Consider the following 69,836-nt stretch of genomic DNA (forward strand, 5'->3'; position numbering starts at 1 on the left):
GGCTCAAGGATGGGGAGATTATGGGCCAAACACATCAGCATGTTTGGTGGTGTCAGTGTGGATACAATGTGTAGGCCTATGACTGCAAGTCCGTGGCCAGCTGTGTGCCTCTTTGCCTGTGCATGAGGGTGTGACACTAGCGTGTGTGTGTGTGTGTGTGTGTGTGTGTGTGTGTGGTTATGAAACCATAGTGTGGTTGGATGTTTGGATGGCTGTGTTTTGACAGTGTTTCGGCTTCTCTGTGAGCCCACACAAATGTGTGTGTGTGTGTGTGTGTCTGGAAAAATAATATACAGTCTGTGTGTCTTTACTTGGCTGAGATTGTGCAACAGTGCTGGCTGTGTCTATGCCTTTGAATGTATTTAAGTGTAGTGTGTGTGTGTGTCGGTGTGTTTCTGTATAGATGTTAGTATTGTCCTCACGAGGGTATGTATCTTTGTGACTCTTTCTAAGAGTGGACAGTTATGTGGCTGTGTCTTTGATCGTGTTTCTGTACAGGCATCCAGCTGAATGAATATGTGAGTGTTGTGTGTGTACACAAATGCGTTTATCCTGGTGTTTTGTGACAGGTATAAGAATTGCTGGTATATGTGTGTCTTTGGATTTCTCTATGGGGGGGTTATTCTGAGTTTGTACGTATGTGCATACATGTATCTGTCATGTTTTGCGCCTGTGTTTCTGGGTCTTTGGGTTTCTGTGTGTGTGTGTGTGTGTGTGTGTGTGTGTGTGGCATACAACTCCGGGGCCTTCACAGTCAGCAGCAGACAACAAATGCCCACACTGAAATGCCCCTCTGAACAGCCTTGTGCTGCTGACAAGGGTCCGCAGAACCCTGGGATCAGGGGTCGGTGGACTCCAAGGCTCTCGGGCTGGGCGACCTTAAGCCCTGGCTGGGCCCGTCTCCAGGGAACAGTGCAGAAAATCATTGACGTGCACCCTCCCTCCCCAGCTCCTAAGCTCTCTGAGGTGTGCTCAGACTGGTGTGAGCGTGTGTGTGAGTGTGTGTGCGAGTGTGTGTGCGTGCGCCTGCAGTCCAGCCCTCCCCGCAGGCACCTCCTTTCCCCAGCTTTGCCCCAAGGCAGGCGGCTGCCGCTCCGTTCCTCCGTTCCTCCGTCTGAGCTGAGAGAGTTAACCTAGCGGGCCAGGGCGGTCTGGGCTGGGGGCCGCCCCCTGGCCCCCCTCCAGCCCGGCTCCAGTTACAGCTGCTGGCTGGGGAGGGGAGGGGTGGGGTGGGGCTGGGAGGGGACACCGCTGAGGGCGGCGCGTCCAGCTCAGGGCCAGGGGGTCCAGCCGGCCGTTTGGGGGCCTTCTTCCAGCAGGGGACAGCCTGACTGGGGTGAGCGTCCCCCCCTCCCCTCCAGGCCTCACCCCTGGCCTGGCCGGGAGCCTATTTTGGGAGCAGAAGTGGCGCCCAGGCAGGCCAGACCCAAGAGGAAGGGTGTGTGTTTGGGTCGTTGGGGCTCCCCCAGGGGTGGGAGTGTGGGTGCAGCTCCTCCTTTCGCCTGTGGCTGCGTGTGCACCCTGGCTGGGTGTGCGGTTTGGACACTCACGTGTGTAGCTCGGGCTGCGTCCTTGTTTGGGGGCCCCGGGAGGCCCAGATGAGGAGTACTGTGTGCCTGTGGCTCCACCCTGAGTCCTGCTCCAACCAGAAGTTTGGGGAGTGGGTGTTGTCTCCACTCCAGCCCCACTGTGCGCGCGTGCATGTATGCGTGAGTGCGCCCCGGCCCCAGGCATCTGCCTTGGGTCTCTCAGCCCTGCTGGCCTGGGCCTCCTGTCACTCGCCTGGTGTTGTCCGCTGTTGAAAGATGTCACCCAGAGACAGGCAAAGGGGATTTTTTTCCCCGTTCTCCTCACTTCCAGGAGAGGAGAAGAGGTGGCCTTTCCCACGGGGGCAGCCTGTGGCGTTGTGGCAGCCAGGCCTCACCCCGGCAATGACCCCCGAGGCAGGAGGGGGGGTAGGAAAGCTGTTGCCATGGTGGCCTGTGCGAGGCAAATTCCTCCAGGGTGAAGTGGGAGATATTTATACCCAGGGTCAGGCAGAGAGTGGGCCAGTGGCCGAGGGCAGGAGAGCTGGGATCTTTCAGACACAGCGAGGCAGTTTTGTGCAAGCAGGTGGGTCCTTGGGTGTGTCCTGGCTGTCTGGGCTCTGGCAGGCTGGCCGTCTCTCTGCCAGGGTGGGGTGAGGCACCTCTACCACCAGAGTAGGTGTGGGGAATCTGGGGCCTGCTGTGGGGGAAGCCCGGGCCTTCGGGAGGTCCCTGTGGATTTTGTGTGTCCCCCCTGCCCGGTCCTTGTCCTTGCTGCCATATGACCCCCCCCATTGGGTGGGATGTTTGGGTGAGACTGTGTCCTGGTGAAGCAGGGGGTGCCTTGTTTCCCAGGGCGACCAAGCTAGATGGATGCTTTTGGAATTAAGTCTCTGGACTGTATCTTAACCCCTTGGGTTCAGGCCCCAGTGGTAGGGGAACAAGGGTACACACTTCCTGACCCTTGGTGCTCCCCAGGACAATGGCATCTCTCAGCCACATCTTGGTTCTCTGGGTCGGGATCCTCACCGTGGTCAACGCAGGTGAGTCTGCGGGAGGCAGCCCACCACTCACCTCAGCCCCAAGGGTGGCAAGCGTAGGGGGAAAGCCTGCGAGAGAACTAAGTTGGAGACTCGGTCTACTCTAAGTCCGTTGAGGAGCCAGGAAATTGGGGGTCTCACATGGGGTCCAGTCACAGGCTGGTGTGTGGGGGAGGGGAGAAGATGCCCCAGGTCAGGCAAAAATGGAGGGTGGGATGGAGGCGGGCTTCCGTGAACGATGGAGTCAGTCGATGGACAACCTGTAATGAGATGGGAGCTGAGGCAGTTACATGGCCCTGCCCTGCCCTGCCCAGGACAGTGCAGAGGGGTGGCTGGGACCCAGAGCCGGGGGTGGGGGTGGGGGTGGGGGGGCGCGGCCTGCTCAGAGTCCAACAGTCCCCAGACTCTCAGCCCAGAAATGCGAACCCCCAAAAGGACCTCGTTACGCCCCTCCCTGTCCAGGATCCCAGGGAGCATCCACCTCTGATGTCTTTCTCTCTTTCCAGAAGCTCCACAGGAACACGACCCATTCACCTATGGTGAGGGAGGGAGGGGCCTCTTTCTTGGGGAGCTGGCTGGTGGGGGTGGGGGGCTGGGCTGAGTTAGCCTGTCCTCTCCTCCCCCATCTCTCTCTGTTTCTGTCTCCACCTGTCTCTAGACTCTCAGTGTTTATCCCTCTGTCATTCTCATTCTCTCTCTTTCTCATGATCTGGCTCTATCTTGATCTCTTTGGCTGTTTCTCTCTGTCTCTCAGTGAGTCCCTGTCTCTCTGTCTCTCTGATTCTCTTTCTCCTTTCCCCTCTCAGTATCCCATGGCCCAGCCTCCACTTCCTCCTGGCTTTCTCCTCTTCCTGCCCCCCTCATCCTTTCCATCACCCTCCCCATCTCCCTTGTTTTCCTCCCTCCTCCTTGCCCTGCCCACCTCCTCTTCTCCTTTTTCTTTACATCCTCTTTTCTTCCCATCTCCTGTCTCTCGTCTCTCCCTCCTCCTCTTATTGATCTCCTTTCTCCTCTTCCCGGATCCTTCCTCCTGGCCCCTTCCTCCCTATTCTGCTCCTCTCCTGGCTTTCCTCCTCCCCTCCCTGCATTCACCGTCCTCCCTGCTGTCCACAGACTACCAATCCCTTCGGATCGGAGGCCTCATCATCGCCGGAATCCTCTTCATCCTGGGCATACTCATCGTCTTGAGTGGGTACCCCCACACTGCCTCCAGCCATGCTTCTGCGCGTGTCTGCTCCAGCCCCGCCCTGTCCCCGCCCCGCCTCCAACCCCGCCTCTATCCCAGCCCTTGGCCCCGCCCTTGTTTCTGCCCTGCACCTGTTCTGCCCTGGGCCCCGTCTCTGTCTCGCCTTCGGACCCGCCCTCGCCCCTTCCTATCCCCGCCCTCGGCCCCGCCCCTGTTCCTGCCCCACCCTTATCCCCGCCCCCCAGCCTCTTCTGCCCTGGCTCGCGCGCGAGCTCTGGCTGGCTGTGCGGCACTGAGCAGAATATCAGCGCGCTCTTCCTCACACCCCACCCACAGGCAGAAGATGCCGGTGCAAGTTCAACCAGCAGCAGAGGTAAGAGGCCTCTGTGGACCCTCACTCCCCTACTCCGGCTCTAAAGGGGAGCTGGGGGTGAGGCCGGAAGTCCACTCAATCCACAGCCAGAGACACCGGCAAATATGTACTAAGCACCTGCTATGTGCCCAGCCCCGAGGTAGCCTGGGACCAAGCCACGAAATAAGTAAACTCCTTGCCTGGCTGAGCTCCCAGCCCAGTGGGGGCGGTGGCAGTGGGTTCCAAGAGACCCACAAATATAAAATCACAAAGCGTGATAAGTGCTGTGAAAGAGCCTCGGCAAAATGAGATCACCTCACTTGGCGGCCCAGTTTAGCTCGGAGTCCTGTTCCTAGCTTTTTGATTAATCCTTAAATAAAAATTTAAAGCCCAGGCAATGTATGAATATCTTCTCCGTATTGATACTTGTAGATGTTATTATAAATAAAGGTAGTATTTATTGGGTGTGTCTCACGTGCAGGATTCATTGTGTTATTCACCCCTCACACCACCTCTATAAGGTGGGCGCTGTAACTAACCTCATTCTACAGATGAGGAAACCAAAGCCCAGGGAGGTGATCACATGCCCCAGATCACTCAGCTAAAAGAGGAGGGTTCTGGGTTTCTAACCTAGGGCTGTCTCCAGGCACCCTGCCTTCAAGTCCTTTTGCTAGTCCCCTTCCAAATTCCAGTTCCTTCCCCAGCACTCGGGGAGGTACTTGCTGTTACTGGCTTGGAGCGCCTGCCTCTTGCCACACACTTAAATGCTTCTGGGTGCACTAGATCTTCTGGCTGCCTCCTGAACCCACTCCTCCCTCATTTCTGGGGCTCAGTACACTGGCCTGTGAAATGGGGCTGCTTTGGGGTTTCCTGGGTGCCACTGCCTCTCTCCTTTTCCATCCCCAATTCCTTCTGCATCTTCTTTCTCAGGACTGGGGAGCCTGATGAAGAGGAGGGAACTTTCCGCAGCTCCATCCGCCGTGAGTTTGGGGGCGACTTCGGGTGTTTCCAAGAACCCCTTCCCTTGTCCTCCCTGGGCGCGTGGAGGGAGGGGCTTGATCTGAAACTCCAGGTCGGGGAGTTGCACTGCCTTGCTCCTACCTTCCAGAGGAGCTGGGGTGCCCCTCCTGACACCCGAACTCTATGTGTTCCCCCTCAGGTCTGTCCACCCGCAGGCGGTAGAAACACCTGGCGCTATGGAACCCAGCCAGGTCCTGCAGCTCTGACCAGGCTTAGGGGAGGGAGCGGGGAGAGGAGGGGGCGAAGGGCTGGGGTAGGGGGCCTGGAGGGCTCTCCGGCCTCTTACCCTTTTCACTCCCACAGGATTCCCCTGGCACCTGACGCCCCCCACCCACCGTCCGCGCGCCCACCACCACCTGGACTGCACTCTCCGCCAGCTCTGCGCCCACAGACTCCTCTCTGCTGCCCAGATTTCCAATAAAACGTGCTTTTCTCTCTTGACAGCGCTCTGTTGCTCTGTCAGTCCCTTCGCGTGGAAAGCCTGGGAGCCCCCTTGGCCCCGGCAGGGGGCGCCCCCACCCTTGGGGAAGGGGCGGGGACGTCGGCAGTGGGCGGGGGCGGGGGCGGGGGTGGCCGGGACGGGGGCGGGCTCTCCGGGCCCCCATTGGCTACGGCCCCCCCCAAGAGCAGGGCTCTTCCCCCCATCTCCCCCCGACACCAGTCTGTCCCGCTTCCAGCTGCTGCAGCCGCACCTTCACCGCCTCGACATCCAGCCACCCCCTGATCCTGACGGGTTCAGCATGGCGACCCCTACCCAGGTCCCCACAAAGGGTGAGCGTCGCCTGGGGAGAGGGAGCAGGGAGGTTCCGAGATCTTAGAGCTTAGGAGAGAGCATCTGGCGGAGATTCCAGTTCTGGAAAGAGAGGGGAGTGGGGAAGGGGGATGTCCGCTCCTCCAGAGGGCGGAGGCCCCTGCAGTGCACCCCTTGGAGCCCCTTTGGGCCTCTTGGACACCCCTCCGGGTGGTGTGGTTCCTGTGCGGGACCCGCAGTTGGAGAGCGGCAGTCTCCGGAGAAAGGATGCGCGGATTGGTAGCTATAGCAACCGGGTTGCTGGTCCAGCATAGCGGTGGTAGTGGACTCGAAGAGATGCGCTTGGAGGGTGGGAGCGGGTGGCTCTGCGGCCACAGAGGTTCTGGCAGATTTCAGAGTCCCTGCGGTGGGTAAGGCGAGGGGGTCCATGTACTTCTTCTTTCTAGAGCCAGCCCCTATGGTGGGTGTTTCCTGAATTCCCTGATAGGCATGTTCCGTGGGAAGGGGAGAGAAAGAGGAAAAGACAGGAGCTGGAGGAAGTGAGAGAGAGAAGGAGAGAGACAAGAGTGTGCGAGAAGGAGACAGAAAGGAATATAGAAAGAGACTGACCGAGAGAGCCTGAAAGAGATAGAGACCGAGAGATGGAAGGAATGAGGCAACTCTGGAGAGGGAGGTATAAAGACACGGAGGGGGAGAGAGAGAGGGAGATGGACCCACAGCGAGAGGGAAACGGGAAAGAGGAGAGACGGCGCAGGGTGGGGCCGCACCACTGCAGTGAGCCCCCTGGGCAGGGATGGGTGGCAGGACCCTCCTTCCCAGCCCACAGCCAGGGCTGTTGTCTGGTCGGGGAGGTGGTGCGCTTGGCTGTACACACCGATGCCCCTTCCTCCCAGCTCCATGCAGCCACACAGAGATTTACATTTCACACCGTTAACCCAGTTAGGCACCCCCTGAAACACTTCCCCCCCAACACACAGGCCCCTTTCTTGAACCTACTTCTGCAGAGGAGCAAGGGGAAAAATGCTTTCATGGTGGGGGGAGAGGTGAGCAGGGGGAAGGATTTTAGCACTGAGAGCCGGGCCAGGGGATAGGTCAACCACGCTGAGGAGCCTCTGGCAGTGAGGGAACCCCAATTCCACTCTAATCTCTCTTTCCCTGCTCCCTTTCCCGGCAGGTGGGGGCTGCTGCACTGAGCCATATCTGCAGAATTTGAAGCAGGGCGGGGGGGGGGGGGGGCGGCTGCAGAGGCCGGAAGCCACCCTAGGGAGAGGGGGCAGGGCTGAGCCAGCAAACCTGGCGGGAGCCCAGGGCTTCTTTTCGCCGAGACGGTGGTTAGCAGGATCGATGGCAGTAGATGGGCAGCGGTGGGAGGACAGATGCCTCAGTCATCCCCCCCTTTTCCCTAGTCACAGCAGGAGAGGGGACATCAGGTCTTGGGAAACCCCAGGGGAGGAAAAGCATGTTGCGTGTTGCAAACCAATTAATGAAATTAACCAATGGGTTGTTAGGGAGAGAGGGGTGGGGAAGAGGGACGACACCCCAGTCCCCCTACTACATGCCCCATTGGAGAGCAGGAGGGTGTCCTGGGGGCAAAGAGAAAGGAGAAGTGGGAGTACAACTAGACTTGGGCCTCTAGAAGAACCCTTGGCTTGGCCAGAAGCCAATTCTGCAGGGGCAACACTAGGAGGTACAAAGGGTCCAGAGAGTATCAAGGAGGGCCCTGGAGTTAGAAACGTAACCCCAAGTCCCATACAGGACCCCACCCAGCCTGGGGTACCCAGACCCATTACCTCTCTTCACCTCTCAAGATGCCCCAGTTGCCATAGTAACCACCTCCTTCCTGATGTCTCCCTGGCAACTGGCCAGGAGTGGTGTACATTCCTTCTCCTGATTCCTGACTCCACCCTTAGCCCAGCCTCGCCCCAGGACCCAGATTGCCAGGGCAGCAGGGAGCAGGAGAGGAACTTCTGCATGGAGCAAGAAATACCCATGGAGAAACAAAAGAGGATTCTGGGGCAGGTGCTCACCCAGTGGGCTTCTTTGCTGGCTTGGGGAGTCTGGAGGTGTGGAAACACAGGAGAGAAATGCAGAATAATCCAACTGTTCCATCTCTGAGGCGGCCTCCCTGCAGCCTAGCAGGGGCTCACATTCATTCCTTCACCCATTCATTTCATTCGTTCTAGAAAACTTCTTCGAAAAACTTTATAAATGCCAGGATTAACAGCAGAGATGAGTCAAATAAATTTGCTCTCCATCTGGTGCAGGAGCTAAGACAGAGCACAGATGACTCCAAAATAATGTTTTCCCATCTTGATGCTCATGAGTGCCACCTTCATGATTTTTCCTTGTCCAAATGTTTCCCACGGTGATATTTATTAAACATTTTTTCCTTCAAAGGATTAACTTTTTAAAAACTTAATTAGCTGTAGGAGTTCTCATTGTGGCTCAGAGGGTTAAGGACCTGACATTGTCTCTGTGAGGATGTGAGTTTGATCCCTGGTCTGGCTCAGTGGGTTAAGGATCTGCTATTGCCGGTAATCTGCAGTGTAGGTCACAGATGCGGCTCAAATCTGGTGTTGCTGTGGCTGTGGCATAGGCCAGAAGCTGCAGCTTCACTTCAACCCATGGCCTGAGAACTTCCATATAGTGCAGGTGCAGCTGTTAAAGCAAAAACATAAACAAAAAAACCCTCCAAACCAAAAAACTTTTAGTTAGCTTTATTTTATATTCTCACCACAAATAGAAAAATCAGCATTTTTTTTTTTTTTGCCTTACATTAAAAGCAAGTATTAAAATGATCTTAAACAAGTGACTTCACTCTTCTGGGACTCAGGGTCCCTCTTTTGTGAAATGGTAATGAAGCTAGTGCCTACATCAGAGAGCTGCTGTGAAGATTAAGTGTTCTAATATCTTTAAAGTGCTTAGGAAAGAGCCTGGAATGGAATCAGTGCTATCAAGTGCTGTGTAGATAAATAAATAGAGGCAAAAACCAAATAATGCCATTAAAATTCTAGTTATGTTGTCTGCTGAAGGCCCTGAGCCCAAGGCCTGTTTTCTCTTGGGAGATTAACAAGGATTGGGAGGTGTGGAGACACATCACCTCCTATTTAAGACTTCCCTTTTGAAGACTGGACAGGAACTGAGAAGGGCAAAATTACCCACTGAGAATACGTGTTATTCAGGGTCCTGCCTGGGTACCACCTGCATTGGTCAGTTTGGGCTAGAATACACCGTGTTAACAAATAGTACCAAAAATCTCAGTGGCTTCTCACAACCAAGGTTGATTTCTCACTTACACTGTGTGTCCACCACAGGTCGACTGGGGATCCCTATTCTCCAAAGAAAACTGGAGCAGCCACAATTTTGAACATTCAAGTCACCTGGCAAAAGGCAAAGGAGAGCTTCTACCTGAGCCCTTGAATGGGACAGACTGGAAGTAGCAATGACACTTCCGCTCATAGTTCATTGGCCAGAATTAGTCATGTGTTCCCCTTCCCAACCTCAGGGTAGCCAACCTTCCTGACCTTCGATCAGGGAAGAACGTTAATGACAGCGTCTGGCTCTCCTGGTTACCTCCCCTCTGCCCTCGTGGTCCATATTTTGCAGAATTGTGCTCTGAACAAGGCAGAGTGTACGGAAAGCTGTCAGAGGAATCGGGGAAGCAACAGAACAAGCTTCTTGAATGGGAAGGATGTTCTGAGCTCTCCTGATGGGGAATATGGTTTAAGACAGGGAAGCAAGAGATGGGAAAAGTAAATCCACAGACACACACACACACACACACACACACACACACTTTATCCACATGTTAGCTGTTATGAAATCAAGCGGAGTCCATGGATGAGTATGTTTCACGTGGTATAGATACATATGCACGCATGGACACACCCACTGGGAAAGTTATTACAAAATCAATTTTGAACCTTTTTTTTTTTTGGCTGCATCTGTGGCATATGGAAATTCCCCAGACCAGAGATTGAATCCGAGCTGTGGCTCAGCTTATGAGACAGCTGCGGCAATGCCCAATCTTTAACCCACTGCTGACGGGCTGGGGATCAAACCCACAGCTCCACAGCAACCCAAGCTGCTGCAATCAGATCCTTAACCCACTGCGCCACAGTGGGAATTCCAATTTGGACTGTTTAAATTGACAATGTTGGAGTTCCCGTTGTGGCTCAGTGAAAACGAATCCGACTAGGAACCATGAGGTTTTGGGTTTGATCCCTGGCCTCACTCAGTGGGTTAAGGATTTGGTGTTGCTGTGAGCTATGGTGTCGTTCGCAGACCCGGCCCGGATTTGATATTGCTGTGGCTGTGGTGTACCCCAGGCAGCTGTAGCTCTGATTAGACCCCTAACCTGGGAACCTCCATATGCCATGGGTGCAGCCCTAAAAAATAAAATAAAATAAATAAATAAATTGGCGATGTCTGAGAAATAAGTGCTACAGGATATAGTATAATACAGTATAATATAATACAAATTATTGCACAGCTCCGCTGTGCTGACTTTGGTGGCAGGAGCAAGTGGATAAGAACAGGCTGCAGTGCCTGTCTCTTGGAGCTCTCAGATGGCTTCGAAGTTTCAGTGAGTGTTCAGGGGAAGGCGATATACTCAGTAGTCCCCCCGTAGCACTGGAGTCTGTTCACTCCCAGCACCATATGCCAGTGGAAGTGTTCATGAGTTTTTCAGGCTATGAGTCCATGCTTGCGTTAGACCTCCTCAGGTGGGTAGGACCAGGACTGCCATGTACGGTTACGTAGGTTAGACACTGTACAAAGGAAGGTTTTTTTTGTTTTGTTTTGCTTTTTTTTTTTTTTTTCTATTTTAGGGGTGTACCCACAGTATATGGAGGTTCCCAGCAGGCTAGGGGTCAAATTGGAGCTGTAGCCACCGGCCTACACCACAGCCATAGCAACGTGGGATCCGAGCCGGGTCTGCGACCTACACCACCGCTCACGGCAATGCCAGATCCTTAACCCACTGATGGAGGCTAGAGGATGAACCCACATCCTCATGGATCCTAATTGGGTTAACCGCTGAGCCACGAAGGGAACTCCAGGGAAGATACTGACCAATTGAGTGAGTCGGGGCTGGAATCCAGCCTCCGTTCCTCCTTGTAAGCTTTGTGTCCTGTCATGAGGCCATGTCATCCAGAACAAGGGGGTCTTGTTCCCTGATTTCTACACAGAAACCACTGGGCCAGTGGCCCCATCAGGATCCTCAAAAATATTAAGATGCACAGTGTTGAAGTTTTTTTCTCTTTTTCTCTGCCTTCTCCCTGCAGTTCCTCAGGAACCTGACCCATTTTACTATGGTGAGTGGCAGACTCTGTGATGAGGGTACCCTGGGGCTGGATGGAGGAGTGGTTGTGAATCCCCAAGGGTCACTGCTGAAGTGGCTTCAGCTGTGGCTACATGCTGCATCCTGGGCTCTAGCCATGTGACCATATGGATATAATTTCCATCAGCCTGGCTCATGGAGGGTTGAATCAGATTTGGGGAGGGAGCACCCTCTGTGGACCCTCTTCAGGCTTCACCAGGAGTCTGCGCTGCTGCAGTGGGGTCATCAGAGAAGCAAAAAACTCTGACAACAGGCTGCCTGGATTTGAATCCTGGCTTATCCACTCACTAGCTGTGTGGCCTTGAGCAAGCAACTTTGCCTCTCTGGCCCTTCTGTAAATAAAGAGTAGTAATAGTTCCCACCCATAAGGATTGTGAGAAAGACTTGCTCAGATGATGCCATTAAATCTTCCCCAGAGCACTGAAGCTTAAAGAAGTTACTCCAGGTCTAGCAGACCTGGCCGAAGTTCCCTCTCTAAACACTGCCTTGCCTTCTCCTTTTGCTCAGTCATATTGTTCCTCCATGTGCCAAGTTCTTTCCTGCCTCAGGGCCTTTGCACTTGCTGTTTCTTCACCAGAAAACTCCTCCTCTAGCTCTCCACACTGCTAGCTAGGGCTCCTTTTTCTTCTTCAGACCTCAGATGAAATAATGACCGTCTACTAGGGGAGGCCCTCCTGACTCCCCTGGAAGAAGAGCCACATCCACATCTAGCCATGGTCATACGACTTCATTTTGGGGTTTTATTTTGTTTATCACAATATGAAAGACAACTCCCTGAGGGCGGAGGCCTGCACTGCTGTAGGCACAGAGTGGGTGCTTTATAAATGAATATTTCAATAAATGTTTACTATGGCATATTAGACAAGAATAATTCTTAAGAAGGAAATTTTTTAAAAAAGAAAGATTAGGAAATGTTAAGGAGAGGATGGGAAATTCTAAATAAGACAGCCAGACTTCCGTAGTGGCTCAGCGGTTAATAAACCAGACTAGCATCCATGAGGACTCGGGTTCGATCCCTGGCCTCGCTCAGTGGGTTAAGGATCCAGTGTTGCCGTGAGCTGTGGTGAGCAGATGCAGCTCAGATCCCCAGTTGCTGTGGCTTTGGTCCAGGGTGGTGGCTACAGCTCGGACTGGACCCCTAGCCTGGGAATATCCACATGCCGCAGGTGCGGCCCTAAAAAGACCAAATAAATAAAGAAAGAAATAGGACAGCCAGAGAAGGCTTAACATTTGAATAAAGCCCAGAAGTTAGTAAAGGGGGGATATGTGGGGGAGGAGCTTTCAGGCAGAAGACCCAGCAAGTGCAAAGGCCCTGAGGTAGGACCTGGAACAGCAGGGTGATCCCTGTGCTTGGAGTAGGGGACTGAGGAGGAGAGCGGAGTGGGATGAGGTCTGAGAAGGGGCAGGGGTCGTCCTGGGCCTCGTGAGCTGTGGGGAGGACTTTGGCTTTTACTTGGAATGCAGTGGAGGTAGGGGGAGGGGAGGGGTACGCGCTGAGTCAGGAGGACGCTGATCGCTGATCGCTGATCGCTGATCGCACTCAGGCATTAGCAGGAGCCCTGGAGTTGGGGGGTTGAACTGGGGATGGGTGGCTGAGGGACCGCAGAGAAGGTTGTTCGCTGAAAAAAATTACCTATGCAGTCGAGGAGGGTCATATCTACGACCAAAGAATCCAGAAAAGGGGAGAGGAGAGGTCAAGGGGGGCTCCCAGTGCCCAAGGCCATGCGCTCTGTCCTCACGTTAACCCACCGGAAACGCCAGGCAAGACTCCGGCGGCGGCGGGGCCGAGGTGCCGCCCAGGTTTGATGTCCTCCAATGTCTTCCCCAGACTATGACACTGTGCAGACTGTGGGCATGACTCTGGCTACCATATTGTTCCTGCTGGGCATCCTCATCATCATCAGTAAGTGCGACCCTCTCCTGGGCTCCAAGGCCCCGTAAGGAGAGCCCCTCGGGGTCTCCGGGCACCTGCAGTTCCCCTGCCGGCTTTTGTCCAGACCCTTATGTCGCGTCTCCTTGTTGTGTTCTCTCTCTCTCTCCTGACAGGCAAGAAGGTGAAGTGCAGGAAGGCCGACTCCGGGTCCGAGAGGTCTGGCAGCAGGGGGACAGGAGAGAGGGCGAGGGGTGGGGGCAGCCTGGGCCCAGGGGCGCTGCCCTAGCGAGAGTGTCCCATAAAGCCCGCGCTGCGGACCCTCTTGATGCTTTTCTCTCTCCTCTTTTCTTCCACAGCCCAACATGCAAATCCTGTAAGTCGGAGCTTCCCTCCTCAGGTGAGGGTGTGGAAGGGCGGGCGGGGTTCGGGGAGGGGGGTGGGGGCACGGAGGCGCGTCGAGGGGAGGGGGCTGCATCACACGCACAGACCCGTCCCTAAGGGGGCCCCTGGTGAGGACTGTGGCAATTTCAGTAGGAGCTGAGACCCTACAGATCAGACCTGTTCAACCACAGAGTTTGTGGGTTGTGAAATGTCCTAAGGAGTCCCTGCAGCCATCCAGAAACAAGTGCATGAGCCAGGCGGAGCTAATTCCCCAGAGGAGAAAGCCACAGCCTGTTGAGAGTGGGGTCCCACATGGGAAAAAGACTTTGGCAGAATGAAGACAGGGTTGAGCCCTAGAGAAGGGAGAAGAGAGAAGGTTTTCCAGAATTTCCTGTTCAGTTGGGAAGATCTGGGGTGAAAAGACTGAGAAAAAGGAAGGAAGGAAGGAAGGAAGGAAGGAGGGAGGGAGGGAGGGAGGTGGGGAAAAAAGGGCTTGTGAATAATTGTATCAAAAAGCAGAAGGAGAGATGCACGGAACAGATTTTATAAATTGATATTGGAAAAGAGGGAACATGGGAGAAAATATGAGGACCATGAGGATGGAAAGTACAGGATAAACGGTGAAGAGGATGGGAGTGTAAAGAGGTGAAGGGTGCAAGAGGGGAGCCTATGAGCATCCCCACAGAGGATGAGGGGGCAGGAGTTGTGAGAGGGGGTGAAGAGGGGAGGTGGAAAGCGAGAGGGGATGGCGTGTAGGGGTAGAGGGTGGAGGGGGGTGGAGGGTGGAGGCAGGTGGAGGGTGGACGGGTGGAGGGTAGAGGGGTGGAGGGTAGAGGGGTGGAGGGTGTAGAGGTGGACGGTGGAGGAGGGGAGAGCGAGTGCAAGGGGAGGGAAAGTGTAAAGGACGATGGGGAGAGATGTAGGATGTGGGGGGATAAGCATGTAGATGAAAGATTGTGACTCCTTGGGGGTGTTAATTTTAATTATGCAAAAATATCTTGACCTGTTTTTAGTGGAACTGTGTCCTTTCCAGGGACTTTTTAAAAATCAGAGATGGATGGGAATCTCTCTGCCTCTTAGAAAGGGCATAGGAGGGCAATGGAGACTGCCTTTCTGGCAGGGGGATGCCCCGGAAAAGCCCAGGCTAGGCCAGGGTAGGGTCTCCAGCCTCATCACAGGGGTATTCCCCTCGTGACAGTGTCCTGTGGGACAGGACAAAAGCCACCGAGGAGTCCCTGTAGGAGCCAGACAGCAGGGTGTAGAGAGGCAAGACACCTCCCCAGGAGTTGCTCAGGGGTGACAGTCCTGGAGGTCTGGCTTCCAAGGTGGGAGTGAAGGGTCCACTGGTAGTGGGGAGGGGGCTACCTCCACCCCTCTTGTCACTGACTGACACCTCCTGGCCCCCTCACTCTCTCTTTCTCTCTCTCCCCTCCCAGCCCCTGGAGGTGGTGGTGTGTAAAACCAGCCCTGGGCACCTCCGCTGCTGTCCCTGCCTGAGTGCGGGAGCCTGAGGTCCGGGTGGAGGCGGTGGGGACCCCAGCCTTGCCCCGGGAGCGCTTCCCTGAATGAGCCGCCCCACCCACTCCAAGGCTGGAGCCGCCGCACCTCCCCAGGCCTTGGCAATGACGACCCCCCAAAGAGCCCGTCTGCATCCCAGATCCAGGGACCCAGGCCTCCAGCTCCTGGGGTCCAGGAGTCCACCCTCAGCCCCCCAGAATCCCCGTGTCCCCCTTCCCGGCACCTCCCTGTCTCCTCTCAGAAGATCCGTTCCCCCCGCCCCACCTCCCGCATCCCCGGTGTCCATGTCTTGAGCTTAATAAATGTGCATTTGGTTTTTCCCCTGTTCTGTCTGTGTGTTCTCATCTGTGGGGACAGAATGGGGGAGGGGGCAAAACTGAACGTGGGGAGCTCGCTCCGCCGCCCCAGACTTCCCCCTCCTTCCCCTCCCCCAGTCCGCCAGTCCCCCCTCCCTCACAGCCCCTCAAGCGTCCCTTCTCCTCCCTCAGTGCCCCCCTCCAGGCGCCCCTTGCCTTCTCTTCCCCCTCCCCAGACCCCAGAGCAGACCCCCCACCCCCACCCCAGGGTGCACCCACCCTGCCCAGACCTGCGCGCCCCGCTCCCCGCCCCCACCCGCCCCCAGGCAGGGTGGGTGCAGGCCTCGGCCCTGCTTCTCATCTCTGCCCCCCCATCCCCCTCAGCGTCTCCCCCCTCCTGCTCCCACCCCCGGCTCTGAAGCCAGGAAACCCAAGAGGAAATGACTGAGCCCGTCTCGGTCCCCGCCCGCCAGCGCTCCCCTGGCCACACCCTCCGCCTGGACGCCGCCACCACCGCCGCTGCCCTCGCCGCACGAGGCTGCTGGCTCGGGACCCCCAGCTCTGAAGTGAGTCTCTCCTTCCATCCTCCTCCGCCCGCTCCCCTCGGCCCAGGGGCTGGGCTCAGGTGGGGAGGACGCTGACCTTTCCCGGGCCTCTCCGCCCGCATCCCTGCTCACCTCTCCCGCCCGCCCGCCGCGCGCCGCTCCCACCCTGTGCCGCCGGCTGCCTTCCCTCCTGCCTCAGTCTCCCCAGCGCTCCTCCAGCCCTCCCAGCTCTGCCCAGCATCCTGTTCTATTGTCCCTGCTGCGAGGCCCCTCGCACCAGCTCACTTTTTCCTCTGAGATCAGGAGCACATTACTCACTCTTCCTCTTTCCCCCTCCTTGCTGACGACTCTGCTCTGAGAACAGCCCCAGCGGGAGGGCCCAGGCCCTCAGATCTACTCCTGGGCCCGATACCCCTCGCCTTGCCCTGCAGGGTCCGTCGGGGGCCAGCTGGTCAGTGCTTCTCTGCCTCAGGGCTGGCCCTGTGCAGTGGCTGCTCCTGGAAGCCTGGTTTAGTCGGATGCTTCTTGTTTTCTTTGGGGACCTGGAGAGGAAGAGACAGAGTGACTGCTGGGGACTCCCACTTCTGAGACCCTCCCCCTGGCTTCCGTCTGTCCCCACAGCCAGTGGTCAGCCCCGGCAGGTGTCCTTGAAGCCAGAGGTGCCTGCTCAGGGTAAGGAAGGGGGCTGCAGATTCTCCTGGGTGGCTCTGGGCCGCCCCACTGACATCATGGCTGACCCCCAGCTCTGGCTTGCCCCATAGATGTCGCCCTCTGATTGCCTGTGTCTCATCATCACTGGCCTGATTCTCCCAGGTAAGCCCCAGCCCTGGTCTCCACCCTGCCTGCTGCAGGGTCCTCAGCCCCACTTGGGGTGCGTGTGCTGCTGGGTGGGCGGATGGTGGGTTTGGATGCTCTGTCCTGTGTCCTCTGTCCCCTACTGAGCCGGCACCAGGAAATGGGGGCCTGATGAGGGGGCCAACGTTACACCCTCTTTAGATACCTTGGACCTAGGTGGCTGCTTCCAGCGTGTCTGGCTGGGGCCTGTCCTGCTGAGAATCTTCCATTTCACCTCCAAGGAGAACGCACTGAGTTTGGTTTGGCAGGAAGATGCGTATCGGTTTTCTGCTTGGCAGTCAGGAGCCCCACGTTCCCAGCAAAGCATCTCCCTGGATCCTGGGGTGATGTACGATTAGGGAAAGGGGGTGAGCTGGGGCCAGTCCAGGAGCTGGAGATGTCTCAGCCTTGCCTGACAAGTGTTTTCTCAAAGCAATACCTGTGATGGGCCTTGGCGAGGGCTTTCTGCATGGAAGGTGCTGTGTTCATGAGCTCGTTTCCACTTCAGCTCTACTCTGTGATGCTCTTGGCATGCCCATTTTACAGAGGAGGAAACTGAGGCTCAGTGAAGTGCTCTGTGCCAGAGGCTAGTGAGTGGAGGGGCTGGGCTGCAACCTTGGAACCCAGAGCAAACTCTCCACTGAAGCTACCCCATTTCTCTTTGATAAAATGGTTTGCATGTGTTCATTCAGTCATTCAACAAGCATTCACGGAGCAGCTCCATGTGCCAGCTCTTATTCTATGCACTGGGGAAATAGCAATGCATGTTCCGGTTGGAAAGACAGATAATAAACCATCCATCGGTAAATTAATATAGTGTGTTAGAAGATGATACATGCTTTGGAGAAAAATACCGAAGATGAGGGTTAAGGCGATCAGGAAAGATCTCACCAGAAAGTGACATTTGGGCAGACACATGAAGGAGAGGAGGAGACAAGCCCAGCTGGTACGTGAGTGCTGCCTGAAGAGTGTGAGCAACAGCAGGCAGGCTAGGCTGGGTTGGGGTGAATGGGGCAGAGTGGAGGAGGAGAGGTCAGAGAGGTGACAGGGGATCAGGTGGAGGAGAGACTTATGGCTTTTTTTTTTTTTTTTTTTGGCCTTGCCCATGGCATGCGGAAATTCCCAGGCCAGGGATAGAACCTGCGCCATAGCCGTAACCAGAGCCATGGCCAGATCCTTACCTTGCTGAGCCACCAGGGGGCAGGGGTTGTATCGCCACTCACTGCATGTTAAATAGTGGGGGAGATCCTTCCCCATCGCTCCGTCTCATTTCACCCTCTCTACATATAGTCTTAGAAGTAGATCCAAGTATTACCCTATTTTGCAGATGAGGCAACTGAGGCTCAGAGAGGGGCTTCACTTGCTTCAGGTCACACAGCAAGGAAGTTATTGGGAGAAGAATTTGAGATCGGAGCTCTGGCTGACTCTAGTGCCTGGGCTCATGAGACCATGCATCTCCCGTCCTATAAGGATGAGCAGGGAGAAGGGGCTGGGGGTGCAGTGTTGGGGCATTAGCATTTTTTTTTTTTTAGGGCCGGTATTTGAAAGTTCCCAGGCTAGGAGTTGAATCAGAGCTGCAGGTTCTGGCCTATGCCACAGCCATAGCAATGCCATATCGAGCCATGTCTTTGACCTACACTGCAGCTTGTAGCAACTCAGGATCTTTAACCCACTGAGCCAGGCCAGGGATCAAACTTGCATCCTCATGGACACTAGTTGGTTTCTTAATCTGCTGAACCACGACAGGAACTCCCAAGGGGCATTAGCATGTCTTAAAATGCATCCATAATCATGGGTTGATACCACCAAAGCTGATCAATCAAACATGTCTCTGGGGCCCACCAGTACCCAGGACTTCCCAAGGCTTCAGAAGGGAGGGCAGGCTAGGAATATTGGTGAGAGAAGGAGTCAGAGGCTCCTCCCTGACTTCTCATCCTTGATTTCCCAGGACTGACATTGGAGGCCACAAACATTTCTCTACCAGGTTCAACTACTGAGAACATTCATGTCCTGACTCCAGCCCCAGGTGAGGAAAGAAGGACATGTCTGTCAAGATCCTGTCATTGAAAATAACAACAGCAACAAAAGTCTCAAGGTTGGATCTGATGGGATATTTTGGATTTGTAGAACTGAAAAGTCCAAGGATACACCTTCAGGCATGGCTCCATCTAGGTTCAAATGGTGCTGTCAGAAACCTGTCTCCATCTCCTGGTTCCGTTTTCTTTGTGTTGGCTTCATCCTCAGGCAGAGTCTTCTCTTATGGGGCCAAGATGGCCCACGGAGACCTGGGGCTTCTATCCTACCTGCTAAGAATCCAGCAGAAAGAGAATTTCCCCTCCCCCAATCCAGCAAATGACTCAGAACCGAGTGTTATTGACCAGGCTCAGGCCACATGCCCACCTGTGAGCTGATCACTTTCTATCACAGGCCTAGAAAACGAATTGGCCAGACCTGGGTGTCAGCCCCTTGGAATGAAAATGACGGAGAGTCAGGGAAGGATGGGTCCCTGCAAAGAAGTTCCAAGGGCTCTTGCCAGAGGAAGGTGGATGCTGGGTAGGGGAAAGGGCCTGAGGCAGGGGACAGACTGGCATTGAGTTTGGGCAGTTAGCAAATGGCTGGATTAATTCATTTCCATCCCATCAAATTTGAGTTGCTATGGAATTCACCCTGCCCGTGTTCCTTCTCTGCATCTTCTCTCTTTTCTCTCCCTGTTTTTGGATTCCAGACACAGTCCACCCAGAACTCCAGCCCACCCCTCAGACTTCAACCCTGCAGGCTGATGGTGAGTCGGGCAGGGGTAGAGGGCGGGGAGGTGGACCTGGGACAGGCATCGTTCCCCTTCTTCCTCGGAAAGTCTGTATCCTTGGTTACCCATGTCCGTCCCCCAACACTGAATCCCCTGATTCACTTTGTGGTGGGGCAGCCAGCTAACTCCATTCACTTCTTTTAAAAAAATCATTTGCGATCAAGAAAAATAACATGCATACAGAAAAGTATAAAACCCATAAATGCTCAACTTAAATTATTCTAAATCGAACCCATGTAATAAACACCCAGGTCAAGGAGTAGAGCTTTGCAGACACCCCCAGAAACTCCCTGCGTGCCAACCCCACTCATTTCTTCCTTTCACCTCTTTATCTTTTTCTTTCTTTGAATTTTTGAATCATTTCTTAACTTTTTCTTGGAATATAAAATAATGGAAAAAGTATTCCCCAATTTTCATTTCTTTATCTTTTTCCTCTTTTTTTTTTTTCAAATCATTTCTTTCTTTTTCTTTTCTTTCTTTCTTTCTTTTTTCTTTTTAGGGCCACATGCGCAGCAGCATATGGAAGTTCGCAGGCGAGGGGTTGAATCAGAGCTGCAGCTGCCAGCCTATGCCACAGTCACACGGGATCCCAGCCGTGTCTGTGACCTACACTGCAGCTCACAGCAACGCTGGATCCTTAATCCACTGAGCAAGGCCAGGAATCGAACCCACATCCTCATGGATATTAGTCAGTCTTGCTACTGCTGAGGCAAGATGGGAACTCCCTAACATAATTTCTTAACTGTTTCTGGGAATATAACGTAATTCAAAAAGTGTTCCCCAATTTGAAGACCTTCTCCTTGGAAATAATAAAAAAACATTTTAGGCAAGATGAAATCCGCCTTCACCCACTCCCCGTTCTCATTCCCCCCGCCCTCTCTGAGAGGTTTCCCCTCCACCGTTAGCACTGGATTAGGAGGAGTTCCCCAGTGATACTGCAGCACCTGTGTATTACCTGGAGAAAATACACTAACAGGGAGGTGTCTTTGTGGGAGCTTAAGGATATTTGATGACTCTTGTTCAGCAACTTGCTCTTTTCTCCCAAGCAATAATGTACTTGGAAGCTCTTCCCACATTGCTATGGAAGCGCCAATGTTGGTCTTTGTCGCGGTGTCTCTTTCCGCAGGCTGCCCAGGCGTGGCTGATGAGGCCACCCCCATCTTGAGCATCCTGGTCCCTTCAGTTCATCCCACTTCTCTAAGTGCCCCAATGAGCAACCCTGTCCCCTCCTCCTCAAGCACTTAGAGCACTAATTAAGTGCCGGTCATGGTTCTAACCAGTTCCCCTGCCATTCACTCATTCAGTGCCCCACATAAACCCTCTGAGGTAGAAATAACCATTATCCCCACTTTACAGATAAGTGATAAAGTGGAGGCTCAGAGTGGCTCTCCCAAGGTGTCACCGAAAGTCAGTGACATGGCTAGGATGAGGGTCCCTGAACCTGGCTCTAAAGTTTACCCACGACACTGGGGCAAAGGAACAGGGATTTGCCCTGCCACAGTGACACCTGTACAGGGACGTCTTTGATGTTTGCCGGCCTGAGGATGGGAGAAGGTCCCCCCTCCCCTTCCCCGGCTGGTTTCTGCAGGTTGCTGATTCGCTCCTTTCTCACCCTCTCCGCCTTTCTTTTCTGATTTGAGTAGACGCGACACCCAACCAGATGGAGACCCAGACCCAGCAACCTACGGGAATGGATGTGCTTCTAACAACAGATCTGGGGGCGGATGAGAGCAGGACACAAGGTAGAGCCTGGGACTGGAACAGCACCGCACGAGTTGTGTTTAATTTTCTATCTAGGTCGGCATTTCCCCGAGTATGTTTCTCAGAGCACCCGTTTGGGGAATTAATACATTTTTCAAAAAAATCTCTTTGGTTTGCGGTCAAAGGTGTTTGGGAAACTCCGAGTTAAACACGGTTCTATCTGGCAGGACGTCTCAGAGTCTTTTTAAAGCTTATTTGCAGCAGGTGTCCTAAAAGGAAACATCTAGTTTGCAGCATTTTTCCCAAGCCTGATAGGCTCAGGGACCCTCTTTATTCAGGTCCTTTACAGGGACGGTGTGGGCAATGGTTGTGTTTCCTTGGTGTAGATGTCAGTGTTCGAGCAGGAGCTTTTCAGTTGCAATATTCAGAAAACTAATGGGGGAAAAATAAGGATGTATTAGCAATATATGCTCTATAAAGTGTGTACACACTAATTTCGGGCACAGCCAGATCAAAGAGCTGAAGCACTGTCACCACAACTAACTTACTCCCTCAGTGCTGCTATCTTCATTCTCAAGCGGCGTTTACCCTCTTAGCCACATACAAGGTCCGGAAATTCTCTAAGTTTAGGTTGAAAACCCAGCAGCTGGAGCACATCCCTAGCGCGAAGGCCTAGAATTGATGCTCATTGGCCCAGCTGGTGTCACGTGCCATGATTAACCAATGGGAGCCTGGGGCTGGAGAACCGCGTCCGCCCTTTCTAAACCTCGTAGACTAAACCTTAGTGGAGAGGTATCTTCCCCGTTCCCTCAGGACGGGTGGGAACAGTTACCAGTGGCATGGGAAGGGGGCTGAAACGAGAAGGCAGCAGGTGGCCTCTAGTGCCTGTGTGATGATCCACATTTGAGGGGCAGCCCTTCCCGGAAGGTACTGTTGCTTAGGCCACACCCAGGCTGAAGTGTGTACGGTTGCTCAGACTGGGCACTGTGCAAGAGCACTGCTGCTAAGGTCACACCATTCCCCTTGTAGATTTTTATAATTGTTACAACTTCCCAGTGATGACAGTAAAGCATCTCATTCTGACAGAGTCTCTTAAACAGTTTACAACATACGGAAATAAAGTGTCTTGAGGGAGCTTTTTTAAATTTTGTACAGAAGTGGGGGTGAAGATGGAGCAGCCATGTCCACACTTCCCAATTGAGAAAACATCTTCACATCTCTAGATTCACTTACTCGGAGCCCTTGCTGACCTGAGTTACTCTAGGTGTTAATTCCATATTCCTGGTTATTCTTGATGGAAATTCAACTGGACCGAGGGGTCAGGGAGCCAAGCGGTAAAAGGCACGGCTGAGCCTCAGGGTCACCCAGTGTCCCAGAACCTCTCTCTCTCCTACATCTTTGTTCCTCTTGCACTGGAGCCTGTTTTTCACCTGGGGGCATGGGAAAGGGCTGCCATCCTCTGCCAGCTCAGGACTTCCAAGTGTCATCTAGCGTCCCCTCAAAATCCCTGCTTGGAATTTGAGAGGTCCTAGGGAGCGGTGAGACTGGGTCACCCGCTCCCTGTTGTGGCTGGGTTACCATAGGAGACCAGATGGTCTGTGGAAGCAGAAACCTTTCCCCGCAAAGGAAGGCGGCGTAAGAACCAAGCAGACAATAGCAGCGATGGCCAACTTGTGCTGAGGGTTTACCCCGTGCAGGACACTGTGCTAAGCTTCCATGTGGTCACTCATTTAATGCTGACAGCTACTCTGCAGGGCTAGGAGCTGTTCATACTCCATTTTTACAGGGAAGGGAACTGAGGCCCAGAGAGGTTACAGGCCAGCCCTAGGTCACACAGCATAAAGTGACAGAAGCAGAATTAGAGCCCGGGCGTGAGCATCACACACTACCGAGGCTGTCCTTTCACATTTCCTGGGGTCCCTCCGTCCTTGTCCTGCTGTTGATCTTGCTTCTGTCTTTTCTGGAAAACCATTTCCTGAACATCTCATAATCCTTGGCTGTTGAGTCCCATTTAGGAGATGAGGTGCTGAGACTGCACTGGGGAGCTTGGGGTCCACAAGGCAGCTTCTCTGCTTGCCAGCCTCACCTTGGGGCATCAGTCAGGGGTGACCACCTCACTGGGGACGCTTCTCAGTGCCACAGGGGCAGGTCTTTTCTTAGGGGTATTGATGTTTAAAGAGAGGAACTCTATGGTATGTTTTTTTCTCCTGAGAGCAGAAGTGATATTCGATATGTTTTCTTTTTTTTCTTCTTCTCCTTTTTTTTCCCTCAACATGTTTTCTAACGTGCATCTCCAGGCTCTGTAACTGGGCCAGCGTCCCGGAGGCCCTTGTTTGGCTCTGACAGATGTAACCTTTTATTCCTGACTGTAGGGTGGTCCGGGAGGTCCTAGGAGAGGGTTCGGGGCTTCCCTGGGGGTTAGGGCTGCAAGCTTATTTCAGTATCTCCATTCCTGCCACTCCTGGCTGCCTCCGTGGGTGGGAAGGGGATCCTGGGCGGCCACAGTGCACATAGGCTTGGGACGGGGGCTTCTCCCAGACACAGATGTTCAGGGGTGTCTCTCTCTCTCTCTTTTTTTTTTTTTTTTTTTTTGTCTTTTTAAGGCCTCACCAGCAGCATATGGAGGTTCCCAGGCTAGGGGTCTACTCAGAGCTAGAGCTGCTGGCCCTCACCACAGCCACAGCAACGCGGGATCCGGGCTGTGTCTGCGACCTACACCACAGCTCATGGCAAGGCCGGATCCTTAACCCACTGAGTGAGGCCAGGGATCGAACCCACATCCCCATGGGTACTAGTTGGGTTCATTAACCACTGAGCCACGACAGGAACTCCTCAGTGGTGTCTCTTGTTTCCCTCCATGGCTCACTCCTGCTCGATCTCATCTTCTGGCCATTCTCCCTGCTGATCCCATCCGAGGCCCCACACCCGCCAAGACACAAGGTCCCACACCCGCCAAGACACAGGGTCCCACACCTGCCAAGACGCGGGGTCCCACACTCGCCAAGACGAGAGCCCCAAGCAAAGACGTCAGGAGGGACTCCGTCCTCGAACCAAATGGTCAGTAACCCCCTTCCTCGACTGGACACAGGCTCTTTCCTCTTCACTGTGTGTTTTCAGCACCCCAGTCCTGCCCAACCCAGAATAGCGCCAGTAAATAGGTGTTGGGTGAGTTCCTGACTTCGGGGCTGGAGTTCTTGTGGGCGAACACAGAGCAGACCCACAGTAAATGTCTGAATAGATAAATGAATGCTTATATGAATGCTGCGTGCAGGTGGCCCCAAAAACCAAAGGATTCAAATGACAGCCATTGATGTAGCTCTCAGGTCTGCAATTTGAAAGTTTAGTCCGGGCTCAGATGGGCTTACTTGAGACAAATTTGGGATCAGTAGGGAGCTCTGTTTGTAGGGGCACCTGCAGATGCTAATTTTTTTGTGTTTTTTTTGCGGGGTGCGGCGGGGGGGGGCGGTGCTGCACTGAGGCATATGGAAGTTCCCAGGCGAGGCGTCATATTGGAGCTGTAGCCGCTGGCCTACACCACAGCCACAGCAATGCGAGATCTGAGCCGGGTCTGCGGCCTACACCACAGCTCACAACAACGCCTGATCCTTAACCCACTGATCGAGGCCAGGGATCGAACCTGCATCCTCATGGACACTAGTCGGGTTCGTTAACCATTGAGCCATGACGGGAACTCCTCTAGGGGCACCTTGATTCCTCCCCTCTTGGTCTTATCTTCTGCTTCATGTCCAGCCCACACCAGTGAACAGATAGAAAGGATACACCTTCTATCTGTTCCATAGAGTGTTCATTCATTCATTCAGAAAATATTCATTGAGCACCTACTGTGTGCCAGGCCCAGCTCTAGGTGCCAGGGATACAGCAGTGAATGAGACAGACCAAAAACAAACAAACAAACAAACAAACACTTTTCCCTCATGGAGCAGACATTCTCGTGGAGAGAAAGAAACAATAAATCAGCCTCCTAATAACCACATATCAGGTGTTTTTAAGTTGTTCTTAAGAAAAATGATGGAAAAAAAGGATAATGGAAAAGAAAAATGAAGAAGCAGGGTCAGGTTGAGAGAGTGACTGGGGAATATTTTCTGTAAGGGGCTGGGGAGACCTCCCTGAGAAGGAGCTGAAGGGGAGCCCTGTGGATGTCTGGGGAAGGGGGCTTCAGGCAGCGGGAGCAGCCTGTGCAAAGGCCCTGGGGTGAGAGAAGGTTTGGCATAGTCGCCAGTGGGATGGGGGTGGGGGTGGAGCACAGTGAGGGAGGGGGCCAGTGAGGACGAGAAGTGAGAGATGATGGGAACCAGACTGCCTGCCGTGTGTGAGTTCTTTGGGTTTTATTCTAAGTGCGTCAAGGCTGAGACTCAGTGCGACCAAGTCTCCTTGCTGACGGTGGTTCATCTCGTCACTCCACAAATCTTTGCTCCCTTCTGTCCCCTCCAGGTGCGAGTGAGGACGACCCCTTCTCTTATGGTAAGTTGCCCATGGGAGGCTGTGGGGGAAGGAAGGTGCAGGCCCTCTCACCATACTCTTGCATCTCTCTCTCGGCAGACGAGGACTCCCTCCGGAAACGGGGGCTGTTGGTGGCAGCCGTGCTCTTCATCACAGGCATCGTCATCCTCACCAGTGAGAATGGGGCTTGGGCAGGAGGGGCATCAGGGCTGGGAGGGCCTTGGTGTGCCCGCTGACAGAGGGGTAGGTTCTTGAAGGCCGCTGAGCAAAATTGTTTTAAAGGCATATCCAAGAGTTCCTGTCGTGGCGCAGTGGTTAACGAATCCGACTAGGAACCATGAGGTTGCGGGTTCGGTCCCTGCCCTTGCTCAGTGGGTTAACGATCCGGCGTTGCCGTGAGCTGTGGTGTGGGTCGAAGACACGGCTCGGATCCCGCGTTGCTGTGGCTCTGGCGTAGGCTGGTGGCTACAGCTCCGATTAGACCCCTAGCCTGGGAACATCCCATATGCCGCGGGAGTGGCCCAAGAAATGGCAAAAAGACACACACACACACACACAAAAAAGGCATATCCAGGAGTTCCCACTGTGGCTCAGTGGATTAAGAACCTGACACGGTGTCTGTAAGGATGCGGATTCATCCCTGGCCTCACTCAGTGGGTTAAGGATCTGGCATTGCTACAAGCTGTGGCGTAGGACACAGATGTGGCTCGGATCTGGTGATGCTGTGGCTGTGGCTGTGGCTGTGACATAGACCTGCAACTGTAGCTCTGATACACCCTTAGCCTGGGAACTTCCATATGCCGCAGGCGCGGCCATAAATTAAACAAACAGGAAAACAAAACAAAAACTAAAGGAGGCGTACCATATGAACCACCCCAGAGTTCAGTGGCTTGAGATGATACCCATTTACTGAGCTCTCAGTTCTGCAATCTGGAAACATAGGCTGGGCTCAGCTGGGTGGTTCTTCTGGTTGCAGCTGGGTTTATTCACACATTGGATGGAGGTCAGTCGCAGGTCAGCAGGGAGCTCTATGGGCACCTTCGTTCTTTGCCTGGTGGCCTTCTCCTCCAACAGGCTAGTCTGGGTTTTTCACATGGTGGTGGCCGGGGAACGGGGTGGTACAGCTCCCCAGGACTAGCAGCAGTGGGGAGCTGTGATCACCCCAGCCCACAGGGCTAAGGGGAGGTAACGACTGCCCCAGGGCCTGGTGAGAGAGGAACTAAAGCAGGGGGCCCCAAGCTGGAGGTGTGGCTCCAGGGGGAGGTTTCCAGCCCCTGCCTCCTGGTAAGCCCACCGGGAGGGAGCAGGGGTGTTGCAGGTCAGACACCTCAACCTCTCTCTCCTCTTGCCCTCCCCTCTCCTGCCAGTGCCCCCCTGCCAGTGTTCAAGTAGAGCTCAGAGGCCTGAGGGCTGCAGCCTCTCAGATGCGTTTCCAAGGACCCAGTGTCACGTGGGGAAGGGGGAAGTAAAGGGAGGATAACAAGCAGAGAAACTCATTTTTAGGAAGTTTTGCAAATGCCGAAGATTAAATAAAACGTGAGGGCCACCAGTTTGCAAGCTCTGAGTTAAGGTGTCTAACTCATGCCAAGTTTTATGACGCTAGCTTCCTCATCAGGGAAAGGGGCACGGCCACATCTTTTTGCCTTAAGGTGGGAGGCAAAACGCTGGGTGTTAAAAAGAGATGGCTGATGCAAGCCCGATCCAGGTTGAATCCTGGGGTCAAGCGCCACTGCCTCAGCTGTTCAACTTATGTTAATAGATCCTGACAGGCCCTGGTCTCTTCCCCTGTGGGAAGAGTGAGGCTCAGAGAGTTGAGCAGTCTGCCCAAGGTCACATGACACATAAAAATCAGGCAAGGGTAGTTCCTGTTGTGGCTCAGTAACTTAAGACCCTGACTAATATCTGCGAGGACGCAGGTTCGAGCCCTGGCCTCCCTCAGTGGGTTAAGGATCTAGTGTTGGCGTGAGCTGTGGTATAGGTTCCAGAGGCGGCTTGGATCCTGCGTTGCTGTGGCTGTGCTGTAGCTCAGCAGCCGCAGCTCCGATTTGACCCCTAGCCTGGGAACTTCCATTTGCTGCAGGTGCAACCCTAAACAATGAAAAAAACTTTTTAAAAAAATCAGGGAAGGGCTGGACTCAGGTCTGTGTGAGGTGGCTCCTGAATGTTAGCTCTGGGGCCGTAAATCGTTCCAATGGCAAACGCTTGTGAGCACCTGCTCTGTGCCCAGCCTATGCTGTGATGCTGAGGGCCCTGGTCCCCACCCTCAGGGAGCTCACCCCTGGTGAAGGGGGTGACAATAAACAGGTAAATGCATTAATGAGCAGGGTGGATACAGAAAAAGAGAATTCCCAGGAGGACAATAAAGATGAGATTGAGAGGGATGGGGGGCGGGGACTGCTTCCTCTAAAGAGGTAAAATCAGAATGGATTCTGATAAGAAGGATGGTTTTAAAAAACAGGTAGAGGAAGCAGCAAGTGCAAAGCCTGGGAGGCAGGAATGAGCTGAATGTGTTGCAATAACCACGGGGGCAGTGTGATCAGGAGAGGAGTAAGAGCTAGTCCAGAGGGTCAGGGAGGGAGAAGGCGGCAGCCAGGAGGTGGTAGAGGGCTGCTTTCTGCAAGTCCCCTTTGTGTTCCACCCCCTACCCCCCATTTGCTGGGGCCCAGCTCCCTGGCTTCCCTGTTGTCCCATAAGCCCACCTGCCTATTCCTGCCTCAGGGCCTTTGCACCGACTGTTCCCCACGCCTTTAACACCCTTCCTCTAGATGTCCACGTGGCTCTCCTATCACCTCCTTCAGGTTTTTGCTCAAATATCACTTCCTCAGTGAGGTCCCCCTAGTCACAGCCATGAGGATGCCCCCAGCTCCCAGGCCTCCCTGCCTCCTTCCTTATTTTTCTACACAGCACGCGACACTGTCTAACTCAACGCAGTCCATACACTTGATCTGGTTCTTTTTCTCATGGTCGCTCTCCCTCACTAGGGCAGGGGTTTTACATGCTAGTTTCCGGCTGTGTTCCCATGCCTAGATCACTGCCTGGCACAGAGTGGGGGCACAATAAACATTTGCCGAACATGTGAATGACATACAAGCGAGGCTGAGTTTCCAAAGGGCTCCTCTGTGTGTGGGGGGAGCCCCTCCCTGGGGACCCTGGCACAGGCTCTTCTGTCAGCTTCTTGTCACTTGCTCAGAGTTGCCTTGGAGCCTCCTGGGGGGCGAGGGTGGGGTTCGGGGGAGGGGGCGCTCAGAGATGTGCCTGCTCCTCCTGCAGCCAGAGCACACCCAAGAATTAATATGGTGACCTTCCCATCGTGGCTCAGCGGAAAATTGAATCTCACTAGCATCCATGGGGATGCAGGTTCGATCCCTGGCCTTGATGTGTGGGTTAAGGACCCGGTGTTGCCGTGAGCTGTGGTGTAGGTCGCAGACATAGCTTGGATCCTGTGTTGCTGTGGCTGTGCTGGAGGCCAGCAGCTACAGCTCTGATTCAACCCCTAGCCTGGGAACCTCCATGTGCTGCAGGTGCAGCACTGAAAAAAGACCAAAAAAAAAAAAAAAAAAAAAAAAGAATCAGTATGGTTCCAGCTCTCGATTGAACCCTTTCCTTCATGCACAGGTGGCAAATGTAGGCAGTTGCCCCGACTATGCCGGAATCACGGCAGGTGAGTCCATCGGAAGTGGGGGCTGAAGACCCGACGGGCACCCCGAGACAGCTCCCAGCAGCTCACCATGCCTGGCCTCCTCCCTCCCCTCACAGAACCTACAGAATAGTCAGTAAGGCCCAGCCCGAGAGGGAAGACGTGGATGGAGCCAGGGCGTCCTGAGGCCTCTACTCTCCCAGCTCTGCCTACCCTGCCTGGATCCCAGGCCTTGATGCCCAAGTTACCACTTCTGTTCAGACAAGAAGTAAAGCACTGTGGTCTTTGCCCCATGGTCTCTGTCATGCCTGACTGGGGAGCGGAAGGACATGGCAGGGGCTGGGGCGGGCCCTCAAGGAGTAAAGTGATGGGGTCACAGACTCCAAAGCCAAAGTGGGGGATACAGGAGGGGTTGGGAGGTGGATGGTAGCGGACTTTGGACTGTTGAGAGGATCAGCGCTGGATTCCACCCACACCAGTTTGAGAGCCCTGGCCTGGCCTGTGTGCAGAAGCTGAGGTCCAAAGCCAGCTCCCCCCGACATTGGTTGGCACCATCGGTAACTGGGCAAACACAAATGAAGGTCCCCAGCCCATAGTGACCCTCTCCAGCACATTAGTGGGGACACCCCCCCACCCCGTGCCTGTACATCTACAATCCCAGCTGCCTCTTGGTTTAGGGGTGTGCCCACAAAGAAGTCCACACAGGCCCTGGAGTGGGCTCAGTGTCCCTGGGTCCCAGAGCATGGTCGTGAAGGGCTCTGGTGGGCTCTTCTGGAAGGCCTTTGGGTTCCCGTGGGGAGGGACTCAACCAGATTAGGTGGGGGCAGGGCCTGGGGCAGGGATTTCTCCCCAGGTTCAAGGGTTATCACACCAAAGCAAAGAGACAAGGTCCCATTCAAGGCAGTTGCGTAAGTGTTTCACAAACTTGCCTGTTCATGGGTTACAAAGTCAGTTTAGTGGGCTCTGAGTAGCATAAGAAAAAGGGAAAGAAGAAGTTATAAAATAGAAAAGCAAATATCAGAATGTATCACAAATATGACTATATATATATATATTCTCTTAATTTTTGCCACATTATCATCCCACCTGTATTATTAATCATTTTTTAAGAGAACTCCCTTTTTAACTTAAATAAATATATTTAAAGAGACATAATGGTATATGGAAAATCAGTACTGCTTCCTAAAATAGAAGATAGCCATAAAGATAAATTCAATGAAAATAAAGACATAGGTTGCATGTGATATATATTGTATATGTGTATTATGTATGTGACATATATTATGTGTACATATGTATAATATATGTACATTATATGTATGGTATATATCATATATATATTATATGCATATGGGGGATACTAAATATATTTTTTGATTGGCACCCACTACCTACTAATCAGAACAGAGGTCTACCCAATCGTGACGGAATATCATTCATATGTATCTATAGTATATTACATGTATATATGTATATTCATGTGTAATGTGTTATAGTTATTAAATTGAATCATATGAAATTGTCACTATTCAAATTTTTTTGACCTTTAAACATAACAATTTCATATGGCTCAACTGAATGATATATGTAATGATGCTATAAAATGGATTTCATACTGCAGGTCACTTTTTAAAAATACTGAAATGCACTAGGGAAAGGGAACATATAGGTTTTAGTAGGAAAGGAATTAAGGTTTCCTCTCAGAACAGGAAATGCTGGCAGCCACATTGGCCCCTGCCTGGGTGGCAGCCACATGAGTATGTGGAAGATGTCTCTGGTTGAGTATTTCCCAAACTTCAATATCCCATATCCTCTTCACAATTTTTGTCACATATTCATCCTGCCTGCACTATTATTCACTTTTTTAAAAAAAGGTCAACTTGCTGTGAATGCAGCCAAAAAAAAAAAAAAAAAAAAGATCAAATCCCTTTTTAACTTAAATACATTTATCTTAAAAGGCACAGTCATATGTGGAAACTTGGTACTGCTTGATATAAATAGAAGACAGCCATAAAGATAAATCTAAAGAAGACAGTAAGGAAAAGATACACTGTGTTCTAGCTGGGTACCAAGTTGCTGGCTGAGGGCTCCAGAGTCTGTGCTGTTGGAGGAGACCGTCAGGTGTTAGAGATGTACCAGACTGCCCAAAGACACTGCAGAGTTCGGGAGGTCCAAGACCACCCTCACTTCTGACACCAACTGCAAGTTTGAGTGTCCCCAAGACCATCCTCAAGTTTGGTAATTCACCAGAAGAACTCACAGGATTCATTGAAAGCCATTATACTTACAGTTATAGTTTATTACAGTGAAAGGGCCAGATTAGAATTAGCCAAGGAAAGAGACACACAGGGTCAAGTCCAGGGGACTTCCAGGCACAAAGCCTCCAGGTGTCCTCTGCCAGTGGAGCCATGGACAGTGCTAACTTCTGGCAACAATGTGTGACAATGCACATGGAATACTGCCAACCAGCGCAGCTCCCACAAGCTTTGGTGTCCAGAGTTTTTATTGGAGCTCAGTCACAAAGACATGACTAACCATCCATGTAGTCACCTTGGTTTTTCAGTCCCTCTGGAGGCTAGGCTGATACCTGTGGCCCAGCTCGATGTGAGTTAATATTGTTGGGGCCTAAAACCATTTCATGTCTGCCACTGGAGCACAGCCTGGACTTGAGGACTCATTAGTTCAGGAGAATGCCTGACAGCCTACAGGGCAGAAATGAGGCTGTGCATATCCACCATGTGGATAGTTGGGAAACTGGTGCTGGGTGTGCATCCCCCGCTTATTCCAATTTCCCATGGGGTAGAGATGAAAAAGCTAATTTTGTGTTTTGTTTTGCAGATGTCCCTGATAGGGATTTTTTTTTTTTGGGGGGGGGTCTTTTTACAGCCACACCTGTGGCATGTGGAAGTTCCTGGGCTAGGGGTGGAATCAGAGCTGCATCTGCCAGCCTACGCCACAGCCACAGCAATGCGGGATCTGAGCTACATCTTTGACCCATGCTGGTTTGTGGCAACTCACTGAGTGAGGCCATGGATTGAATCCACATCCTCATAGATACTAGTCAGGTTCTTAACCCACTGAGCCCCAGTAGGAACTCCTGCTAGGGACTTCTGGATGTGGATTCAGCTCTGGTATTTAATTTAGATTTAATTTAAAAGGCCAAAGAGATCATCTTTCTCGCCAGTTGGCTGTTCTCTGCTGGCAAGTAGGGATGCAGATGTGATGAGTTTGGGCCACACCATTCCAGTGTCAGCCACTAGCCTTGCAGGCATTAAGAGGCAGTTATGCACACACCAAAAAGGTATCTGAATGGCCAGTAAACACTTGAAAAGATGTTCAACATCATTAGCTATTGGCAAAAATTAAATGAAAACCAGAATAGACACCACCAGACACAGAATGGCTAAAAGTAGAAAAACTAACAATACCAACTACTGCAGAAGACATGGACCAGTTGGGATTTTCTTTTCTTTTCTTTTTCTTCCTTTCCTTTTTTTTCTTTTTCTTTTTCTTTTTTTTTCTTTTTTTTTCTTTTTTTTTAGGGCCATATCCTTGGCATATGGAAGTTCCCAGACTAGGGGTCCAATTGGAGCTGTAGCTGCCATCCTACACACCACACAGCCACGTGGGATCCAAGCCGCGTCTGCAACCTCCACAACAGCTCACAGCAACACTGGATCCTTAACTCACTGAGCAAGACCAGGGATCGAACCCGTGTCCTCCTGGACACTAGTCAGGTTTGTTACCACTGAGGCCCAACGGGAACTCCCAGGATTTTCATACATTGCTCTCAATTGGAGTGCAAATCAGTACAGTCACTTTAGAAAAATGTCAGTTTTTTAAAAAGGTGAATGTACACTTAACATAGGACCCAGCAACTCAATCCTTAAATATCTGTCCAAGAGAAAAGAAACCAGAGGCCCAAGGAAGAGTTGAACGCTACAAGACTTTTTAGAGGCAATATGCATAATAGTGAAAAACTGGAAATTATCTAAATGTCCATCAACATAGGTGAGGACACGAGCTGAGAGTCACTCAGTGATAAAAAGCGGAACTACTGGTGCAGCCAGTCAGGCGAGTGAACCTCTAAAGCATTATCCTGAGTGCATGGAGCCAGATACAAAAAAGCACCCACGACAGAATTCCAGTTATCTGAACTCTGGAGTAAGCAAAACGAATTGATGGTGATGGAAGTCAGGATAACTGCTGTTACGCTGCTTTTACCATGGGAGCGGCCGCTTGAATGGGAAGGGGCTCAAGGGAAATTTCTTGAAGTATTGAAATGTCCTTTACCCCAATAGTGGCGCTGACTTCGGGAATGTATGTATTGCTTAGAACTGGCTGAACCGTACACTTAAGATTTGTGCCCTTGGCTTAATCTCTAGAATATATAAACAACTTATACAACCCAACAGCAAAAAAGCCAATCAATCAATGGAAAAATGGGCAAAAGACCTGAATAGACATTTCTCCAAAGAAGATATACAGATGGCCAACAAACACATGAAAAAATGCTCAACATCGCTGGTTATAAGAGAAATGCAAATCAAAACTACCATGAGATACCACCTCACACCAGTCAGAATGGCCATCATTAATAAATCCACAAATAACAAGTGCTGGAGGGGCTGTGGAGAAAAGGGAACCTTCCTGCACTGTTGGTGGGAATGTAAACTGGTACAGCCACTATGGAGAACAGTATGGAGGTACCTTAGAAATCTATACATAGAACTTCCATATGACCCCGCAATCCCACTCTTGGGCATCTATCCGGACAAAACTCTACTTAAAAGAGACACATGCACCCGCATGTTCATTGCAGCACTATTCACAATAGCCAGGACATGGAAACAACCTAAATGTCCATCGACAGAGGATTGGATTCAGAAGATGTGGTATACATACACAATGGAATACTACTCAGCCATAAAAAAGAATGACATCATGCCATTTGCAGCAACATGGATGGAACTAGAGAATCTCATCCTGAGTGAAATGAGCCAGAAAGACAAAGACAAATACCATATGATATCACTTATAACTGGAATCTAATATCCAGCACAAATGAACATCTCCTCAGAAAAGAAAATCATGGACTTGGAGAAGAGACTTGTGCCTGCCTGATGGGAGGGGGAGGGAGTGGGAGGGATCAGGAGCTTGGGCTTATCAGACACAACCTAGAATAGATTTACAAGGAGATCCTGCTGAATAGCATTGAGAACTATGTCTAGATACTCATGTTGCAACAGAAGAAAGGGTGGGGGGAAAAACTGTAATTGCAATGTATACATGTAAGGATAACCTGACCCCCCTTGCTGTACAGTGGGAAAATAAAAAAAATATATTAAAAAAAAAAAAAAAAGATTTGTGCCCTTGGAGTTCCCGTCGTGGCGCCTCGGAAACGAATCCGACCACGAAGCATGAGGTCACAGTTTCGATCCCTGGCCTCACTCGAGGTCGCAGTTTCGATCCCTGGCCTCACTCAGCGGGTTAAGGATCTGGTGTTGCTGTGAGCTGTGGTGTAGGTCGCAGCCGTGGCTCGGATCTGGTGTTGCTGTGGCTGGGGTGTCAGCTGGCAGCTGCAGCTCCGATTGGACCTCTCGCCTGGGAACATCCATATGCCCTATGTGCGGCCCTAAAAAGAAAAAAAAATTGTGCGCTTTACTACATAAGTTAGACCTTAACATGAAACACAACAAAACTGAAAACAAAAGGGCACACAACAGTGTATTTTTGGATCTGGGAGTTCCCGTTGTGGCTAAGAGGGGGAGAACCTAACACAGTGTCTATAAGGATGTGGGTTTGATCTCTGGCCTCAATCAGTGGATTAAGAACCTGGCATTTCTGTGGCTGTGGTGTAGGCCAGCAGTTACAGCTCCGATTCAACCCCCAGCCTGGGAACTTCCATATGCCACAGGTGCAGCCCTAACAGCCAAAAAAAAAAAAAAAAAAAAGCAGAGGATCTAAATAGGTATTTCTCCAAAGAAGACATACAGATAGCCAACAGGCACATGGAAAGTATTCTCAACATGGTTAATTGTTAGAGAAATGCAAATCAAAACTACATTGAGGTACCACCTCACTCTGGTCAAAATGGCCATCATTCAAATTCCACCAATAACAAATGCTGGAGCTCCTAAGGCCCTCGTAATTTCCTAAGTGACAGGAAATTACACTTAGAGTATCTTTTACTCTAACATTTGGTTTTTGACCCCATCTCCTGATGTGGAGCTCCTAATCCCTTGGAATTTCCTGGGTGCTGGGAGTGTCTTTTTTTCTTTTTTTTTCCTTCCTTGCAGCAGCTGTGGCATGCAGAGGTTTCTGGGAGACTGAACCTTCATCACAGCTGCAAACCAAGTCATAGCAGTGACAATGCTAGATCCTGAACCTGCTGAGCCACCAGGGAACTCCTGTAGCAGTGTCTTTTGTTTTAATGAAGCAATACTTGGTAGGCTCCTGGAGGGGGGCTAGTCACTAGAAAGACCAAGCCATGATTAGAAGCTGTGAACTTTCCATCTCACTCCCTATCCTCCGGAAAGGAGAGAAGGGCTGGATGTTAAGTCAATGATGGATCATGCCTTCGTGATGAAGAAGCCCCTATAAAAATCCCAAAAGTATGGGGTTCAGAGAACCTCCAGATTGGTGAACATGTCCACATTCTAGAAGGAAGATGGACCCCAACTCCATGGAGAACGAGCCTCCCGTGCTTGGAACCCTTAGGTACTTCTGCACCTGGCTGGTCTTCTGTATCCTTTACCATATCCTTTATTATATAATAAACTGGTAAATACAAGTGTTACCCTGAGGCTATGAGCTGTTCTGGCAAATAATTGACTCCAAGCTTGGCAGGAGGCAGGGGAGGACCTAGGAACCTCGAATTTGTAGCCAAGTTGGAAGAAGGTATGGGCAACCTGGAGGCCTGCTGGCAACTGGCATCTGAAGTGGCGGAGGGCAGTCTCCTGGTACTGAGTTCTTCACCTGTGGTGTCTGCAGTGATTCCATTTAGTGTCAGAATTGAACTGAATTGTAGCACAGCCAGCAGCCAACTGGTGTCACAGAGAATTGCTTGGTGTGGGAAAAAACAAAAAAAAACAAACACATACCTGGTATCAGAAGTGTTGTGATTGTGACAGTAGCAGTGTGAGGACACAGGAGAAACACACAGGAGTAAATTTCTCCTTAGAATCACATTCTAGGAATTGTTTGCAAAGTCAGCCTAGAGCCCACTCCACGAGCATTTTCTTTCTTTTTAGTTTTCCATTAGCCATTTTAAAGGGCTTATCAGCCCTCTAACTCCCTGTATCAAGCCAGCTCATTTTTGCTTAAATTTGACAGTAATAAACAATCTCCAAATCTCAGTGGCTTACAGCAACCAAGGTTTGTTTCTCACTCACACTGCATGTCCATCACCAAGAGCCACAATGGGACCTAAGCTGATGGAGACGCTACTATCAGAGACATTGCTGCTTATCACTGACAGAAAGAGAAGAGAATAAGATGAGACACACACTGGCTCTTATTGCCTCTGTCAGGAAGGGATGCTCATCTTTTCTGCTCACATTTCATTGGCCGAAGCAAATGCAGATCAAACTCAATCTGCATTTGAGTTCAAGAGGGCAGGAAGCGACAGCCCTATAGAGAGGGAGCTGGATATTGGTGAACAGTAATATAGCTGGCCACAAAGGAAGTTTATTATCTCATGCAGCAAGAGTTCTGGAAGCAGAAACTCTATTCAACTGCCAGAGACATAAACCAGAAACAAGAGTGATGTAAACAAGTGATTTATTTCTCTCTCACATAACAGAACTCTGAAATGTGTAGTCCAAGGCTGAGGAAGGGGTTCCTTGATGTTATAAGGGTCCAGGCTCCTACTAATTTACTGCTCTGCCATCTTTAGAATGTGGCTCTAATCCTCAAGCTCACAAAATAGCTGCAGGAGCCTCAGGCATCACATCACATTCCAGAGAAAAACCAGTGGAAAAGAAAAAGGCAAGGGAGATGGAGAAAGGCACTCTTAGGTGAGTCAGCTCCTTTTTAAAGAGCTTTTGCAGGATCCCTTCCCAGAGACTTCTATTTACTTTTGATTGGCCACTTCTACCTGCAAAAGGAAACTGGGAAATGTAGGGGTTTTTGTTTTAGCTGAGTTTACAACACCCTGAATACCATCAGGGAAAATGATAATGCGCAGAAATTGGTTGAATGATGAGGAGGATGCTGAGCTTTCCCCAAGACAAGGGACGGGAGCGTGAGCAATTTTTATTCAAACACGAAGAGAGAAGGTAATTTCTAAGACTGGAGTCTGTTGAGACCTCCAGGGGACAGCAACACTGGGTCTGAGACTTGGAAAAGACACCCGGAAATCTTTCCACTGGGGCCCCCCATGTTCCCCATAGGCAACACGTTATCCGATGGCCAAACCCCTTCTGGCACAATGCCTTTTGCTGCTGTGCAGTGTCTGAACTGAAGCCTCCTCCTGCGCTCTTATATCAGGGGTGAGATTTCTTGCCAAGAGCTAATGCAGTGGTTCTTGTCCTGCAGCCAGTCTCCTGAATACAATACCAACAAGGTTCTTGTGCTGGAAGAATTAAGGCCAAATCACATTAACCGGAAGGAATCTGTTTTGCTCATATGAAATCAGATTGCGCTTTTTGGGGGGCAGGGGGAGGGTCCTCCAATGCTCGCTTCAGGGATGGGGGCGGCTGCCCGCAGGAAACGGGTGAGTGGACAAACTCTGGCTCCTGCTGGTGGGAGATGAAACAGGGTTTGACACACCCCCTGAGTGGTTTTGTGATGTATCCACTTGGCCAGGGTAACCTACATTTCCCAGAATCCTCCCCCTTCCCATAGGCTTCTGGGGAGCGTGGGCCACAAGCTACGTTCTAGTGGGAAGTTTGCAGGTGGAAGTTGGAACCGCCGGCGTTTTGTGGCTTATAACCACTTTTCTCTTATCTGCCGACTCTTCTCTTTGGCTGAGGCAGCCTCCAGCCAGCTCCTGCTCCGCCTCCCTCCCTCCCCTGCCCCCAGTCCACCTTCTGCTTCTCCAGCTCCTGGGCCGGGTGTGTGTCTGGCCCTGTAATAAGGGACCCTGGCTCCTCCTCAGGACACTTACACCCCCCCAAAGTCAGAGGAGAAAGGAACGATGGTGGGGTTCAGTCCATCCTCATGGCTTCCAGATTGTTCTTGCCCTTCCTGACTTTATTATATCCGTCTTCCCTTCCTGTCTGCCCCGTGGACATCAAGTTCCAGGGTCAAGGTCAGAGACAAGAGCCTTCCAGAGACAGCTTCACCAGCTCCCACAATTGGGAAAGGTTACATCCTTGTAACAAATGGTGTGAGTGTGTGTGTGTGTATCAGTTATTCTGCTTTGCTGATGCAGAATTGGGTCTCAGAGTGGTTCCAGATGAACAGACTCTTAAGAATGAGTCTGGGATTTTCTGGAATTGGTTCTCTGATCTAATTAAAGTCATTAATGACCCCGTTTCCAGTGGCAAAGGGAGCACTGATAGCCCAGAGCATGAAGTGGCAAAACAGTTACTCAGAGCCTTGCCGATAGCTTCCTCTATCAGGTTCTCCAGGAGGCAAGGTTCTGGGTGACTAAGCATTTGCTTCCCTAGAACATTTTATTTTTCATTTTTATGTTTTGCTAAAACATAAAGGGCTGCGCCCGCGGCATATGGAGATTCCCAGGCTAGGGGTCCAATCGGAGCTACAGCTGCCAGCCTGAACCATAGCCACAGCAACACAGGATCTGAGCCAAGGCTGCGACCTACACCACAGCTCATGGCAACACCAGATCCTTAACCCACTGAGCGAGGCCAGGGATCAAATCTGAAACCTCATGGTTCCTAGTCAGATTCGTTTCTGATGCGCCCTGATGGGAACTCCCACAGAACATTTTAGTTAAAAACAGTGTACTGGATTGGTTGCTGGCTTCTAACTGTGCTGGAAAACATGGGGGAAAGAAAGTGATGAGCTCAGACCTTTAAATTCCCTTTCAGGACCCGTCTAAGGGACTTGGAAGCCTCTGTGACTGCACTGAAAGAAATCCTTATTTCTCCCAGTCACCTGGCCCAAGAGTTCTGAAGACCAAGCTCAAAGTTCAGTCCTGCAGGAGGCTGACTTACCACACAAACTGAACCTCCAACCTGGTGGGGTTTTTTTTTTGTTAAACTTAGGGCATTAATTGGAAAGGATTAGGATTCTGAAAATTGGGATTGGGCTGTATCAGCCGATTCTGTTTTTTTCTAATTACTCAAATGAATTTATCACATCTGTATATCAGCAGATTCTAATGAGGCTGGGGACATCAAAGCCTGAATTCTGCCATCTTTGCCCAGAGCAGCAGCCCTCAGCCCTGCCTGAAGAAATCATAATGGTTTCCCCATGGTCGTTGTCCCACAAGGCACTGCGGACCTTGCTCAGGACTTACTCCGACTTCCTTTTCTTTTCTTTTCTTTTTTAAATTAGGGCTGCGCTTGAGGCATCTGGATGTTCCCAGGCTAGGGGTTGAATTGGAGCCACAGCTTGCAGCCATGCCAGATCCTTAACCCCCTGGGCGAGGCCAGGGAAAGAACCCTCATCCTCATGGGTACGAGTTGGATTCTTACCTGCTGAGCCACAAAGGAAACCCCTCAACTTCCTTTCCTTGCTTCCAAAACCTATTCCTAGACTCAAGTCTCAACAGAACTCTACGGGTGAGGTACAAAATATGACCCATGAGCCGGTGTGATGTAACACCAGAACAATTGCCAATTTCTAGCAAGAGAAAACTGGGGAATAGCTATGGAGATGGACCTTAAGAGTATTGAATCAAGGTGGAAGAACAGGAGTTCCTGTCGTGGTGCAGCGGTTAACGAATCCAACTAGGAACCATGAGGTTTCAGGTTCGATCCCTGGCCTTGCTCAGTGGGTTAAGGATCCGGCGTTGCCATGAGCTGTGGTGTAGGTTGCAGACATGGCTCAGATCCCGAGTTGCTGTGACTGTGGTGTAGGCCGGCGGCTACAGCTCTGATTTGACCCCTAGCCTGGGAACCTCCATATGCCACGGGAGCGGCCCAAGAAATGGCAAAAAGAAAAAAAAAAAAGTGGAAGAACATAAAATGAGTCAGGCCAAATTTATTGACATGGCCCATGAAGCAGAGACTCTGGATTCTGTGGTTGACGTTGGAGGGCCAGGAATGGCTCTGACGGTTTTGTTGGTTTGTTGATGGATGTATGTTCCCAAAGGTGGATTATCCTCGTGGAAATGTCAGAAGTTCCTTGGTGCCCTGCTGAGCGTGAGTCAGCAAACTTTTTCTATAAAAGGTCAGATAGTTTATGTTTTAGGGTTCACAGGCTCGTGTCCGTTGCGACTATTCAACTTTCCCATTACAGCTGGAAAGCAGCCAAAGACAATCTCTAAGTGAATAAGCAGGGCTGTGTTCCAATACAAGTTTATAAATGGACACTAAAATTTGAATTTCTTATCATTTTTTATGTGGCCCCAAAGATTCTTCATTTGATTTTATTTCAATTAAAATTGTAAAAAACCCTTTTGAAACCATGGACCAGACAAAACCAGCCCGTGGGCTAGATTTGGCCCCTGGGTTGCCGTTTGCTGAACTCTGCTAAGGAGGAAGGTAACCCAAGGCTTAGGACCTGGAGGACACAAGGCTAAAGCCAGACACAAGGAGACAAACACAGCATGATATCACTTCTAAGTGGAATCTAAAAAAACTCAAACTCACAGAAGCAGACAGTGGCTGTCAAGGGCTGGAAATGTTGGTCAAATGGCACAAAATTTTAGTTACACAAGGTGAATAAATTTTGGAGATCTAATATGCATCTTGGTGAGTATAGTTAATAACTGCTTTAATTCGGTAATACTGAGATTTGCTGAGAGACTAGATCCTAACTAAGTGTTTTCATCTGCAGGTGAAAAAAAAGTGACTATGTGAGGTGATGGGAAGGCTTTGTTTTTTGCGTCTTTTTTTTTTTTTTTTTTTTTTTTAGGGCTGCACTTACGGCATATGGAGATTCCCAGGCTAGGGGTCCAATCGGAGCTACAGCTGTCGACCTACACCACAGCCACAGCAATGCAGGATCTGAGCTGTGTCCAAGCGGACAACCACTACACCACAGCTCACGGCAATGCCAGATCCTGAACCCAGTGAGCAAGGCCAGGGATTGAACCCACATCATCAGGGATACTAGTGGAGTTCATTACCTCTGAACCATGACAGGAACTCCCTAGAAAGGTTAATTGGCTTGATTTGGTCATTTCATGTTTTGTGTATGCATATATCAAAACATCATGCGGTATACTTTAATTAAATATAATGTTTATTTGTTAATTATACATCCATAAAGCCTGGGTGGGGGACACACAAGCTTAGGCATATTGGAGCATGGAATGACTTTATCGTTTAAGACTTGCTTGTCCACACACACCAGGAGGATCCAATTTCCACTGTAGCTGTCAGAAATAAAATAGCTAGGTCTATGATAACTTACATGGGAAAAGAACCTGAAAAAGAACGGATGTGTATATATGTATAACTGAACCCCTTTGCTGTACGGCAGAAGTCAACACAACATTGAAAATCAACTCTGCATCAATAAAATATTTTTAATGAAAAAAAGGAAATAAATTCATGAGGGAGAGTCTGAACATCCTTCAATAATTCTGTGGTGGCTCTTCTTTGTAGGTCAGAAATTCTAGAGGAAATGGCTACCATTAATTGGCATCTCTAAGAGCAAGAGCCATGCGGGAACCCAGAGGTGGTGGGATCCTGGTGGTGCTTACGTGCCCCAGATAAGTGGGTTGAGTTACCATAGTGGATGGTGAAGCCAAAACAGCAGTGAGAGTTGTTTAACTCACAGAGATCTTGGGCATTCACTGGTTTATCAGGACAGCATCCCTAGCAATGAAGTAGGCGGGGAGCCTTCTGAAGTCTTGCCTCATCTGAATAAGTGGCTGAGTTCTGGGTCTAGTGAACACAGGCCTGACCTGAAGGATCAAAACAGAGGGTCATGGCCTTGCAATCACTTCCCGTACTCCAACCCTTGATTGAAGGAGAGGCCAGGGAGGCCCCTTGTGGTGCAGTGGGTGAAGGATCTGGCATGGTCATTGCAGGGGCTCAGGTCTCTGCTGTGATGTGGCTTTGATCCCCGGCCTGGGAACTTCCACATGCTGTGGGGGGTGGCCTATAAATTAATAAATGCATAGAGGGCAGGTTCTTCAAGGGATGAACTTATGACACTGCCAAAGATGTGTGCTGTTAATCTTCTTCCCAGACTTCTCCCAGAGACCTGTGGCCATTCACTAGCCGATTGTGCAAAGGGGAAGGGAGATAATTTACAGGAATTACAGCCAGTTCAGACTTTCCAAGGATTGCTGGACACAGAGCCTGAACTGGCTGTAATTCTTATAAATCCAAAACATTGCTGCGGTCCATTAGTCAGAGCAGGGTTCTGGAGGTCAGCTGACCAATGGAGTTTGGGGGAAGGCCGGTCTCACAGAAGACTGGATGGGTCCCTGAATCCACCTTCTGGATATTTCTTCACTGCTGAAATGCAAACTAGAAGAATCCCAACACTGGTTCCCTGACCCGTGGATGAGGGATTTTATGGTAGGAAAAGCCAAGTAGGAGCCACTGGAATTCTCTCACTGAAAATATTAAATGAAAGGCAATAGATTGCATATGTTGGTGCCACCGTGAGGGTTTGAAAGATACAAGAGTAGTGATGCCTATTACATCCCCTTTCAACTTGCCTATCTGCCCTGTGAAGAAGATAGATGGGCCTTAGAGAATGACAGCAGATCATTAAAAACTTAATTGGGGGTGACTCCAACTGGCAGCTGCTCTTCTTCCAAAGGGAGTTTTGCTGCTGGAGCCATCAACACATCTCAAGGGACTTAGTATGTAGTTATTGATCTGGAAAATTCTTTTTAATCTATATCCATTGGTAAAGAACATCAGAAGAAGTTTGTTTTCAGCTAGCAAAGCCAGCAATACAAGCTTCACTGTCCCCCTCAGGGCTTTATCAGTGCTCCAGCCCTGTAATCTAGCACGGTCTGGATTGATCTTCATCTTCCTTTTCCACGGGACCTCATGCTGATCCATTCCGCTGATGATATTATGATGACTGGATCTGATGAGCAGCTGTAGAGCGGTAACCATCCTTTTAAGAGTTCCTGTCGCGGCACAGCGTGCGGAAATGAATCTGACTAGGAACCATGAGGTTGCGAATTCAATCCCTGGCTTTGCTCAATGGATTAAGCATCTAGTGTTGCCTTGAGCTGTGGTGTAGGTCGCAGACAGGGCTTGGATCCTGCATTGCTGTGGCTGTGGCAGAGGCCGGCAGCTGCAGCTCCAATTCAACCCCTAGCCTGGGAACCTCCAAATGCCCTGGGTGAGGCCTTAAAAAGCAACAAACAAACAATCCCTTTAGATACCTTTGTAAGACACCTGCATGCCACAGGGTGGGAAACAAACCCCACCCACAAAGATTCAGGTGTCCTGTCACTTTGGTGAAATCTCTTGGGGTCCAGTGATTTGAAGCACATTAAAGGGGAAGGAAGAGCCACTACCCTCAGCCCCTCTTAACACTTGGGGAGACACACAGGCTTGGGAGATTCTTTGGAGTTTAGAGTCAACGTATATCCCCTTTGCTCTCATTCATTTACTGAGTGGCTGGGGAATCTGCCAGTTTTGAGTGGGATTCAGAGCAAGAGAAAGCTCTGCGCCAGGTTCAGGCTGATCAAGTGGTGCTTGAAAAATCGGTGGTACAGAGGGATGGTGTTTGGAGAGTTTGATAGGGGGATATCACAGCATAGACCCCTAGGATTTGGAAGAAAGTTGTGTCATTCTTTGAAAATAGTTTCTCTATTTTTGAGAAATAGTTTTGGCTTCCTACTGGGCTTTAGTAGAGACTGAACTAAACTGAACTGAACAATCAGGCCCTCGCAATATCTCCAATGAGCTGGTGTCCTGGGTAACTTTCAGTCAGGTCCCCAAGCATATCAACTGAGCAGGTATTCTTCGGAATCTTTCAATCCAGTTTGACCACGGACACCAGGATACCATGCAAATTGAGCTGCCCTTCATTACCTGTGTGTTATCCGAGCCAACAAGCCATTACATTGGGGGTGCGCAGCAACACTCCATGGAAGTGTGGGGCTGGGCTCTAGCCCGTCCTGAAGGCACAAGTAATTTGCATGAGGAAGATGCTCAGAGGTCCCAAACCCTTATTCCTTTTTTTAAAAAAAGTTTATATGATTTTTATTTTTTCCATCATAGTTGATTTACAGTGTTCCGTCAATTTCTACTGTACGGCAAAGTGACCCAGTCATACATATATATATATACACATATTTTTTTCTCATACCATCCTCCATCATCTTCCATCACAAGTGACTAGATAGAGTTCCCTGTGCTGTACAGCAGGATCTCATTGCTTATACACTCCAAATGCAATCATTTGCATCTATTAACCCCAAACTCCAGTCCATCCCACTCCTTCCCCCTCCTCCTTGGTAACCACAAGTTTGTTCTCCAAGTCTGTGAGTTTTTTTTCTGTGGAAAGATTCATTTGTGCTGTATATTAGATTCCAGATATACGTGGTATCCTATGGTAGTTATCTTTCTCTTTCTGACTTACCTCACTTAGTATGAGAGTTTCTAGTTCCATCCATGTTGCTGCAAATGGCATTATTTTGTTCGTTTTATGGCTGAGTAGTATTCTGTTGTGTGTATATACCACACCTTCTTTTTTTTGTTTTTGGTCTTTTTGCCTTTTCTAGGGCCGCACCCGTGACATACGGAGGTTCCCAGGCTAGGGGCTGAATCAGAGCTATTGCTGCCAGCCTACGCCAGAGCTATGGCAGTGCTAGATCCGAGCCGTGTCTGTGACCTGCACCACAGCTCACACACAAAGCTGGATCCTTAACCCACTGAGCAAGGCCAGGGATCGAACCTGAAACCTCATGGTTCCCAGTCGGATTCATTAACCGCTGCGCCACCACGGGAACTTCAACACATCTTCTTAATCCATTCCAGATCCCTTATTCCTGATTCATGGTCTTCTCTCTCTCAAACCACACAGATGGCTCAGAGCGAGTCGCCCTGTGGCCAGTTGACTGAGGAAGAGAAAACTCAGACCTAGTTTACATATGGTTCTGAGGGACATGCCGGCAGGACCCCCAAGTGGACAACTGAATCACTTACAGCCCCACTGGGACACCTCTGAGGGATAGAGGCAATGGGAAAGTTTCTTGGTAGACAGAAATTTGAGCAATGTACTTGGTTGTCCATTTTGACCGGAAGGAGAGATGTCTGGAAATATCCTCTACATCAATTCATGTGTTGTGATGAATGGTCCAGCTAGATGGTCAGGGGCTGCTGCAGAGTCTGGAGAAGATGTGTGTGGAGAGACCTCTACAGAGTGGGAGGATGTTTGTGCCCCATGTGAATGTTCATCAAAGAGGGATCGCAGAAAATGAGATTTTTAGGAAGATCAGGTAGCCCACTGTGTGGACATCAGTCAACCACCTTCTCCAGTACACCCTAGATTTGTCCAGTAAGCTCACTATCAGTGTAGCCAAGGTGGCAGTGATGGAGGGCGTACACAGAATTAGCAAGAACTTCCACCCACCAAGGCTGATCTGGATCCTACCACTGGTAAGTGCCCAGTCTGCCAGCAGCAGATACCAACACTGAACCCCTGGCATGCCGCCTTTCTCAAGAGGATCAGCCAGTTTGATGATAGGGGCTGATTACATCGAACTACTTCCCTAATGGAAAGAGCAACACTTTCTTTTTTTCTTTTCAGGGCCACACTTTCAACACATGGAAATTCCCAGGCTAGGGGTTGAATCGAAGCTGTGGCTGCCAGCCACAGCCACAGCCACAGCCACTCCAGACCCAAGCTGCATCTGTGACCCACACCACAGTTTGTGGCAATGCCAGATCCTTAATTCCCTGAGCGAGGCCAGGGATGGAACCCGCATCCTCATGGATACTAGTTGGGTTCTTAACCCACTGAGCCACAATGGCAACTCCCTCTTTTTGTTTTTTGGTAACAGCTTTATTGTAATATAATTCATGTATCATATAATTCACATGTTTAAAGTGTACGAGTCAATAATTTTTAGTATATTCACGGATATCTACAATCACCACTCTAATCAATTTTAGAACATTTTCATGCCCCCAAAAGAAACATCAGGAGGATTCTTGGAAGATGGTGGAGTATGAAACCCCAGGAATCTGTCTGTCTCCCCATCTGGACAACGATTGTACTGGCAGGATCTGTCTGATGTAACTATTTTGGAACTCTGGAGCCTACTGAAGGCTGACAACTTCCAAGGGAAGGTTTGGATGGTACATCGTGGCTAATTTTAGTAAATTTCAGCTCTCAGCACAGTAGCGGCTCCCCATCCTCCAGCCTCAGCCCTGTGGCAGGCAGCTGTGCATCTGTTCTTGGAGCAGCTTGCATTCAGCCTGTAGGACCAGGGTGGACCAAAAAACACCTTGTCCTCCAAATATGGAGGATCTGCGCCCTGATCACGGATTGCTGCTTCTGGTCATAGAGGTGTAGACAAAGAGGCAGGCGGCCTCCCTTCATTGTTGCAAGCCTCTCCCCACATTTCGTTGCCTACATAATTTAAGAGACTAATGCACTTAAAAGAATTATTAGCTTGGAGTTCCCGTTGTGGCTCGGTGGGTTAAGAACCCGACTAATATCCAGGAGGATGGGGACTCAGCCCCTGGCCTCACTCAGTGGATTAAGGATCCAGCATTCCACAAACTGGGGCATAGGTCCCAGATACGGCTTGGATCTGGCATTGCAGTGGCTGCAGTGTAGGCTGGCAGCTGTAGCTTTGATTCAACCCCTAGCCCAGGAACTTCTATATGCCCACAGGTGTGGTGCTAAAATGTAAGAAAGAATTATTAGTTTATGTATAAACTATGTATAAACAATGTATAAACAATGTATAATGTATAAACAATGTATAAAGATGTGATTTTATGACATTGACAGCCAAAAGGGGGTAGGAACAGAGAGCTGTAACAGAGGAGAGGTTTTGTATGTGGTTGAAGTTAAACTCTTGTAAATTCAAATTGGAGTGTAAGAACTTTCGAATGTCAAATGTAATTCCCATTGTAACCACAAAGAACATAGCTATGGAATATACACAAAGAGAAATGAGAAAGAAATATAAGTTTTTCATTATCAAAAATTCAACTACCCACGAAAAAATGTAATGTAATATGGAAATGAGAGACTAAAAAGCCATAAAGATCCATGGAAAGCAAATGGGAAAATGACGAAAGTACATTGCTCTATATCAGTAATGACTCTACCTGCAAATGAATTAAACTGTCCAATCAAAAATAGAGCTTGGCAGAATGGAGAAAAAACATATGTGGTCTACAACAAACTCATTTTATTATTTGTTTAATTTGAAGTATATTTGATTTACAATATTATATTAGTTTCAGGTGTACAACATAGTGATTCAAGATTTTGATAGACTATACTCCATTTAAACCTGTTGTAAAATGTTGGCTATTTCTACTGTGTTGTACAATATATCCTTATAAATTCTTGTAAATTTCATTTTTTGATGGCTGTAATATTCCATTATCTATACATACCACCTCTTCTTTATCCATTCATCTGTTGATGGACACTTAGGTTGCTTCCATATCTTGGCTATTGTAAATAATGCTGCTATAAACATTGGGGTGCATGTATCTTTTCAAATTAGGGCTTTCATTTTCTCCAGATACATTTCTAGGAGTGGAATTGCTCAATCATATAGTAGTTCTATTTTTAGTTCTCTGAGGAATCCTCATCTTATTTTCCACAGTAGCTGCATCAATTTACATTCCCACCAACAATGTAACTAGGATACCCCTTTCTCCACATCCTCCTCAAACTTTGTTATTTTTGGTCTTTTTGATGATAGCCATTCTGACAAGTGTGAGGTGATATTTCATTGTGGTTTTGATTTGCATTTCTCTGATGATTAGCAATGTTGAGCATCTTTTCATGTTCCTGTTGGCCATTTGTATGTCTCCTTTGGAAAAATGTCTATTCAGACCTTCCGCCCATTTTTTAATTGGGTTGTTTGGGATTTAAAAAACAAAACAAAACATTGAGTTGTAAGAGTTCCCTACATGGCTCAGCGGTTAAGGAACCTGACTAGCATTCATGAGGATCAGGGTTCCATCCCTGGCCCACTCAGTGGGTTAAGGATCTGACATTGCCATGAGCTGTGTTGTGGGTAGCAGATGTGGCTCAGATCTGGCATTGTTATGACTGTGGTGTAGGCTGGCAGCTGTAGCTCTGATCGGACCCCTAGCCTGGGAACCTCCGTATGCCACGGGTGCGGCCCTAAAAAGACAAAAAACAAAACAAAACAAAACAAAACAAAAACAAAAAGAAAGAGAGAACATTCCGTCAATAATGTTACTTTTTTCCCTTTCAACTGTCAAACGTATTTTAGAGCCCTCAAGAGGAGAATAGCCTATATTTACCCAGACACTTATCATTTCTGTTTTTCCTCCTTTATTCCTGATGTTCCGAACTTCCTTCTGTTCAGTTCCGTTTTGTCTGAAGCCTTTCCTTTAGCAATTCTTACAGAGCAGTTCTGTAGAGCCATGAATTTTCTTAGCTTTACTTAATCTGGGGGTGTCTTTGTTTCACTTTCATTCCTGAAAGATCTTTTCAGTGAATATAGAATTCTGGGCTGACAGTGCTTTTCTTTCAGCACTTTAAAAATATCGGGGAGTTCCCATTGTGGCTTGGAGAAAATGAACCCGACTAGTATCCATGAGGATGTGGGTTTGATCTCTGACCTTGCTCAGTGGGTCAAGGATCCGGTGTTGCTATGAGCTGTGGTGCAGGCTGCAGATGCTGCTCCGATCTGGTGTTGCGTGGCTGTGGTGTAGGCTGGCAGCTGCAGCTCTGATTCGACCCCTAGCCTGGGAACTTCCATATGTGGCGGGTACAGCCTGGAAAAGAAAAAAAAAAAAAAAAGTTTTTTTAAATAAATAAAAATATTGGGCCACTTCCCTCTGGACTCTATGGTTTCTGTTGAAAAATCTGCCATCATTTGAATTGTTCACATGGAGGTATTGCATTATTTTTCTTTGGCTTCTTTCAAGATTTTTTTCTTAAAATATATTTAGTTTTCAGCAGTTTGTATTTAGTATTTAATTTAAATACTTTATTTGTCTGTTCATGGATTTCTTTAGCTTTATCCTATTCAGGATTCACTCCGCTTCTTGAATCTGTAGGTTTATGGTTTTTTGCTGAACTTGTGACATTTTCAGGCATTATTTCTTCATACTGCACTCTCCTATCTTCCAGAACACCTGTGCTGTCATCCTACAGGTTCTTACGCCCTTATTTGCTTATAAAAAAATCTGTTTTCTCTCCACAGTACAGACTGAATAATTTCTGTTGATGTAACTTTAAGTTTACTGACTCGTTATGGGTTAAGGATCCACATTGCTGTGAGCTGAGGTGTAGCTTGCAGACACAGCTCACATCTGGCATTGCTGTGGCTGTGGTATAGGCCAGCGGCTACAGCTCTGAGTCGACCCCTAGCCAGGGAACTTCCATATACCACAGGTGTGGCCCTATAAAGTAAAAAAAAAAAAAAAAAATTTACTGACTCCTTTCTCCATATCAGGCCCATTCAGTAAATTTTTTATTTTGTGTTTTTTATTGTGTTTTTCAGTTGGAGGATGTTCATTTGTTTTTTCTTGGTAAGTTATATTCTTTGCTGATAACTTTTATTTTATTCATTTGTTTAATTTTTTTACTTTTTAGGGCTGCACAGGGAGCATATGGAGGTTCCCAGGCTAGGGGTCGAATTGGAGCTGTAGCCGCTGGCCTACACCACAGGCACATCAACGAAGGATCCGAGCCATGTCTGTGACCTACACCACAGCTCATGGCAACGCCGGATCCTTAACCCACTGAGTGAGGCCAGGGATCAAACCATGAATACTAGACAGATTTGTTAACCACTGAGCCATGATAGGAACTCTTAATAACTTGTATTTTAATATTTGTTTTAAGAATGTTCATGACTATTATTTTGAACATTTTTAACACATACTATTATTATTATTATTATTATTATTATTATTATTATTAGGGCCACGGTATGCAGCAGTTTCATGTGGGATCTCAATTCCCAGACCAAGAATTGAACCCAGGCTGCAGTGGAGAAAGCACCAAGTGCTAATTAACCACTAGACCACCAGGAAACTCCCTTGCGAGCATTTTAAAAATAGCTGATTCAGGAGTTCCCGTCGTGGCGCAGTGGTTAACGAATCCGACTAGGAACCATGAGGTTGCAGGTTCGGTCCCTGCCCTTGCTCAGTGGGTTAACGATCCGGCGTTGCCGTGAGCTGTGGTGTAGGTTGCAGACGCGGCTTGGATCCAGCGTTGCTGTGGCTCTGGCGTAGGCTGGTGGCTGCAGCTCCGATTAGACCTCTAGCCTGGGAACTTCCATATGCCGCAGGAGCGGCCCAAGAAATAGCAAAAAGACAAAAAAAAAAAAAAAAAAAAAAAAAAGCTGATTCAGGAATTCCCATTGTGGCTCAGCAGATTAAGAACCTGACTAGTATTCATGAGAATGTAGGTTCAATGCCTGACCTCACTCAGTAGGTTAAAGATCTGCAGCTGCTGCAAGCTGCAGTGTAGGTCGAAGACGAGGCTCAGATCTGGCATTGCTGTGGCTGTGGAGTAAGGTGGCAGCTGCAGCTCCGATTCAACCCCTAGCCTGGGAATTTCCATATGCTGTTGGTGTGGCCATTAAAAAAATAAATGGAAATTTTAAAAAATAGCTGATTCAATGTACTTTTCATATAATTTCAACACTGGTGGCATTGCAATAAAAACTATTGATTTCTTGGAGTTCCCATTGTGGCACAGTGGTTAACAAATCTGACTAGCATCCATGAGGACACAGGTTCGATCCCTGGCTTTGCTCAGTGGATTAAGGATCCGGCGTTGCTGCGAGCTGTGGTGTAGGTCGCAGACGAGGCTCAGATCCCGCATTGCTGTGGCTCTGGCGTAGGCCGGCGGCTACAGCTCTGATTTGACCCCTAGCCTGGGAACCTCCATATGCTCCAGGAGCGGCCCTAGAAAAGGAAACAAAAAACAAAAAACAAAAAACTATTGATTTTTTATCCTATGAGAGTTAAGATTTGGGGGGGTTCTTCATATGCCAAGTCCTTTTGGATTATATTCTACACATTTGGACTATTACATTATGAAACCTTGGCTCTTGTTTCAATCTTATGAAAAATGCTTGTATTTTTGTTTTAGTGGCCAATTGAACTTGGGTTGCTTCAGACTGCAAGCTCCTATTTGCTCGCTGTCATCTGCTTCTCATTGTCAGTTTTTGAAATATTTGCAGAGTTGTTCGGATCTGTCTCACGCAGGTGTCACCCAGTGGTCAGCGTGGGGCCTGAGCGTAGCTCAGTTCTCAAAGCCTTTGCTATGCTAATTAAGGCCCCAGGATCCCAGGAGGTCAGAAATATTCCGGGGGTGAATTTCCCAAGCTCTTCCCTCTCTGCAATTTTCTTGGTACTTTCTTATTCCCCTGAGGTCCCCTTTTTGGTCCCCCTGCCAGAAACTGGCCACTTCCATGGTTGTGTCAAGTCTAGGACCACGAGCTAGGACAACAGAGAGGGAGAAGCAAGCAGTGGGGTTTGGCCTGCTTCCTTGGAGCCAGGGCCCCACTGAATGAAGAGACAGGTCTCTTACCTTTTGCTTTTGGCTTCTACGGACCCCTTTGCCAGTGGCTGTTGCTGTGGGCTTACCTGCAAGAGGAAAGGGAAAGAAAAGAGAATTTCTGAGTTCCCTCAGAGGTGCAATGGGATTGGCGGTATCTTGGGAACACTGGGACGCAGGTTGGATCCCCAGCCCGGCACTGTGGCTTAAGGATCCGGCGATGCCACAGTTTCAGCTTGGGTCTCAACTGCTGCTCTGATCTGATCCCTGGCCTGGGAACTCCATATGCCGCAGGGTGGCCCAAAAAGAAAAGAAAAGAAACCTGCAACACACCAACTGAAACTGAGCAGCTTCATCAACAAATTAAAGAGGGGGGGAGAGAATATTTCTCCACTCTGAGCTTTAGGAACTCCCTAAAGGATGCTCCTGGATGTCTCTGTGTCTGTTCACTTCTGGGTTTGGGACTGTGTTAGGTTCAGGACAGGGGGTGCGGGAGAGAAATAAAATGGTAAATTCACCATTGATTCAGATTTCACCAGAGAACCATAACCGGACCCTGCTGAGGGCAAAGGGGACATGGAGCGGTGTCCCCTTTGCCCTCAGCAGCTGTAACAAAATGCCACAGACTGGGTGACTTGTAAATAACAGACATTTCTTTCTGACAGCAGTGCATTGAATTCTTGTAATCCTTACCTGGTCCCCCTACAGCAGTTTACTTTTCAGTTAATTCCAAATAGCCAGGCCATGTTTCCTGTCCAGATGTTACAGTTGTGCTCAGCAGTAAAGAAAGGATGGCATGTGTTGACTCCTGACCCCGAACTGGAACTTGGAATGGACTTTTGAACATTTGGTTACAGTGCCAGCTATGTGGCAACAACCGCAGGGCTAACGCAGTGTCCTCCAGGGTGTTGTATGCGTTCTAAATCATTGGCTAAATATGGTATTGTCTCTCCCTCGGCACATGGTTGGGTTCAACAATCAAGGGGTAAAATGGGAGTTCCCGTCGTGGCGCAGTGGTTAACGAATCCGACTAGGAACCATGAGGTTGCGGGTTCAGTCCCTGCCCTTGCTCAGTGGGTTAACGATCCGGCGTTGCCGTGAGCTGTGGTGTAGGTTGCAGACGCGGCTCGGATCCCACGTTGCTGTGGCTCTGGTGTAGGCTGGTGGCTACAGCTCCGATTCGACCCCTAGCCTGGGAACCTCCATATGCCGCAGGAGCGGCCCAAAGAAATAGCAAAAAAAAAAAAAAAAAGACAAAAAAAAAAAAAAGGGGTAAAATGGGAGTTACTTCTCACTCTATTACGCCTATGAAAATTGTTTCTGCGGAGTTCCCATTGTGGCGCAGAGGAAACGAATCTGACCAGTATCCATGAGGAGGCTGGTTCGATCCCTGGCCTTGATCAGTGGATCAGAGATCCAGCATTGCCATGAGCTGTGGTGTAGACTGCAGATGTGGCTTGGATCCTGAGTTGCTGTGGCTGTGGCTGTGGCTGGCAGCTACAGCTCTGATTTGACCCCAAGCCTGGGAACTTCTATATGCTTCGGGTACAGCCCTAAAAAGCGAAAAAAAAAAATTGCATGTTCCCCCAACTTTAGCCTCTGCTGGTCTACCAGTCTTAGTTCCAAAGGGAAAAATGCTTTGCTTTCACCAGTAGACATGTTGCTGGGAAGGGGACCCCTTTCAGGGTCCGAGAATGGGCTCTTAATCTAACACTCTGAAATGAATTGTCCGAGGAGACACATGTGCTGACAAAGCAAAAGACTTTATTGGCAAGGGGCGCCTGGGGCTAGAGCAGCAGAGTAAAGGAACCCAGGGGAATTGGGACACAAATGTTTAGACCATGGCCAGTGGGTATTGGGCAAGGTAGTTAAAATGTAATTATAAATGCCAAGTATAACCACGTCACCAGGTGCACTAGGTGACACAAGTTATAAGTATTCCTCCCTTGTTTGATATGAATATATATACCACATATTTTGACTCCCCCCCCCTTGTTAGCTAAGATGTATTAATAGCAGTTAACTTCATTTCTCAGTATTTATGCTACAAGATATCAAAGGCTTTAGAGTGAGCTAAGAGAAAAATAAACACCATTCAGAAATGAAAAAGAGATACTGTATCTTCATAGGAAAAGGTTATTAAGTTTTGGACCTTACCTGCATTAGATGCATAATTTATGTAACATCATGACTCTGTTACTCCCTTTATTTGGAGATTAAGAATGGTTTAATAGGCAGGTTGACAATGAGAGGACCGAGGTGGCTTCGAAATGTTTTGACTTGCTTAGATTGAGTCACATTTCCCAGAATTCCCTTTTTTGGGATGCTTCCAATTAGGTTGAGCCACAGGAGAGATTTTTTTTTTTTTTTTTTTTTGAGGCTGCACCAGCTGCAAATGGAAGTTCCCAGGCTAGGGGGTGAATCAGAGCTGTAGCTGCCAGCCTACACCACAGCCCCAGCAACACAAGATCTAAGCCATGTCTGCGACCTACACCAAGTTCATGGCAACACCGAATCAGCCCACTGAGCGAGGCCAGGGATCGAACCTGCATCCTCATGGATCCTAGTCGAATTTGTTAACCAACGAGCCACGAAGGGAACTCCCACAGGGGAGATTCTTATGGGATATTTAGGGGTGGGGGTGGGAAGTAGCAGCCGTTTAGCAGCCCATGGTATCATGTCTCACTGCTGGCTCACTTCATTAGTCCTGTCACCACCTCCACCTTCCCCTGGATCTTCCTTCAGTTTCTCCACCTCCTGGGCCAGGTGTGTGTTTAGCCCCATGGTGAAGGGCCCTGGCTCCAGCAGGACACCACACGGTCAAAGTCAACAGAGGCGACAAGAACTGACATGGGGTCAAGTCCATCCTCAGGGACTCCAGCTTGTGCTGTGTATTCCAGCTCATTCTTACTCTCCTTGACCTTACATCCATCTTTCGTTCCCAAGTGCCTGCCCTCCAGACTTCAAGTTCAAGCACCAGATGTAAAGACAAGAGAGACTGTTTTGCCAGCTCCCCAGATTATCTAAGATCAAGTCCAAGTACAAACCCCTTCATAGCTATTTAACTGTGTTTAGATAGAGCTCAGTGGTTCTGCTTCTCTGGTTGAATCCTGACTGGTACACTCACCAAAATCTTGTTACTTCAGAACCAGAACCTGGAAGGTAGGATTGACCCACTGGGAGTAGGAGAGCTGGCCAGAGGAGAGCTTCTGTTAGCATCTGCCTGAGGCTTCAATCAATTAAAAAAAAAAATCGGAGGATGGAATTTCATAGGGAAGAGAGGAGAGAAGAAATAGCAGTCAAAGTCTGGAAAGAAGGAACTGTAGGAGGAAGGCTGAAAAGAGAAAAGAGGGGAGTTCCTGCTACAGCACAGCAGGTTAAGGATCCAGCATTGTCTCCGCAGCAGCTCGGGTTGCTGTGGAGGTACGGGTTCCATCCCTGCCCCTGGCACAGTGGGATGAGGATCTGGTGTTGCTGCAGCGGTGGTGCAGGTTGTAGCTGCAGCTTGGATTCTATCCCCGGCCCAGGAACTTCCATATGCAGTGCGTTTGGCCAAAGAAAGAAGGAAGCCAAGAAAGAAAGAAAAGAGGGACACTCCAGACAGCTTTCTGTCCAAGAGCAGAGCCCAGCCTGGGTGGCTCACTTCCCTTATGTGGTTGAAAGAGGCAAGGAAGCTGTATAAAGTCATCCCCTCGAGCCCTCCAAGCAGGTGTCTTAGGGGACAGCTTTTGCCTCCCCCGGCCAGCAACCACTCTCTCCTCTTTGGGTAAGAGCAGCCGTCTTTTCCTTTGAGGAACCTTGCCTGCGTGTTCAGCTCCTAGAGTTTGGGGTATGACCCCCTTTCCTAGCCTCAGGAAGGGGCAAATGCACTGTGCCTGGCAAACTGTACCTAGGCCACTGTCATTGTTTCTGAGATGTGTGCCTGGTTAAACTGGGCCAATGAAACAATTCTGGGATCTTTCCTGACTTTTTGGTCTGGGTTACTCAGCCGATAGAATCTGACCCTGGAGTTGCTGGGAGCCATCGTTTCCCCCAGCAGAGAAGAATCAGCTTGAGAATGAGGTCAACAAAGAGGCACATTAACAGGTAAAAGGGACAGAAACACACTTCCTGTGTTTTTCTTTTTTCTTTTTTTTTTCTTTTTTGGCTTCCCCATGGCATGTGGATTTCCCAGGCCAGAGGTTAGATCTGAGCCATAGTTGTGACCTACGTCCAAGCAATGGCAGTGCTGGATCCCTTAACCCACTGTGCCCAGCTGGGGATGGAACCTGCGCCCTGATGCTGCAAAAATGCCACTGATCCTGTTGCACCACAGCAAGAATTCCAGAGACATACTTCTAATGTGGTCCTCTGAGCAACTAGATTCAACTATGCCTGAAGTCACACACATCTGGACTTTTTAGTGTACCAGTAGGTTTCATCTCCTTTGTGGTTATTTTGTTTGAGTCTATTTGAAAGTAGGGTTCTGATGCTTGCAACAGAGTCAAAACTAATAAATTGACCCTGCAATAAAAGAACTTGCTTAAACCTGCCTCACATCTAAGATGGGTTTGATTTGAGGGAAAAGTAGAGAGACTGGAGAGTCCAGCAACAATGACAGCTAATTTTTTTTTTTTTTTTTGTCTTTTTTAGGGCTGTGCTAAGTTCTCAGACTAGGGGTCCAATCAGTGCCGTAGCTGCCGGCCTACAGCCACAGCCACAGCAAAGCAGAATCTGAGACTTGTCTGTGACCTACACCACAGTTCGTGGCAATGCCACATGGTTAACCCACTGAGCGAGGCCAGGGATTGAACACACGTCCTCCTAGATACTAGTCGGGCTCCTTACTGCTGAGCCACAAAGGGAACTCCCAATGGCAGCTAACTTTATTGAACATTTATTATGTGCCAGGTGCTCCCAAGCACTGCATGTATTGTTTCTTTTTTTTTTTTTTTGGGCTGCACCTGTAGCATATAGAAGTTCCCAGGCCAGGAATCGAATCTGAGCTGCAGCTGCCACTTGTGCTACAACTGTGGCAACATCAGATCCTTAACCCACCACATCAAGGCGGAAACTCAGGTATTGTCTCTTACAATCCTCAGAACAACCCCGTGAGGTGGCCGCCAAGATTTTCCTCAGGTTTTAGATGTAGCACAGAGCTTAGGCAACCACCTCAAGGTTACACAATAAGTAAGAAGCATCAGCTGGAAAGGAATGCCTGCAACTTGATGACAGCCACTGAGAAGACTCCCTAGGTGTGGCAGAGAGAAAGGTCACATCCCCCGATTTGCCCAGGGCAAGTTAACAAAGAACAATGTCTTGCAAAGCAGAATGGAAGGAGTCCTGCCTCTGGATGGTCAAGAGGGACCTTCTTCATTTGGGGCAAAAAGCTGTCCTTTATAATCACCATCTAATAGTCCTCATTCTGCATCTATGTAAGTTGGCTCTTTCTCTCCCACGCCAAGACCAGCTGATGCTGCAAGCTGCTGCCCCTGCCCGCTGCCTTCTCTCCATCATCCAACTCTGGGTTCTTCCACTGCTCCTTGCAGGCTATCTGGCTGCTCTCATCACATATTCCAGGTATGGGCTGATGAGCTACCCCGCTTAATCATCTGCTGACATCACCTCAAAGCTCACCTTGGCTAAAAGAAAAACCATGCATGCTCCTTACTTCATTGTTTTTAAGTAAAATCAGTCTCACCCTTTTTCCCCTGTGCCAGCAGACTGCTGAGCTCTCCAGGGCTGCTGTTTGCTCATCACGGTCACGCCTGACCTTCCAGAGGTTGATTTCGAAATGCAAGTCTTCATCATTAACAGGAGGCGCCGCAGGAAGAGATGGTAACATCATCCCTCCCCACAGCTGTGCACAATCTGCATCATAAATCCAGCTCCCAGAACCTGATGGAAGAAGGTGGAAAAGAGGGCAGGGACAAGACCATCGGCCACGTGACGTGGGAGCGGGTCTTGTGTGACTTGCTCTTAGGGTGAAAACCAAATGCCCTTTAGCAGACGTTGGCACGACGTTGTAAATCAATGATACTTTAATTAAAAAAAAAAAAAAGGCCCGCCTGCTGCAGGCCCAGCTGCACCCGGATGCCCACTCTTCCAGCCTCAGCTCCCCATCTCTCATGGTTCCCACTTTCTCCCCACTCAGCTTTATCGCTCAGACTCACTTTCTCTGTCTTGACACGGGGTTTTGGACATGTTATTCCTGCTCCCTGAAATACTCTTCCTTGCATTCTTTGTCTAGTGAAATCCTACCATTCTTCAAGTCTCTGATCAAATGTCACGTCTCCAGGGAAGACTTCTTGGAGTCCCCTCTGCCATGATATGCTCTCATGGATTCCTCTACTTTTCCTTCACAGTCTTTATCACATGGATTTTATTTTTTTAGTGATTTTAATTTTTTCCATTATAGCTGGTTTACAGTGTTCTGTCCATTTTATGCTGTACAGCAAAGTGACCCAGTCACACCTATGCCTATACAGTCTTTTTCTCACATTATCCTCCATCACGCTTCATCACAAGTGACTAGACATAGTTCCCAGCGCTACACAGCAGGAACTCATTGCTCATCCATTCCAAAGGCAACAGTTTGCATCTATGAACCCCAGATTCCCAGTCCATCCCACTCGCTCCCCCTCCCCCTTGGCAACCCCAAGTCTCTTCTCTAAGTCAGTGAGTTTCCTTCTGTGGAAAGATTTATTTGTGCCGTATATCATATGGATTTTATGTTGGTGGTTATTTCAGTAAACTATGTGCTTCGCCCCCACCCCCTTAAGAACTTAAGCTCTGTCTGGGAACGGCTCAGGTCTTGGTCACTGCAGACCGCTAGGGTGCTTGTGAGTGTTTACCAACCAGATCTGGGGGAATGTGTGTGTGTGTGTGTGTGTGTGTGTGTGTGTGCTGCTGGACAGCATTTACAGGTTCCCATGGTGTAAATTTCCCACCATGGCCAACTTCAAGCCATCAATGTGATTTCAACCAAAATTCCTGAAGAATTTAACAGTCAACTCTTGCCAGCTCTTAGGAGAGGACTCCAGAGCATCCCAGCACCCGGCACTGATTTGTTGAATGAATGAATGAATAAATGAATGAAATCAGCTCCACAGAATTAGCTCCCCCGAATTCTATGCTCCCCCTATCTGCACACTCTACATCTGTTTGATTTTTTTTTTAAAGAAAACTATGATGTTTTCATCAAGCAAATGTATTCAGCATAAAAGACTATTCTATGCGTCCAACCCTCCCGCTTTTATCCTAGTGTTAAATCCTCCTTTCTCGAGTGTGATTAGAGCCTTGCAAAACATGGCTCATGTGATCCATTTAGAAGGTCATGACAAGCATTTAAAAAAAAAATAAAATCAAGTAGAAAAGAAGAGACGTTTCAAAGTATCAGGGTTTGTTTCAGGCTGTCAGGAAGTGTTGTTTTGGGAAATTTTTGTGGTCAGCAAGTATTTATCCTGAGTTATGATATAAAGTGACTTTCTTAGAGTCAAGAAACTTTGAAAGCCACTGTCGGTAGCGGTTTTTTTTAATTAATAAACTATTTTTGGAGCAGTTTCAGGTTCACAGCGACATTGAACAGAAAGTACAGGAAATTCTCATATATTTCATCTCTCCACACAGGCATAACTTGCCCTTTTTTTTTTTTTTCCTTTCATTCTTTCTTTCTTACAGCTGCACCTGCAGTATATGGAAGTTCCTGGGTTAGAAGCCAAATTGGAACTGCAACTGGGGCCTACACCACAGCCATGGCAACACCAGATCCAAGCCTCATCTGTGACCTACACCTCAGCTCGGGACAACGCTGGGTCCTTAACCCGCTGAGCAAGGCCAGGGATCGAACCCACATCTTCATGGACACTCTGCTGGGTTCTTAACCAACTGAGCCCCAGTGGGCTCTCCATAACCTACCTATTAGCAACATCTCCCACCAGAGTGGTCCATTTGTTACAACTGATGAACCTACACTGATGCTTCATAATCCCCCATGGTTTATTATTATTATTATTGTTAAAAAAAATTTTTTTTGGTCTTTTTGCCTTTTCTAGGGCCACTCCTGCAGCATGTGGAGGTTCCTAGGCTAGGGGTCGAAGCGGAGCTGTAGCTGCCGGCCTACACCAGAGCCATAGCAACGCGGGTTCCGAGCCACGTCTGCAACCTGCACCACAGCTCACGGCAACGCCGGATCCCTAACCCACTGAGTGAGGCCAGGGATCGAACCGCAACCTCATGGGTTTTTTTTTTTTTAATTATATTTTTTAAATTATTTTTTGGCCCCCATGGTTTACATGGTACTTTTAGTGTTGTTCACGTTATGGCTTTGGACAAACGTGTAATGGTATGTATCCATCACTACAGCATCAAACGAAGTAGATCCACTGCTCTAAAAATCCTCCACGTTCTATTCGTCCCTTCCTCACCCCTCGTCTTTTTATTGTCTCCAAAGTTTGCCTTTTCCAAATGTCATATCGTTGGAATCATACAGTATGTAACCTTTTCAGATTGGTTTCCTTTTTTAAAAAAAATAATTCAATGAATGTTATTACACTCATAGTTGTACATCTGTCCTCACAACCTAATTTTAGAACAATTCCATCCCAAACCCCCAGTCCACCCCTCCCTCTTGCCCACCTGTCCCCTTTGGTAACCATAAGCTTTTCAAAGACTCTGAGTCTGTGTCTGTTCTGCAAATATGTCAATTTTTATCCTTTTTTAGATTTCACATATAACTGATATCATGTGATGTTTGTTTCACTGTCTGACAAACTTCACTTAGTATGGTAATTTCTAGATCCATCCATGTTGCTGCAATTGCCATTATTTCATTTTTTTTAATGGGCCGAGTAATGTTCCATTGTGTATATGTACCACATCTTCTTTATCCACTCCTCTGTCAATGGACATTTAGGTTGCTGCCATGTCTTGGCTACTGTATATACTGCTGCTATGCACCACGGGGTGTATGTGTCTTTTCGAGTAGTGATTTTCTCTAGATAGATGCCCAGGAGTGGGATTGCTGGATCATGTGGTAATTCTATTTTTAGTTTTTCAAATAGGCTGCTCTTGATAGGACAGAGTAGGATAATTAAACAGTTTAGAAATCCCACTAGAGAAATAAAGATAGAAAGGGAATTTTAAGGGAGTTCGGGAGAGTGTTGTAAGCTAATGACAACTCAAGAAAAGAATCCAGTATCTAATGAAAAACACTACAAAGGAGCTTATAAAACAGACTCAAAGATTTTGAAACCAAATTTATGGTTCCCAAAGGGGAAACGTGGAGGGGCGGATAAATTAGGGAATTGGGATTGACCCATGCACACTATTGTATAAAAATGCGTAGGTAACAAGGACTCATGTATAGCACAGGGTACCCTATTAATACTGTGTAATAACCTATAATGGGAAAAGAATCTGAAAAGGAATGGACATATGTATATGTGTAACTGGTTGACTTTGCTGTACAACTGAAACTAACACAACTTTGTAATTCAACTAGACTCCAGTAAAAGTTATACATATATATACATATATATTACTATGCATATAAAGAATCCAGTAGCCAAGCAACGATCTACACGTGTCATTAAAGTGCAAGACAACAGATGCGGGATTGATACCTTGTTACAGGAAATCAGGGAGTTCATGGTCCTTGAAGGCAGTTTATTAATCCATTCACCTTCTGAGGGACGTCTCGGATGCTTCCACGTTTCGGCAATTCGGAATACAGCTGCCGCAAACACCGTGTGCGGGATTTTATATGGACATAACTTTTCAGCTCCTTCGGGTACATACCATGGGGCACAATTACTGGATCCTATAGTCAGTGGGTCTAGTTTTGTAAGAAACTGACAAACTGTCTTCCAAAAAGGCTGTTCCCTTTTGCATTCCCACTGCAATGAATGAGCATTCCTGCGGCCCGACGTCCTTGCCCGCGACGGCGATGTCGGTGTATTGGATTTTGGATTTCAGCCCTTCTGAAGGGTGTGTGGTAGTGGCTCACTGTTGTTTTATTTTATTTTATTGTCTTTTTTTTTTTTTTTTTTTTTTTTTTAGGGCCACACCCGAGGCTAGGGGTCGAATGGGAGCTGTAGCCGCTGGTCTACGCCACAGCCACAGCAATGCGGGATCTGAGCTGCATCGGCAACCTATACCTCACGGCGATGCCGGATCCTTAACCCACTGAGTGAGGCCAAGGATCAAACCTGCATCCTCGTGGATCCTACTAGGGTTTGTGAGCCACTGAGCCACGATGGGAACTCCTCCTCACGTTGTTTTCATTTGCATTTCCTTAATGACTTGTGACCTGGAGCATCTTTTTTTATGCTTATTTGCCATCTGTATATTTTTTTCCGGTGAGGTAGGTGTTTAGGCCTTTTGCCCACTTAAAAGTCAGACAGCAACACCCTTTTTGTTGAAGTTTGGTTTGGGTTCCATGTCCTTACTTGCAAATTTTGGTCAAAGGTAAGAACACTATATCCGACCTCATACTGGTTGCCTCATACTGGCTGCACTCCACCAGTTTGCCAAAAAAGAAAAAACAACCCCCCCAAAAAAAAACCCTGGCCTTCCCAGAGTTCCCACTGTGGCTCAGCAGGTTAAGGACCTGACATTGTCTCCATGAGGATGCGGGTTCAATCCCCAACCTTGCTCAGTGAGTTAAGGATCCAGTGTTGCCGCAAGCGGCAGCACAGGCTGCAGCTGCTGCTCTGTTTCAATCCCCGGCCTGGGAACTTCCCCGTGCCGCAGGTGGAGCCGTAAAAACAAAAAACACATCCCCAAACCATGTGGCTGTCCCAAATCCTTGCCTCCCCCCCTCCCCCCACCCCAGGGACCTCACTTAAGACCCCTGAGCTCTGAAAGACTGAAAGAGAGAGAGACAGAAGAAAGGTTTCAGAGGCCAAGGAATTTCCTGCTCTGCTCTCCACCCCCACTCCCAGTGGCGGTAACTGGGAGCCCTTTCAAGCCAGCTGCCTCCACCTGGTGACAGCATGGGCAGGGCAGGGAGCTCCATGGGGCTGATACTTGCAGCCCCCTGCTCCCCACATGCAGGGGACAGCCTCTAGCTGGCCCTTGAAAATGAGGTGAGGGTAGGAGGAGGATTGGAGGTGAAGGTCATTGCTGAAGCCACAGGTCCCACCAAGAAACCCTTCTCCAGATTATAGCTGATCAAACAAATTACGTCATCAATCACTGTCCATTTACGGCTGGGAGTGCTGCACTAGACACTTTTACTGCATGAGCTCATTAAACCTGCACCACAGCCCGTACGTGTGTGCGTGTGTGTGTGTGTGTGTGTGTGTGGTGGGGTGTGGAGAAGCCTGGTACCTGCAGTGAGCCCCATTTTTACGAAAAGGGAAATCGTCTTAGTGTGGGGAGGTCACTTGACCAGGGTCACACCGCCGGGAAGCCCCAGGCATGACCGGAGTCTGTGCCCAGCTCCTTCTTAAAGCCTTCACTACATGCTGGGCTGGTGATAATAGAAACAGTGAGCCTGAGCTTATGGGTCCCCCTGTGGGCCAGGCTGCATGTGCTCTGTGTGCCTCAGCTAGGATGTCCTCCCAGGTGGCGTCCGTTGCTGTGCCCATTTTACAGAGGAGGGAACTGAGGTGCCGAGGGGGCACTCTCACACGGGGAAGACGAGCAGGTGGCACAGCAGGGTTAGGTCCCTGGCACTGAAGGGCTCTGAGCTGCTGGATCCTGAGCTCTCAGAGCACCTCCTCTATGCCAGGGTTGGTGCTGGGCTCTGGGGCAGCAGCTGGGACCATGATACTCTTACAAACATGAAAGTTTCTGAGAAAGGAAGTAAAGCAGGGCCGGCGGGATTGGGAAGGGGCTGCAGGAGCAGGGGGTGGGAATGCAGTTGGGGTGGGCACACTTGGCTGAGACCCAAGGGCTAAGGAGGAAGGAGCCAGGCTCACAAAGTGCTTGGGGAAGGGTGTTCCACACAGTGGGAACAGCAAGCACAAAGGTGCAGAGGAGGCAATAAGCTTTCTGTTTGAGGAACGAAAAGAGAAAGTGAAAATGATGTGGGAGAGGGGGAGAGGGAGGACAGAGGATGCTTTGGGCTGAGAGAGGGTTTCTGGGGAGCCCCAGGAGCCTCCAGAGTGGAGGGATATGGAGCATCATCTCCGAAGTGGGGTCCATGGTCAGCCCTTCCTCCTGGCTCTTGGGGAGTCCAAACAGCCCTCTGCTCCCTCCTCTCAGGCACTGTGGGCACACTCTTCTTCCCCTCAAGGGCCACAGTCCAACCTCAGCCCCCTCTTCACTCTGAGGGATCATGGGTTCCATGTGAATGGGAAGATGGGCTCTAATATACAGTCCCTACCTGTAGGCATCCATCCACCCATCCATTCATTCATGTATTATCCACTCATCCACCAAATATGGGTCTGCCTCAGGTCTTTTGCCTTTGTAGGTCCTTTCCCCCGGAACACTGTCATTTATCCCCCAGGGCTCTGCTTCCAACAATGCCTCTTCCAAGATGCCTTCCCTGGCCACCTCCAGCTAATTTAGCCCCTTACCTGGTGTTAGCAACTGAACTGCTCTTCATGACAAAACAGGATGAGTTGGTGCACCCAAGAGCTGGCTCTCTCTGCATGTAAGAGATGTATTAGCCTAGTGCGTCTTCCTTTCCCCTTCGCATTTTCTTTTGGGAACCATCCTTCCTGTCTCTTTGTGTGATCTGAATAGGGACAACCCCAGCTTTAGAAATGAACACATCATCTGTAAAGCCAATGAGAGACAGGACTTTTGCTAGAACTGCTCGAAAGCTGAGTTTTTGTTCTGCCATGGTTACTTATCGTGTAGACTGTAAGACTGGAACTGCTGGGGCAGGGGAGGAAAGGACCCGCCTAAAAATGAAATCAATATTGCAAAAAGTAGAGGTGAGAGAGGGAGAGAGGCCCAGTCCTGTGTGTGAGCACCTAGATTCAGCCATACCTGAAATCCAATCCCCTCCCACCCCCAAAATTATAAGAAGCAACAAGTTCTCTTTGTGTTTAACCTAGTTTGGGTTTCAGTTACTTGCAATGGAAGGTCTGATTGATAATAAAGCCTCAAAGATATGCAGACAGTCAAGCTGAGGTACTTTCCCCTTGGAGGATGTGGTCAGGTGCTTCCTTCACTAGAAAGCCACTCCCTCTTTAGAGGCTGCTGTGTTATGAGGCCTGAATGCTTGGGGTCCATTCACCCTGAGGCGGAAAAGAGGATTCAAAGCGGCAGGCTGGGAGTTCCCACTGTGGCGCAGCAGAAATGAATCTGACTAGGAACCATGAGGTTGCGGGTTTGATCCCTGGCCTTGCTCAGTGGGTTAAGGATCCGGCGTTGCCGTGAGCTGTGGTGTAGGTTGCAGACGTGGCTCGGATCTGGTGTGGCTGTGGCTGTGGCACAGGCCGGCAGCTGTAGCTCTGATTAGACCTCTAGCCTGGGAACCTCCACATGCCGCAGGTGCAGCCCTAAAAAGACAACAAAACAAAACAAAACAACAAAGTGGCAGGCTGGAGGTGGAGTGACTACAGATGCAGGCATGCCACCAGCAGCAGGAACTGGGAATCTGCATTACTAATAAGCCAATTCATTTTCCTTCCCTCTTCTTTGTAGGCAGAGCCCTGATTTTATTAGCTTGTTTATTGGCCCTATGTATTGAGAAAAATCAGTCTAAGCCAGTCAGAGTTCCCCAGTCTTCTTGTTCATGCTTGGTTCTAAAAGGGGCCGTGACCCACTACTGGTCAGGACTATGTGAGGGGAAGTCGGTTGGGGAGTGGTTAGCAGGAAGTTTCTGAGGTAAATTGTTTTTCTCTTTTCAAAGATTCTCTCAAAAAAGCAGAGGAAAGAAACTTCCCTTTTCTGCCTCCCGCAGAAAGCATAGCAATGAGAGGAAGGCATTAACTGCCGTAGAATTCAATTCCTTTAAACTCATGCATCTACAGCAAAATCTTAACAGAGTCGACCGGGGGGGGGGCGGTGGTAGCCTTCTTCTGGTTTAACCAAAGATCCACTCACAGATACCTATCCTTTTCAGAATCTACATGCCAATTTCAGTATTATTCCCAGGGCAATAAATTGTTAAATAAGATGACAAATCAGAATCACACATTTTGAAGGTTAAAGTTTCCTTTCACAAGATGTACTAATCATCTCTGAAGTCCCTGTGGCCTACAAAAATATTTGCATGAGGAGTTTGGTGATACTAAGGAGTGTCTGATTTTCTGCAGCTGCAAAGAAAGATCCTTTTTCTGCTTATCTTTCTGTAAGTTTTTCCACCAGTGCCCAGAAGAACCTGTCATCCTTAAGATGATAGAATTTCACTGGCTAGTACCAAGAGCAAAATCAGAGAGGCTAAACACTTAAAGTATGGGAGAAAGTGCACAGAATAGGATTTTAGCAAAAAGAAGGGTAATGTTGTAATGTGTTGTATCTACAAGAAATGATGGCTGGAACTGTGGCAGCCGTATGGCCACCTTGAGGGAAGACATTGCCAACAGGCCAAAGACTTAGTCTGTAAGGATACCATTCCCTGATGCAGAGACTCTTCCCTGGGTGGAACTAGTTATTTTGTTAAATAATAAAGGCTTTTGGAGTTCCCGTCGTGGCACAGTGGTTAATGAATCCCACTAGGAACCATGAGGTTGCGGGTTTGATCCCTGGCCTCGCTCAGTGGGTTAAGGATCTGGCATTGCCGTCGGATGTGGTGTAGGTCACAGACGTGGCTTGGATCCCACATTTCTGTGGCTGTGGCTCTGGTGTAGGCCGGTGGCTACAGCTCCGATTAGATCCCTAGCCTGGGAACCTCCGTATGCCGCGGGAGCGGCCCTAGAAAAGGCAAAAAGACAAAATAAATAAATAAATAATAATAATAATAAAGGCTTTTATTTTTAAGATGTTTGGAATTTCTTCTTCCCTTACTTCAGCCGATAGCATCTCATGTGATATGTCCCGGATGAGTGATGCAGGCGAGATGGCACAAGAACTTAAACAATGTGGCTTATTCAACGTTCAGACCACAACCATCACCAGAATGGTTCCGGCTCTCAGACTGAGAGACCCTCACCCTCTCCAGTCCCAGACACTCCTGGCATCTTGTGTTGACCATGGTCCCCGTATTCCGTAGAAGGGAATAGTGATTTTTTTTTTCAGCTCTAGCCACCAACCCATAAAATTTAATTAAGGTCACTCCCACCATGTACATGTATCAACCTTGATCATGTGACAGGAACTGTATAAAAATATCAGGACAATGATTGCTTTTGGGGGCAGAGTGGGGCTAAAAGGGAACTTGTATGGGACGATGAAAATGTTCTTTATCTTTTTTTTTTTTTTTGTCTTTTGTTGTTGTTGCTGCTATCTCTTGGGCCGCTTCCGTGGCATATGGAGGTTCCCAGGCTAGGGGTTGAATCGGAGCTGTAGCCACCGGCCTACGCCAGAGCCACAGCAACGTGGGATCCAAGCCGCGTCTGCAACCTACACCACAGCTCACGGCAACGCCGGATCGTTAACCCACTGAGCAAGGGCAGGGACCGAACCCGCAACCTCATGGTTCCTAGTCGGATTCGTTAACCACTGCGCCACCACGGGAACTCCCTGTTCTTTATCTTAATAGGAGTTTCTACTGTATAGTATACACACTAGTCAAAACGCAGCAAAATTGGGAGTTCCGGAGTTCCCATTGTGGCTCAACAGTAAAGAACCTGACTACTAGATACTATCCATGAGGATGCGGGTTTGTTTCCTGGCCTTGCTCAGTGGGTTAATGATCCAGCATTGCTGTGAGCCATGGTGTAGGTCGCAGAGGCAGCTCGGATATGGTGTTGCTGTGGCTGTGGTGTAGGCCGGCCGCTGTGGCTCCAATTCAGCTCCCAGTCTGGGAACTCCTATGTGCCACAGATGCAGCCTTAAAAAAAAAGCAAAAAAAAAAAAAAAAAAAAAAAAAATCCAAACAAAAAAACGCCCTGAAACATGGGAGTTCCCTTGTGGTGCAGGGGTTAAAGACCTGGCATTGTCACTGCAGGAGCTCTGGTCACTGCTGTGGCACAGGTTCAATCCCTGGCCCAGGAATTTCCACGTGTTGTGGGTGCAGCCAAAAAAATCAATCAATCGATCGATCAATTTACTTTCTCTTAAAAATACCCATTTGGATTGATGAATAAATAGAGGGAAAGATTGATCGGTATATAAGGCAAATATGGAAAAATGTTAACGGCTATAGGATGCAGATGATGGGTGTGTGGGTGTTACGGTAAAAGGCATTCAATTTCTCTGCGGACTTGAAAGTTTTCGTAATTGAATATTGGGGGAAAAGGCAATGTCTAGGCAATTGGTTCCACTGCTGTGGCAGATCCCCAAAATAATGGGGGCTCAGACAGAGCAGAACGGGTCACTTTCTCAGTGATAGGCCAGTCAGCCCTTCTCTCCTGCTGTAGCATCAAGGACACTGCCTTCCGCCCACATCCCAGACACAGGGAGAGAAAAGATGCTGAGAAGAAATGGAAATCTTTGTTATCAAGAGCTGCAAAGATGACTAACAGAGAAACCAAAAACGAAGCCGATGGTGATTATAGGATAACAATAGCCAAGGGCTTGTTCAAAGGCCGTCCCAGGAATGAGTTCATTTACTCCTCACAACAACCTCGTAAGGTAGGTACTGTTATCATTCTCATCTGCAAAAGTGGTAGCTGAGGCCGGGACCTTGAGACCGAAGGGGATGGTAGGAATCCAATCTTCAGCAGAGAATGGCTCTGTGGGGAACACGGATGCAGCATAACCCAGAGGCAAAAACATCTTGTTCAGAGACATGAACATTGTGACGGAAGAGTAACAGCAGAAGCGGCGACTGCCACTTGCCTCTAGAGGGAGGAAGTGGTGGAGCCAGGAGACGTGGGGGGCCCCGGGCCCTGCTGTAACAACATAAGACAGGAAATGAGGCCGGAAGCCCTGAATCTCGGAATCAGGCCACCCCCAGTGTCTCACCTCTCATTCATGGCAGCGTTCATACTCCACCAACCATTCCTGGGAAGAGAGGGCAACCAAATTAGAGCTGATGGGAGTTCCCACTGTGGCTCGGTGGTAATGAACCTGACTAGTATCCATGAGGATGCAGGTTCAATCCCTGGCCTCACTCAGTGGGTTAAGGATCCGGCATTGCCATGAGCTGTGGTGTAGGTTTCAGACATGGCTTCCATATGCCATGGGTGCGGCCACAGAAAAAAATACATAGAGAGAGAGAGAGAGAGAGGGAATCAGCTGAGGCTGGGTGACTTTCCATGAGTGAAAGTCCTCCAAGGAGTTGTTGGCAGGGTCCCATCGCTGCAGTTGAGGCAGTTTGCTGATAAGTGGAGTCCTCCATTCCCAGCCTCGCCTCGTCCCGGCTCCAAGGGATGAACAAGTGATTTCCCTGTCTGAGCCTCAGTTCCCCCGGGACCACAGGTGAGAATGAGTGAGCCCACCAGGCAAAGCTCACGGTCGTTATTAAGGGGTAGGTGGCCTTGCCTGGATTCTGCTCGTGAGATGTCCCTGCACTTAGCCAGTTCGCAAATCAAAAGGCTGTAAATAGCTACATCTTGGTTCTCATTACTGCATTAAATATGACTTGGCATCTTGCCCAGACTCCCTGGCAGGGCAGTCGGTGGGCAAGGGTGGTTTGGCAGAAGTGTGACGGGCGTCAAAGTCATGGGCTCCAACCCCCAGCCACCCTATGGCACCAGGTGTCGTCCCTCCCAGCCCACGCCTGCCTTGGCACTGGCTCACCTGGCCTCTCTGGGCCACGGCCTGTTTGCCTGGACTCAACCCTCCAGCCCAGTCTGCATTGGGTCCGTCTGTTCACCTGTGGGTTCTGGGGAGCCTGT

The 69,836-nt window shown here is 49.3% G+C and overlaps 2 protein-coding genes across 20 annotated transcripts; both read left to right on the forward strand.

Moving 5' to 3' along the window:
- The first annotated feature begins 1,306 nt into the window (after positions 1 to 1,306).
- On the forward strand, positions 1,307 to 15,313 carry FXYD7 (FXYD domain containing ion transport regulator 7). Of its 5 annotated transcripts, none has more exons than XM_084958407.1 (13): positions 1,307 to 1,438; positions 2,505 to 2,569; positions 3,073 to 3,105; positions 3,680 to 3,754; positions 4,089 to 4,125; positions 5,035 to 5,084; positions 5,264 to 5,315; positions 5,428 to 5,895; positions 11,161 to 11,190; positions 13,045 to 13,119; positions 13,263 to 13,305; positions 13,446 to 13,486; positions 14,907 to 15,313. In XM_084958407.1, the coding sequence occupies exons 6-13, from the start codon at positions 5,049 to 5,051 to the stop codon at positions 14,927 to 14,929; spliced, it is 768 nt and encodes a 255-aa protein (XP_084814533.1). In that variant the 5' UTR covers positions 1,307 to 1,438; positions 2,505 to 2,569; positions 3,073 to 3,105; positions 3,680 to 3,754; positions 4,089 to 4,125; positions 5,035 to 5,048; the 3' UTR covers positions 14,930 to 15,313.
- A 388-nt stretch (positions 15,314 to 15,701) lies between these two features.
- FXYD5 (FXYD domain containing ion transport regulator 5) lies at positions 15,702 to 29,561 on the forward strand. Of its 15 annotated transcripts, none has more exons than XM_013998306.3 (11): positions 15,794 to 15,850; positions 16,261 to 16,501; positions 16,591 to 16,642; positions 18,612 to 18,689; positions 19,389 to 19,445; positions 21,113 to 21,211; positions 24,087 to 24,227; positions 25,623 to 25,652; positions 25,731 to 25,805; positions 29,247 to 29,292; positions 29,388 to 29,561. In XM_013998306.3, exons 3-11 carry the CDS (start codon positions 16,591 to 16,593, stop codon positions 29,452 to 29,454), a joined length of 645 nt encoding a protein of 214 aa, XP_013853760.1. In that variant the 5' UTR covers positions 15,794 to 15,850; positions 16,261 to 16,501; the 3' UTR covers positions 29,455 to 29,561. The 15 variants fall into 15 exon arrangements, with proteins under 15 accessions (XP_020952873.2, XP_020952874.1, XP_084814958.1 ...); XM_084958836.1 differs by having other exon boundaries at positions 24,111 to 24,227; XM_084958834.1 differs by having other exon boundaries at positions 16,378 to 16,501; positions 24,007 to 24,227.
- The last annotated feature ends 40,275 nt before the right edge of the window (positions 29,562 to 69,836 follow it).

This window comes from Sus scrofa, chromosome 6, assembly GCF_054392235.1.
Source record: "Sus scrofa isolate SSC_HxYL_T2T_F1_AM1 chromosome 6, Sscrofa_HxYL_maternal_Yorkshire_Landrace_v2.0, whole genome shotgun sequence".
Taxonomy (NCBI): domain Eukaryota; kingdom Metazoa; phylum Chordata; class Mammalia; order Artiodactyla; family Suidae; genus Sus; species Sus scrofa.

What these genes read in the sequence shown, in the direction of transcription:
- FXYD7 (XM_084958407.1), top strand. Translation starts at nt 5,049, where the DNA reads ATGAAGAGGAGGGAACTTTCCGCAGCTCCATCCGCC. An exon ending in TACCCAGGTCCCCACAAAGG is followed by an intron (nt 5,896 to 11,160) that starts GTGAGCGTCGCC and finishes TTCTCCCTGCAG; the next exon opens with TTCCTCAGGAACCTGACCCA. An exon ending in GCCGACTCCGGGTCCGAGAG is followed by an intron (nt 13,306 to 13,445) that starts GTCTGGCAGCAG and finishes TTTCTTCCACAG; the next exon opens with CCCAACATGCAAATCCTGTA.
- FXYD5 (XM_021097213.2), top strand. Translation starts at nt 15,725, where the DNA reads ATGACTGAGCCCGTCTCGGTCCCCGCCCGCCAGCGCTCCCCTGGCCAC. An exon ending in GGATGAGAGCAGGACACAAG is followed by an intron (nt 21,212 to 24,006) that starts GTAGAGCCTGGG and finishes GGAACTCCTCAG; the next exon opens with TGGTGTCTCTTGTTTCCCTC. An exon ending in AGGCATCGTCATCCTCACCA is followed by an intron (nt 25,806 to 29,246) that starts GTGAGAATGGGG and finishes CTTCATGCACAG; the next exon opens with GTGGCAAATGTAGGCAGTTG.